The 72,089-nt window shown below is 32.8% G+C and overlaps 6 protein-coding genes and 1 pseudogene across 6 annotated transcripts in view; 4 read left to right on the top strand and 3 right to left on the bottom strand.

The window, feature by feature from the left end:
* Nucleotides 1-200, bottom strand: part of LOC120125579 (merozoite surface antigen 2-like) — a 668-nt gene extending 468 nt beyond the window's left edge. Inside the window, exon 1 of the mRNA XM_039143980.1 lies at nucleotides 7-200. The gene's annotated coding sequence lies outside the window, so the exon portion shown is untranslated. The remainder of the gene's footprint in view (nucleotides 1-6) is intronic.
* A 2,191-nt stretch (nucleotides 201-2,391) lies between these two features.
* Nucleotides 2,392-3,606, bottom strand: LOC120125576 (E3 ubiquitin-protein ligase ATL31-like). The gene has a single exon (XM_039143979.1). It carries the CDS (start codon nucleotides 3,539-3,541, stop codon nucleotides 2,468-2,470), a length of 1,074 nt encoding a protein of 357 aa, XP_038999910.1. The 5' UTR covers nucleotides 3,542-3,606; the 3' UTR covers nucleotides 2,392-2,467.
* A 3,722-nt stretch (nucleotides 3,607-7,328) lies between these two features.
* LOC120125531 (E3 ubiquitin-protein ligase RING1-like) lies at nucleotides 7,329-8,437 on the bottom strand. The gene is made up of 2 exons (XM_039143939.1): nucleotides 8,344-8,437; nucleotides 7,329-8,089 (listed from the first exon to the last, which is right to left on the bottom strand). The coding sequence occupies exons 1-2, from the start codon at nucleotides 8,435-8,437 to the stop codon at nucleotides 7,329-7,331; spliced, it is 855 nt and encodes a 284-aa protein (XP_038999870.1).
* Nucleotides 8,438-30,795: 22,358 nt separating this feature from the next.
* On the top strand, nucleotides 30,796-32,729 carry LOC120125517 (homeobox-leucine zipper protein ATHB-16-like). The gene is made up of 3 exons (XM_039143932.1): nucleotides 30,796-31,346; nucleotides 31,443-31,819; nucleotides 31,910-32,729. The coding sequence occupies exons 1-3, from the start codon at nucleotides 31,283-31,285 to the stop codon at nucleotides 32,420-32,422; spliced, it is 954 nt and encodes a 317-aa protein (XP_038999863.1). The 5' UTR covers nucleotides 30,796-31,282; the 3' UTR covers nucleotides 32,423-32,729.
* A 12,628-nt stretch (nucleotides 32,730-45,357) lies between these two features.
* On the top strand, nucleotides 45,358-45,858 carry LOC120125530. Its single transcript, XM_039143938.1, has 2 exons — nucleotides 45,358-45,763; nucleotides 45,848-45,858. Exons 1-2 carry the CDS (start codon nucleotides 45,358-45,360, stop codon nucleotides 45,856-45,858), a joined length of 417 nt encoding a protein of 138 aa, XP_038999869.1.
* An 11,377-nt stretch (nucleotides 45,859-57,235) lies between these two features.
* Nucleotides 57,236-63,533, top strand: LOC120125529 (protein SCAI homolog). The gene is given in 13 exon segments (XM_039143937.1): nucleotides 57,236-57,668; nucleotides 57,670-57,770; nucleotides 57,772-57,913; nucleotides 59,481-59,605; nucleotides 59,607-59,655; nucleotides 59,764-60,006; nucleotides 60,559-60,625; nucleotides 60,726-60,917; nucleotides 61,053-61,086; nucleotides 61,621-61,687; nucleotides 62,228-62,410; nucleotides 62,503-62,639; nucleotides 62,985-63,533. Coding segments are annotated over 13 exon segments (1,869 nt in total). The 5' UTR covers nucleotides 57,236-57,338; the 3' UTR covers nucleotides 63,184-63,533.
* Nucleotides 63,534-64,476: 943 nt separating this feature from the next.
* LOC120125548 lies at nucleotides 64,477-66,469 on the top strand (annotated as a pseudogene).
* Nucleotides 66,470-72,089: the final 5,620 nt, after the last annotated feature.

Below are 72,089 nucleotides of genomic sequence, written 5' to 3'. Positions count from 1 at the left end.
TCATGCTTCTCGAGGATCTTGTTTTCTTGCCCTCTTTGTTCATTTGATTTTTTTTTTGGTTTTAATTTATTTGCTATGTATTGTTGTTTTTTAGTTATGATTCTATTATTTTGGGGCTTGATGGTTGGTTTTTCGATGGGTTGACATGTGGAATCATTTTGAGATCGGACGGTTGTAAAGATTGTGCTGCTGTATATCTTTATCACTGGGTTAATTCAGTTTATTTTTCTTATCTACATTTAGAAGTTGCAATTTCTCATTGTTATATCCTATAATTACTTTTAATTTTATTTTTTAAAAGTTTACTTTATATTAATATTCATTTGTGCTTTAGTCTACTACAATACAATATAAATTCTAGAAAAGTGGGCAATTTTCAAGAATTTAATCTAAATCCGACAATGATTTGTGAAGAAGAAAAAACGAGTTCCCCACTTGTTTGATAGCCATTGAAGGTATCCTTAAAGGCTAAGGCATAAAGTTCTTTAAACTCTGAATTAAAAAAGAAAGTATTTTTAGAGGTAACAAATTCAAGAATTAATAATTGTAAGGGTGATAACGTTTATTGTCAAATAAATAAAATTATTTATAATATATATTATTTTCTAATTATCTTAACTTAATGAAAAATAGAAAAAAAAATAAGTTTGACATTTTAACATGAACTCTAGTGACATCTGTAGTAAAAGAATTGTTATTATTTTTTGAGATACCGAGTTCGAGTACCAAGAATGCCAGAAGTACGAACGTTTAATATCAAAAAGTTAAATAATTATCTTTGCATAGATACTACTTTGTATTTACTATAGATAAATAAAAAAATAAGTTTTACATTTTAGTAAAATTATAAATAAATTATTATTATAAAAATTTATGTAAATACAAAAAAATGTTTTTTAATAGCATAAATATAAAATATTTTAAATATATTTATTGTCATTTTCGGAAATTATAGTATTAAACAGGTTTTTCTTTATTTTTGGTCTTTTTACTGGAAATTAATCTATTAAGAAATAGACTTTCTTTTTTGTGAATAACAGAACATTAAATATCAGCATATCACAATTATTAAAACAAATATTTTTTTATCACGCATTATAATATAATAAATAAAGAAACTAAGACAAATGAGCTGTAAGGTTGGCTTATAATAAAAAGAATATGAAACAGCTATATTGGGATCTTTTAATATATATTTTCAAGATTATAAATCAGCTTCCTTCAGTCGTTAAAAGAATTGTTATTGTTTCTATAAGTTATAAGTTTGAGCACTAGCGATTGTAAGGATGATTGGACATTCATTGTCAAATAGTTGAGAGTATTTTTATATTGTGGATTATATAAAAATATTTTTAATCGTTGAATAATATCATTTTATAGCTTATAGTATATATCTACTTTTATTTTAAATAGTGTTTTTAATATATATTTAATTTTTTTAGTATTTTTATATTTTAAATTTAAAATAATTTTTTATATAGAATTAAATAAGCTATTTATCTTTAAAAAATTAATTTAGTCATCGAAGGCCAAAAAATAAAGTTAGTCCATTTATCATTTCTTTTGTTATTGTGGATCGTAATGTCAGATCAAATCATATGTGTCAAAGATGTAAAATTTTGATCAAATCGTGAACTACATTAATTTTTTAAAAGTAAATTGTATTTTTACATAAATATTAAAACTTAAAAAATTTAAAAATAGTCGAAAGGAAACCCTATCTTTTGTTGCAGCTTTACTGCTTTACAAGGGGAGGGAAAGGGGTTATAACATATCTAAATCCTAGTCATTGAGGTGTCAACAAAGAGCTTAACAAATGATCCCTTATAATGTAGGCAAAAAACCCTGTCTTTTAGTTCCAATTTCAGCCTTTCTTTTTTACTTTTGAGACATTCACACTACTCCAAGTTGTTCCTTTCTTTTGGGGGTCTCAATCAACAATAGTTGAACTTTTTTACTTCTCAGTCACAAATTAATTGACAAGTATTCTTCCTTGTATTTTTATCTGTAAATCTTCTAAAGTTGGAAATCTTCTCTCTTTTAGGAGTTTGTAGTAGATTTTTTAATAATATTTCATTTTTTACCCGTAAATCTTCTACACTCGTATTTTTGTCAAGTTTTAGTTTCAAATTTGTATTTATGTTTGGAGATATATTTTTATATTTATGTATGACATTATTTCCTAAGTGTGATTACCTGAATGAGCCTTTGCATTACGTGAAAATAAAATTGTGTTCTTTTGAAAGTTAATTAAAAAATAGTTATAAATTACAAAATATTTATTCGAAGTTCATCTTTTAGGTAAAAAGTCTAGGAATCGAGGACCGGTAAAGGCAATCATCTCCCACTGAATTTAATTTTCAGATTGCTTGTAATTGGACTTCCTTATCCACAACCACAATTAAGTAAACCCAAGTTCTACTCTAATTACAAATTTAATATACCGTAACCGAATTCTTAAAGACAACTAAACCGGAGAGTGCGACGAGGAATCTTCTTTGTCAACTTGCTCCACTTTCAAGTTGAGACAATTTAGTTTCTCTTTAACGGCCGTTAACCCTCGCCATGAATTAGACCCATCTCCTCCGTCGCCGCCACCTTTTGGAGACTTAATCGGACGCATCTTCGAAACAAACGGCGGAGTTACTGAAAACACCCAGCGGTCTGTGATACTTTTCACCCTACTACTTCCTTCCCCATTCTTCGAACTACATTCCATTCCCAATACGACGTCGTAACTCCTCGTACGCTTCAACCTTCCGCTTTTCGCAATTTGCTTCCTGATTTCCTCTGGCAACCTTAACGTGAACCTTTCCGTGTTCTCACCAGCTTGAATCAGTGAGTGACCCGTCGAGTTAGAACGTGGAAACTTACCCGTTATTTTAGGCCTGATTTCATTGATTTGAATGACCAACTCATTTTCTTCTTCAGCTCGTGGTGTTGTCGGAGGACTCGAGTTGCTGTTGCTGTTATTGTTCGAGTTCAACTCAGTGATATTGGAGCATGACTCGACTGGTTCGGCGTTGGTATCGGAATCGGGAGTGAGTTTAGCTCTACAAACCGGACAGGTCACGTGATAAGCCAACCAAGCATCGATACAATCAGGATGAAACACGTGACAACATTTCGGAATTAAACGCAGAATTTCCTCGTCTTGGAACTCACTCAAACAAACCGCGCATTCCAGCGCCGCTTTCCCAAGTTGAAGGTCTTTCACATAAGAATATACAAAAATGGGGAAACTCTCGATCACCTCCGGATCCAGACCTTTCGGCCGGAACATTTGAGAAGAGGAAGCTGCAGCGGCGGCGGACGCGATGGCCATAGCCTGAGCTTCGTTACAATGACGGATGTAAACGGAGAGGAAGCCGAGCAAGAAGAAAACGCCGACGAGGACCATAACAACTATGACCATGGAGGGATCGAAATGATTGTAAAGACCGTAGGGGTCAGCCCTTGGTGGAGCTGTAGGCGTAGGCTGCCCCGTCACAACGACGACGGTCAGTATGTAGAAAAAAACCCAACGGCAGAGATTGAACATGAGGAGCAGAAGAATCGAGATTTTGGAAATAGAAACGGCGAGTGAGTTGAAGTTGAAACACTTTAGAACTGAAATATCGGGGGTGGGGGCGAAAGTTAATAAAGGAAGCATAAAAATATAAAGCGGGGAAAAGATACTTATCCAGATATTGCCGTGGGCGAGAAGTAAAAATACTGCCGAATGCTTTAATATCAATCCCTAAACTTAAACGTGCTTTTCTTATTTAAAAAATATATATTGCTTCTAAATTAATATCTAAATTCATTTTTAATTTTTAATATTTTATTAACTATATTAAATTAAAATTATATTATGTATATTTTTTAAAAAAATCTTTAAATATTATAAATATAATTTAAAAATTTTAAAAATAAAAAATAAATAAAATTTAAGAAATTCTCATATAACTAATCAATATTGTTTGTTTTAAGCAAAAATAACGGTTTAGAAAAGATTAAAAAAATGAAGGATGAAAAGGACCATACAATTTATTCCATTGTTCTCTTTTGTTTTGTGGGTTGTAAAAGGAAAGAACACGCAAGACATTGGTCTGATCCATTGTTTCTAAGAAGCAAATTGCACTTGTCTTTTTTGGCTTCTCTTCAAATAAATTGACAATAGAATTTGTTCCAAATCGTGATGATTATAATCGAATGTCGTTCTCTAAAAATAAAATAAAGAGTCATATTGGGGTTTTATGAGGTCTATAAAAACCTTAATACACTCCTACTTTGCACCAGTATGTCGCCGCCGCTGTTTCTCATTCCTAAAAAATCATTAATTTATGGATCATGTAAACTTTAGTTTTTCTTTTCTTTAAATAAATAATTAAAGTAGTTAAAGATTCTTTGATTCTTTTCATTTAAGGGTAAACTTTATTAATAGTCACTAATATTTGGATAAATTACTTTCTCATCACTAAATTTTATAAAAAAAATATGTTATAATCATAAATATCATCGATTTATAAATGAATCCTCATTAAGAAACTCACCCTAACACTCAATAAAGCTTATAATATGCACCCAATGAGACTGTTGCAACAACCTTATAACAAAATCAGTTGCAATAAGGCATGAAACTATAAAAGTTTTAGCACTAAAATGCGTTCTAAAGCTTCCTTACCACCAAAACTTCATACTTTAACCAAAGTTTTACTTACAATCTAATTGAACTCGACATCTTATAAATACCTCAATCAAGGCCAATTGTTGCTGCCAATAACAAATATTTGCTTCACTTTCCTTGCTATTTGTTTCAACTGCAATAAAATAATGAAACAATAGTTTTTTTATTGCTAAAAATCTCACAACAAACTTTCATTGAGGTCTCAGGTTCGAACACTACGTAGGTAAGAGTATGAATGTTCATAGTCAAAAGGTTGAAAGTCTTTGAACATATATTATCTTGTATTCACCTCATATTTATATATATAATTTCTCACAACAAGCTTATCCTATTTAGGTACACTGTTAAGTTTTTAATGATGAGGTACAAAAATGAAACATAAACTAAACATTAGATATGATTTAAAAAAAATAAAGTTTGAATACCAAAACATAGCAAAAGTAATAATTTAGGTACTAAATGTGTAGTTTATCCTATTTATTAACACATATTTCAAACAATAACCATATTGTCATACCAAAAACATCATTAAAATTAAAGTTTGCAACTCCTAATACCTCTTTTGCTACTTGACAAGCAACATCTTACAACCAAGTCAAATGATATACTTTAGGAGATATGGACCTTGTAATGATATATGAACAAATTTATTTATAATCTATAAAAGGTGCATGCACTCAACAATCTTGATTTCAGATTAAGAGTTTTTTAGTATTTTATCGATAGAGAATGGAAGTCTCAATTTACGAAGGCTTTTCATCACCCCAGGAAAGAAATCATGAAAAAGTAGACTTTTATAATAATAAATGAAAATTGAACTGTATTCGATTTCTTTAGCAAATGGCCATTTTTTTCAACATTTTAAAAAAGTTTGATTTAATAAAATATTAATAAATTTGAGCAATTGAAATTATTTTATATTTTTAATATTTAATATATTAATCTTTTATAAATTTATGATGTGAAAAAATGATAAAATTGTAAAATATTTAATTATTAAAATAATATAAAATATTAAAAAAATAATATATTCATCCACTCGATATAATAATATTATTATTTTTCATATTATATTATATATTTTATATAAATAAATATAATACTTATGAAAATGATTTAAAACTATAAATTTAATATACTAATTATATTAATTATATGCTAAATCTTTTATAAGGATATAATTTTTAGGTCCAATTCAAAAGAATCAAAACCCCGACCATACTTGATTCATGACCATCACTACCAACAACTACGAAACTCAACTTCTAAAAACATATTGAAAATATTTTTGATTTGGATTAATATAAAAAATAGTAATCAAACTTTTGCCACAGTCGAAACCCCAATGTTGTGGACTAGCCAAAATCCCATTGCCGCCGACGTGGTTTATGAATCCCAGCTTTTGCCACTACTTTTGCCACAGTCGAAACCCATCACAGCAAGCATGGACGGGGGATTTAAATCTCATCTTTTGGAATTACTTGGACGGGATTCCACCAACGCATGACCAAACCCCAAAACTGAAGAAAACTTTTAATTTCAAACCCCCTCCCATCTCCAACAGCCGCCGCTGCACTTATCCTCTTCACCATTCCCGGTCTTGGCAGGTGGTGCTATATTGAAAATTCAAAAATAGAGCGACTGAATCGAAACCGTAGAAGGTGAAATCCGAGATGGTTGAAGCTGTTAGTGCTAGCTTCCTTGGAAAGTTCTTTAAATCCCTTCTAAATATGTTGTAAGCGTAAAGTTACTTAGTACTAGCTTCCTAACGATAAAATTTTTAAAATTACCGTAATATAACACGTGTAAATTAACGGATTTTTTTAACAATCGTTATACTTAAAATAGTAATATTTATAACGTTAGATACTTAAAATTAGGTGTCCAAATGAGGAATATGATATAGTTTGAACATCTTTTCTAATAAGCCTTTTAATTTTAATGTTTTCAAATTTATTTTTGTCTAAAAATTATTTATTTAGTAATATAATTTTTTATCATTTGTGTAAATAGATCAAATTGAACTACATTAAATTTTATCTTCTATGTGTATTTCATTTCTTATTAATTTTGCTTTGATTAGTTTTTTATTATAAATTCATAACAAAATTATATATGAAATTTTATTGAATAAATAATTTACATTGAAATTTATTGAATAAAAAACTTTAGTTGGAATGAAAAATGATTCGTATTTTTTTTTATTTTATAGTTAATTTTGAAGTAATAACATTAAATTTTGTTTTATACAATATTATATTGAAACGAAGAAGAAAAACCCATTAAAATGAGTGTATTATACCTAAATCAATCATAGTTACAGATAGATAGCATAGCGATCCGGATACACGTGAAACTATCCAATATGATTTTAGCCAATTACTATCTATAACTCTGATTTAACAAGGGAAGGATCGAACCTTGGGTTCTATTTCGTTTGGATAACAAGAATATTCCTCCTGATTAGAAACATCTTTTCATTGAAACAACCCCCCTTCGATAAACATCGCCCGCTCCATCACTTTGCATCTGCTTCAACGTTGCACACCAATCTTTCCCTTCCAATACTTTTAACTGCTCCAATTCAGTGTCTAAACTACTACTATGTTTATGCCCTGCACTTGCTTCACCAATTATTTCCATTGGAACAAGTTAAATCCTACGAAACTAACCTCCTCGTGGCTTCAATTCCATCTAAATCGCTCAACACATTTCCATCAGAATGGCCCAGATTTTTTCTAGAATTTTCCGACGTGTTTCCATCTTCAATCCGACAAGTTCTCAGTTCTTCACCGGCTCCACCTTCTCCGTCATCGTTTTCGACCATTCTGTCGTTGCTTGAACCTGAACTGATGGAATTCGGTTCCGATGCACTGGTTTGAGCTACCATGGCATGGGAAACAACGGGTGCACGATACAATGGGCAGTTTTGGTGTGACCTTAACCGAGTATCAATACAAGGAAGGTGAAAACCATGGGTACAATTTGGCAAAAGCCTAAGGCTTTCATCTTCTTGGAAGTCATTCAAGCAAATGGAACATTCGGTTCCTTCAATCAGTCGTTCATCTTTTTTATACTTGAAAACCATGATGGAATCGATGACCGATTGTTGGAGACCGATGGTGTTGATGTACCATATGGGAAAACTTCTCCTCGAATGATTAATCCTCTTGTTAAAATAGAATCTAACAAGTGCAAAGAAAATACATAGAATAAGAGCATAACATAGCATGCTTCCCTTGATTGTCATGCCAGTAACCAACAAGCTGTGATCATCATGGTTCTGTCTAGGAGGTAGTGCCTGCAATGGCGGTGGTGGCGGCCGAAGCCATGGCGACGGTATATAGTTACCTCTACAGTTTCTTATACAGCGATCACGGTTTGGACACTTACACGGTCTTGATTTAGGTCGGCCCTCATCTAACAATGTGAAAAACAAAGAAGGAAACAGAGGGAAAACAAAAGATTAAAATGGAATTGATGGGATGGGACAAGTGTTATCCTTGAATGATTATCTATCCCTTCTACATGAATGGTGTAAGCATGAAGTTTGGGTTATGTATTTATCACAAATTTCATGTGAAGTCGAGAGATTGGAGACATTTCGTTTTCCATTAACTAATTTTGGGTGTATGCATTTACTGGGTAGTTTCGTTTTGTCCATGTTCGTAGACTCTTCGTAGTCAAGCACGCGTAAATGTTAGTAGTGAAGGGTTCAACATGCCCCATCCCATCAAATTTCAGTGCGTTGATTGCTACCTTTGCCATTTATTCAAACCCTACTTTGAAGATTTTAGTGAAACTTTTACTTTTTATTTTTTAACAATCATACCTTAATTTTATTAATAAAAATAATAAAAGGAATTAAAATTACAACACATCCAATTAGGACAATAATAAAAGAACTCATACATAAAATAAAAATGTTAAATCCCATGATACGAAGAAAAAACGAAACGTTCTATTGAGAATGACGTCCAACATCAAAATAACTCAGTAACCTTTATAAAACTCATTGTCTTTGTTGAACGATAAGTTTTACGAAGTGATAAAAGAGTGATGATTAAACCAAACAATTTGGCAACCTGTTTCGCTACACAATTCTAATTATATCAACAAACAACATTTTATCAAAGAGGGGTTCTGACAATACATGACCATCGATAAATCAATCAGAAAACAAATATTGTGAGGATTTTTGCACAAACACCAACACGACTACAGAGGTATACGAAAAACGTATAAAACCCATAAAGAACATGTCACGAAAGCATAGAAAAAACGTATCATAAGAACAGAGGAAAATGTGTCACGAGAACATAAATTTTCAGTTTAAATTGAAAAAATTCAAGAAAAATAAAGGACATAAAATGAAAAAGAACAAAAAATAATAATCATCAACGATTGACAACCAATATTAAAATTGATATCACCATTAATTAAATAAAAAGAAATATCAGGAGAAGACTTAACTTAAAGAAAAAGAAAGAAATCCTAGTAAACACTTTTACCATCTTAAAATTGAGCGAATTGGAAAGGAGATAAATACAATCAACATGATTACGACATAAAAAAATACAAATATAACACAATAATTACAGAAATTGGCCGGGGGGGGGGGGGGAAGACCAAAATATAATTGATCGTTTATTATTTATTGTCCGTGTTGTTTAGTACTTGGGCCTAGGCTTTAGTTTATGTTTACTGCCAACTGATTTTGTCTTATGGGTTGTGGACTTAGGTTGGGTATTAATATATAATTTTATTACAATATAAATATATGGTTATTTAATATATTATATTAGTTAACATGAATCAAACAATCTTGATGGTTAAATAGATAATCGTTATCTTTAGAGGTTTTTGGTTTAAGTACATTGTTTGCAGAAGTGTTTAAACATTCATTATCAAATATATTGAGAATCTTTCGAACATATAGTAACGTATAATCACCCCAAACTAGTTATATATTCCCTACATTTAGGCTGACATGAGTTTTCTTGATTGCTACCCTTCATATTATAGTTGTGCATGGGTTGGTTGGGTAACCTACTTGGGACTAGTCTTAGATAATTATATTTTAAACTAAAATCTATTTGATCAAGATTTAAATTAAATACTCAGATGTATATATATTTAGATTTTGAATATTAAAATGAATATTTTAACTCTTAAAACAACATTTCAATCAGGTAATTAGATAAATCAATATAATTTGAACTTGGATGATATATATTCGCTTTTAAAGAAACTTGAGTACTAAACTATCCGCATGCGCTGTGCTTGAATGATGATACTTGTGTGTCTTTGTTGATAGGAAAAATCATAGGGACCTTTCTCATAACCCCCAACAGCACATCATGACAGCAAGTCTTGATTGATGAACGATTCTTGTTTCGTTTCGTGATGAATTTATATGATAATTTGAAGAAAAAAATGGTAGGAAATAATATGTCACATCAATATATATTACTTTGATATAATAATTTTAGCCTGTTAATGAAAAAAGTTAATAGTCCAAAACTCCAAACATAGGCAGATGCCTAGACATTTGAAACGTGTTTAAAAGAAAAAGAGTTAGCTGTTCATGACTGCTATTTTTCTGCTTTATTTCCTAACATTTTTCATTTAGGAGACGAAAGGAAAAGAGAAACAAAGACTTTAACAATGATTCTGCTTCCGCCTGCCTTTTCAACAATCCATAAACTAGTCTATAAAATAAAGAAAAGCTGCCCAGGAGTCTATTCTCTTAAAGCACCAAATTTTACTAACACCAACAAATTATATAAATTTTAAATTATTAACATATTAAAATTAATGTAAAATATTTTAATTTAATTGGAACACAATAAAATATATAAATGCAACAATTCTGCAAGTCCCCTTTCTTCATGTTAGATTTCTTACATACAGTTGTTCAATGTTTTTAAAACAAGAGTTTGATTCATGTTATTTAAGTTTATAAGGTATAATCTTGATTATAATGTAAGACTATAATATTTGATTTATAAATATTACGAGCATATACTAATCTAAGACTATGAGTTATAATTTCATAACACAATGTTTCATTTGTAATTTAATTTGTAATTTAAGATTATAGGTTTAATCTTATATTTATGTCCAATTTACATTTTATTTTTTTAAAAAATAAATAAAATCTAATTAAAAAAAATAAGAATCTCCCTAATTATTTTTACTCAAACAATTTATTTATTTATTACGATTATAAATTTTTATTTATATTTTATATAAAAATATAATAAAATATTCTATTACTTAGCGTAAAATTTAATAAAAGAAATATCTTGATAGATATAATCAAACCAAAGAGTATTTATGTTATTTGAATTAAATTTGATATTGTATAAAAATATTATGAATATTTATATATATATATATAGATTTAAATAATTTTATGTTTGGGTCTAAAATAATAAAGAGTGAAATTATGAATTTTAAAATTTTCCGTCACTTTTCAAACGTCATTGGAATGGGAATGGGAATGGGAATGGGAATGGGAATGGGAATGGGAATGGGAATGTTTTTAAGATGGCAGGGATTATTAGTATTAATATTTTACAATGATTTTTAAAATTTTAAGATAAGATAATTTATAAAATTCGATGAAAGTAAATTATCAATAAAAAATATAAATAAATTAAGATATATGATAATTAAAAAGAATTTATAGAAGATAATTGTTCATGACCGCCTCTAGATCTATCCTTGTGTTGTCATTATTGAATGTCTCGGGAAAATTGTCATACTTTTAGAAGACATTTGATTAACAGAAAAGATGATTATTTTTGGAATGAAATTATTTGAATATAACATTATTTTGAGAATGTTATATTACCTTGTTTAATTTGTTTAACATTAATGTAAGATTAGTATTTAGTTGGAGGAATATAATATTACTTAAAGACATATTTTAACAAATTATCCTTGTGATATATGTTCTTTTTAAAAAGTTAAACTTTAATATTAAACTATAAATAATTGAATGAAAATTCATAGAAATATTTTAATTATTTTATAAACAAAAATATTTTAATTGTTATACTATATAACTTTTGAGGAAAAATATAATTAACATATAATTAATAAAAGAGAAAATAACTTCAGTGACCAAAAATCTCATATAATATACGATTTTAACCAACTTTTTCCGGATTTGCCAAAATGACCAACAAAATCGCAATGCGATCGCTAATTTGCAACGCGATCTCCATTATCGCAAATCAGTTTCCAGATTCGCAACGCGATTATAACTATCGCAATGCGATTTTCCAATTTCGCGTTGCGATTTTCCCAAATCGCAATGCGAATAAGTAAATCGCAATGCGAATTTGGAAAATCGCAACGTGATACTGACTATCGCAACGCGATACTGACTTTCGCAACGCGATACTTAATTTCGCAACGCAATACTGACTTTCGCAACAAGATAATACATAATCGCAATGCGATTTTCAAAGCGCCATTAGTATCGCAAAGCGTATTTTATTTTCAAATTCCAAACACGAATATTAATATATTGGAACACTGAACCGTCCACAGTATATCCCGTAATCGCAACTCATAACATAAAACCTAAAATCACAACTCAGTCCCATCTCCATCTCTCACTCTCTCACCCATCTCCGACGAAATCCGTCCCCATCTCCGGCGAAATCCGTCTATCTCCATCTCTCAGAGCCACCCTCACAATCAGAAATGGAAAATCAACCAAATCAACCACCGAGGGTTAGTTTTTTTAATTATTTTCTTTTTGAAATTTTTGCATTATTATTAGGTTTTTTATATTGAAATTGATGATAAGTTTACTGGTAATTTCAATAATAGATTAACCATTTCACTTAGATTGCTTATTAAATCAACCGAGAATCGCAACGACAAAATCGCAACGCGATTTTATTCTCTCGTTGCGATAATCAAATTCGCGTTGCGATTGTCATTTTCGTGTTGCGATTTTCATTTTCAGAAACTATTCTTCTTATGCAAATTGAAACTTGAATGAATTGCATTACTTCAACCAAAAAACAAAGACAAATAAGAAATTCACATTGTTGCAAATTTAAGTTTGAAGAATAAACTACTACTCTTTATGTTTATTATTGTTTTTTGTATATCTTCACAGTGTAGTTTTTGGTATATCTAACTTAGTATGTTTATTGTTTTTGTAGAACTTTTATTCGGCTCAATTGACCTTAAGAAATAAAGTCAGCCTGGCCAAAACAATTGCGTCGAAGCTTTCACCTGCACAAAGAAAAATGTTTGAGGATACTTGTTTCGGGCCATGGCTGAAAGTACAACATCCCGGTGGAGATGCGATGTTGACACACCTGTTTCTTCAAACCATGACTAGCGATCTACCAGATACTATACAACGTCGTGATGAAGAGATATGGTTTGATTTTCCACCGACGTATACGTGTTTTGGGCGGGAGAAGTTTTGCTTAATCACCGGTCTACGCTTCGGACACGATGATGTAGGTCGGTACACTAGACACATTACCCGCCCATCATGGTTATTCCGGGTTTTTTCTGAGCTGGAGAGGTCGAATCTACACGTGGAAGACCTGACGAGATTATTGAATAAGAAAGATGGTTTTACTCGGATGGATGACGTCGATGTTGTCCGAGTATGCCTTCTAATACTTTTGCATGCCGACTTTTTAGGCAGAGAGGCCAGACAACCTATTCCGAATGATCTAATCAAATTGGTAGAAGACCTAAATGCGTGGAACCTGTTTCCGTGGGGCTCGTATTTATGGAAAGCTACATGGAATAAGTTATCGTATGCCTTGGATGATCGAAAAAGTTTGCATGGCGATGGTTCTAAATACACTTTGACAGGCTTTATTTGAGCCTTTAAGGTAAGAATTTTTATATAATGTTTCCAAAATTATAAGTAATTATTTAACAATTACTAATGTTTGTTATTATATTGTTTGTAGATTTGGATATTTGAGGCCTTTCCCGCCATGAAGCCATATGCAATAAAAACTTCAAATGATATTCCCAGGGCTATTTCCTGGAAGAGGAAACGAACTTTGTAATGGGAAGATTTACTACGGCATATGACAATAAATAATGTAAGTTAACATAAATACTACCATATGTTTATAAACAAGTTATTACTAGTACACGTTTAACTTTGTTTGAGCTTTTATATTGTTAGGAGGCCAACACTCCATTACAGAGGCTGACACCCACGGAAGCTGAGCTTGCCACTGATTGGTGGCAAGCTAGTAAGCGTTTTTTTGATGGCACGGATGATGAGCAGCCTCCACTTCGGGAGCCATCACCTCACCCAGAGCCATCACCTGATCGACCCGACTATACATTTCCACAACGACAGCCATCACCTATTCTGTCACATCATCGAGCCTCTTCTCCATCATCACCGCAAGATAGGCGACGGACAAAGATGCCACGACGTTTATCTCCCTGTTCTCCACCTCCACGTGATGAGTTAGGGGAGTTACGTGATGAGGTCAATGCCTTGCGTGAGGAGGACGGTACTTTACGCAAAGACGATGGTGCATGGCGTGTTGAGGTGTCTACTTTACGCGGTGAGGTAGCCGCTTTACGTGAGATGATAGCATCGTTGCAGAATGAGGTTCATACTCTACGCAACGAGGTAAGTTTAAGATTTTTTATATTTAACTTGATGATAAATTTACTCGTAATTTCACTTAGATTAACCATTTCACTTAGATTGTTTAATAATTTCATTCAGTTGCTGCCAATACTGCTAAACTGTTTTTGTTAGTATTTGTTTTTGGTTTTGTCTTTTGGTTGAAGTAATGCAATCCATTCAAGTTTCAATTTGCAGAAGAAGAATAGTTTACTTTCGCAACACGAAAATGACTATCGCAATGCGAAATGAAAAGCGCAACGACAAAATCGCAATGCGAAATGAAAATCGCAACGACAAAATCGCAACGCGAAATGAAAATCGTAATGCGATTTGTGTTTCGCGTTGCGATTTTGTCGTTGCGATTTTCATTTCGCATTGCGATAGCCATTTCCGCATTGCGATAGCCATTTCCGCGTTGCAATAGTCATTTTCGCGTTGCGAAAGTAAACTATTCTTCTTCTAGAATGTTTATATATGTTGTCCTTTTAAATGTTTATATAAGTGCTTACTTCTGGAATGTTATCTGATGCATTTTGTGAACTATGATAGAATAATGACTTTGGTGAATACAATGCAAGTTTGAAACATATTTGTCTTTGTTTAATATCATGTCTGTTTATTTATTGATTTATGTATTAATTTTTTTAGCGGCCCGATAAGGTGGATGCTTTACGTCGGGTTTTCCTTGCACGACGGAGTTCACGCATCAGACGGCGTGCACGTGCTATTACGTCTCTGTTCACCCCAAAGGTGCGAAGACTCCGCAAGAAGAAGCCCGACTCACCTGTCATCCCTCAAGAGTCCCCTCCAATCGTTCAAGAGGCCCCTATCATCCCTCAAGAGTCCCCCTCCCCACCGTTCAAGAGACCACTGTCATCGTTGAAGAGGTCCCTCCCATCATTCCAGAGCCCGATTCACATGGGGTAATATATCGAATTATTGAGAAACCCCCACCGTTGCCGGACGTGATGGATGAAAGTTGGCTCTCGTATGAGTTACCGGCTAGTACCCTTCCGGTATCTGAAGTGGGGAGGAGACAACTACCGGAAACAATTCTGGATAATACCCTTTGGGCTAAGACCGCAGTTGATTTTTATCTACATGAGCGGAGCCAAGGGTGTTACACTGACATAAGCAAACTCAACGATGAGATGTATTTGTTGCTTAATCGGTCTTGGTGGGGTGTGTTATTAGGGGTTGAAGACAGTGGCTATTTCGATGGGGAGGTAAGTCTTATATTTGTCTTATATATAATTTTGATTAATTTTTTTAAAAATTAATGTAATTCACTAATATATGTCTTTTTTTGTAAAACAGCATATCGATGCGTGGGTGTCACGTCTTCTAATAATAAGGTAGCTTAGGAAAAATAAAAAAAATCGCGATATACAATAATGCCGGCGGCTTTTCACGCAGTTCACTTGAAGAATCAACGAGATGAATCATTTTCGTTGGGCAATGGACAAGCTAAACTTTATCCTGCATGGTGGGAGGTCGATAAGGTTAGTGTTTATTTTTTAAATTTTTTAAAGGTGTTCATAAATAAGTGCGCAAATAAATGAATTATTACTTATGATTGCAGGTGTTTATCCTTATTTTGGAACGTCGTCATTGGCTTCTCGTCCAACTTTAGCTCTCATCCCTGAAGATAATAGTATATGACAGCATGATAAATTACATATCACTGTCTGATTTGAGAGATATTATCAAGGGATGTAGCTCTCATTTGGCTAAATTCTTGGATGAGATTAATTATTGGACTCATTCTGGACACAAGAAGCCAAAGAAGTTCAATGTCACAGTTGTTAGAGACGAGACCGCGCCACAACAATCACCGGGAGCCAGAGGGGATTGTGGTCCTCTCGTATGCATGTGCTTGGCGCGTTTGACGACGGGAAGCACAGAGTTTCTACCTCCCACCGATAGAGATAGAGCTGCAATAGGCTTGTAGTTTCGGTATTATATGGCTAGAGTGATATATTCGAGACGCTGCCTACCTGCATCCGCGTTATGAAAGCATCCATTGTTAATTGGTAAGTCAAATGCAAGTTTTGTTAATATATATACTCCTTTTGGTTTGAAAATGTTTGGTTAAGTACCTAGAATTCAATAATTTGTTGTTTGTAGGTTTTAGTTGTGTAAAAAGTCTTGTTTGAGCAAATGTTTGGTTTCTGCAGGTTAATCCTTAAGTGAGCTGCGTGAAATGGATGTACGGGTGCAAAAGTTGATTCATTGATTCAATAATTGATGAGAAAATAAGAATTATTATTATTTTTTGATTGTTTAATTGATTTGTAAAAAATGATTTGTAAATGTTGATTTGTTTAATTGATGTGTACATAATTCTTATTTGTGCTTGTTTAATTGATTGAAATGTAATAGTTGATTTGTTGATTTTCAATCTGCATTATGTTGAAGGCAAAACAGACTATCGCAACACGAAACTGACTATCGCAACGAGAGAATCGCAATGCAAAATGGCTATCGCAACGATAAAATCGCAATGCGATTTTCATTTTGCATTGCGATTTTCTCGTTGCGATAGCCATTTTCGCGTTGCGATTTCCCCGTTGCGATAGTCAAATAAATGTCTAATGAGTGATAACAACTGAACAGATCATAACAATGTTCAAACTCAAGTTACTAATACATGCCAAACTGAAAATGTTAAAAGTGCACACATAAAATACACATAATACAACGTTTGTATTTAAAAATCACCTAAGTTAACAGTCCCAAAAGGTGAAGCCGGTTGTGATTGGGATTTTGAAGATGATTGCGATTTTCAGAATCTCGTTGCGAAAGTCAGAATCGCGTTGCGAAAGTCAGAATCGCATTGCGAAAGTCAGTATCGCGTTGCGATTTTGTATTATCGCGTTGCGATAGTCAGTATCGCATTGCGATTTTCCAAATTCGCATTGCGATTTACTTATTCGCATTGTGAATTGGGAAAATCGCAACGCGATACTTATTTTCGCAACGCGATACTGACTTTCGCAACGCGATTCTGACTATCGCAACGAGATTCTGACTATCGCAACCAGATAATACAGAATCGCAATGCGATTTTCAAAGTTCGCAACACAAATTTTTTGTGTATATATCTACGCAGCAGCAACAACTCATAACCTAAATCCCTAAATCGCAACTCATTCCATCTCCATCTATCACTCTCTCCGGCGACATCCGTTCCTATATCCGTTCCTACATCCTTCCCCATCCGGCAACAGGTCTTAGTTTCGCAGCTCGTTTGTTTAGTAAATTAATTTACAACCATGAAATCATCTAATGTTGATCATGTTTGGATAGATTTGTGTTTTGGAGGGTCATGGGAGAATGTTCATGGTGTTTTACAATATATGCCTTTACCCATGAATCTTCAACTAAAACTGTCATTAAAAAAGTTAACTTATGAAACTCTAATGTTACGTGTTTCAAAGAAATTGAATTTAGAGTTCCTAAGTGGATTTAGGTTATCTTATCAGAGAAATGATAAAGTTTATTTGTTAACCGACAATGAAGATGTTGAACGATTCATTGCTTACATTAGTGTTTCAAGTGATGATGTTACATTGTATGTTATTGAACCTAGAAGTAGTATTATTGGGTCAATAGCGGGTAGTAATCAACTAAGTTTTTCTCAAAACCCACAACCTTTCTTTAATCCAAATCCCAATCAACTTTCAGCACCAAATTCCGGTTTTTGTATTGACCAATTAGACGATGATGAGCCAATAGAAAAAATTGTGAGTACTAGTCAATATTCGAAATTTGATCTTGGTCAATACCCGGACTTTGATATTGGTCAATACTCGGATTTTGATGATGTTTCAGAAGAAGAAACAGACCCTGCGTGTAATGATTTTGATATTGGTCAATACCCGAATTTTGATGATGAAACAACCGTTGCCGAGGAAGATGTTGTTGATGATAATGAGGAGGAAGTTATGACTGTGAATGAACATGTTGAACATCCATTTTGTAATTCATATAATCTTGAAGAAGAAAAAGAAGAAGAAAAAGTCTCCGAAGAAAAGAAAATGCCACGGGAGTATAACTGGAATATGCCAGAATTACTTCAGATACCGGAAGAAGAGTTGGTAAAGAAAGCAGTTGATTGTTACACAAAAGTTATTCGTATCAAGAAAGATGATTGTTTGAATACAAAGGAAGACTTGAAGATAGCTTTGTATACGAAATGTGTGGAAGATGGCTATCAACTAAAAGTTAACAAATCAAGCAAAGATCGTTTCGAAACAAGGTGTATGATTGACAAAAACTGTACGTGGCGTATGATTGCAAAGAGGATAAAAGATTGCGAAATGTTTCAAGTTAGGACTTTTATTGATAAACATACATGTTCAAGAACCCAAGTTTTTCCTCACCATAGACAGGCAAACAAAAAGGTGTTGGGTGGTTTTCTGGCTGAGTTAATGTTTTTGAATGGCAGGGTATATCGGGGACATGAAATTATGACTGACATGAATGCTCGTTTCAAGATTAGTATATCATATTCTCAAGCTTGGAGAGCCAAATGTTATGCCTTGGAATTGTTGAGAGGGTCGTCAGAAGCATCGTTTGCCCAACTGCCGGCTTATTGTCACAATTTAAAGCTGAAAAATCCTGGGTCGGTAACTCATATCAAAACAGATAGAGATGGACGCTTTGAGTTGCTGTTTATCGCCATTGGTGCTGCGGTTAGTAAATCAATATAATTATGTTGACTCATTTTTGTTAGTTACATGCATTTCACATTTAAATGATTATATTTCTTGTGTATATTATTTTGTAGATTCGTTCGTTTATTACTTGCATGCGCCCAGTTATTATAGTTGACGGAGCACATTTGAAAGGTCGATACCTTGGAGTAAACTTATTAGCAGTAGCCATGGATGCTAACAATGGGATATTGCCAATAGCTTACGGGGTTGGCAAATCTGAAACCTCTAATTCATGGACATGGTTTATGGGGCATCTTAGGGATTGCATAGGTCCTATTAGCAATCTGACAATCATATTCGATAGGGCAAACTCAATTGACAACGTTGTTAGAAGGTGTTTCCCAGATGCTTTTCATGGACTTTGTGGTGTTCATTTGTATAGAAATCTAAAATCAAGGTCTGCTGGTATAAAAAAGCACAAATGGACATACTGGAAGGCTGTAAAAGCTTATCGGGAAGTGGATTTCAATAAGCATATAAACTGTTTAAGACGTGTTTTGCCTCAGTGTGCTCAAACACTAGAAGATGTCGGGTTTGAAAGATGGTCAAGAGTACATCAACTTGGAGCAAGATATGGTTTCATGACATCTAATAGTGCAGAATCAATCAACGCTCTAAGTCGTCATTCCCGGAAATTACCCATTACTATGTTAATGGAGGTTTTTCGAGCCTCTATTCAACAGTGGTACTACAAGAAAAGAAACCATGCAGGTATTATTTCTTTGAATTCGTAACTTATCATATATTTTACTAAGTATTATTTATTTAAATTTACAGGAACATTGGAACACGTGTTACACCATGGACTGAAAAAAAGATAACGAAACGTGTTGTGAAGTCAACGTCATGGAGAGTTTAACCATGTTCAAACACTTTGTTTGAAGTACTGGATAATAACTTAAATGGGCTTGTCGATCTAAATGCAAGGACGTGTAGTTGTTTGAAATGGCAAACATCTTGTTATCCGTGTGGCCATGTTATAAAAGTTGCTCTTCATCTAAACCAAGATGATTCAAGCACATACGCTATGGATTGCTACACTACAGAAGTATATCGACAGACTTATGCCGAGATTGTCTACCCTATTTCACATCCTTCTGAGTGGGACATACCAGATGACTTACAAACAGTTTTGCCACCAGCCATGGACAGAAGGCTACCTGGCCGACCAAAAAGTCACGATCGTATACCGTCTAAGGGTGAAGAGAAGAAGAGATCGACATGTAGTCGGTGCAAGGAAAGTGGTCATACAAAGTTGACATGTGGATCACCAGTGCCATCACAATCATCTTTTACTCTACCAAAATATGGATCCTCATCAAAATCCAAAGATCATATGGTGTCAAGAAAAAGGCAATCAAAATCGCAATCATCTTTAAAATCTCAATCACAACTGGCTTCACCTTTTGGGACTGTTAACTTAGGTGATTTTTAAATGCAAACGTTGTATTATGTAGATTTTATGTGTGAACTTTTAACATTTTCAGTTAGGCATGTATTAGTAACTTGAGTTTGAAAATTGCTATGATATGTTCAGTTGTTATCACTTATTAGGCAATCATTTGACTATCGCAACACGGAAATGACGTTCGCAATCATCTTAATGTCTATCGCAACGCGGAAATTACTATCGCAATACGAAATGAAAATCGCAACGATAGAATCGCAATGCGAAATGAAAATCGCAACGAAAGAATCGCAATGCGAAATGAAAATCGCAACGAGGGAATCGCAAAGCGAAATGAAAATCGCAACGCGAATTTAGTTTCGCGTTGCGATTTTGTCGTTGCGATTTTCATTTCGCGTTGCGATTTTCATTTCGCATTGCGATAGTCATTTTTGCCTTCAACATAGTGCAGATTGAAATCAACAAAATCAACCATTACATTTCAATCAATTAAACAAGCAAAAATAAGAATTATGTTAACATCAATTAAATAAATCAACTTTTACAAATCACCTTTTACAAATCAATTAAACAATCAAAAAATAAGCAATAATTCTTATTTCCTCATCTACTATTGAATCAACTTTTGCAGCCATACATCATTTTCACGCAGCTCACTTCTGAGATTAACCTGCATAAACCAAACATTTGCTCAAACAACACTTTCTACACATCTAAAACCTACAAACAGCAAATTATTAAATTCTAAGTACTTAACCAAACATTTTCAAACCACAAGCCTATAAACATACCAATTGTTTATGGACATTTTTATAACGCGGATGCAGGTAGGCAGCATCTCGTATATATCGATCTAGCCATATAATGCCGAAACCACAAGCCTACTGCAGCTCTATCTCTATCGGTGGGAGGTAGATACTTTATACTTCCTGTGATCAAACGCTCCAACGCCAAGTATACGAGAGGACCACAATCCCCTCTGGGTCCTTTCGTTTGTTGTGGTGCGGTCTCGTCTCTGCTAACTCTAATTCTTTGGCTTCTTGTTTCCAGAACGAGTCCAATAATTTATCGCATCCAAGAATTTAGCAAAATGAGAGCTACATCCCTTAATAATATCTCTTAAATCAGCCAATGATATGTAATTTATCTTGCTGTCATATACTATTGCCTTAAGGGATGGGATCTGAAGCTTGACGAGAAGCCAATGTTTACGTTCCAAAACAGGGATAAACACCTATAATCATAAGTAATAATTCATTCATTTGCGCACTTATTTATGAATACCTTTAAACTCAATCTAAACTAAATACTAACCTTATCGACCTCCCACCATGCAGGATAAAGTTTAGCTTGTCCATTGCCCAACGCAAATGATTCATCTCGTTGATTCTTCAAGTGAACGGCGTTAAAAGACGTCGGCATAATTGTATATCGTGTATTTCTTTTATTTTCCTTAAGTTTCCTAATTATTAGAAGACGTGACACCCACGCATCGATATGCTGTTTTACAAAAAAAGACATATATTAGTAACTTACATAAATTTTAAAAAAGAAATCAAATTAAAATATAAGAAAAATATAAGACTTACCCCTCCATCGAAATAGCCATTGTCTTCGACCCCTAATAATACGCCCCACCAAGACCGATCAAGCAACAAATAGATATCATCGTTGAGCTTGCATATGTCAGTGAAACACCCCTGGCTCCGCTCATGTAGATAAAAATAAACTGCGGTCTTAGCCCAAAGGGTGTTATCCAGAATTGTGTCCGATAGTTGTTTCCTCTCCACTTCAGATACCGGTATGGTACTGGCCGGTAACTCTTACAAGAGCCAACTTGAATCCATTATGTCCGGCACGTCAGAGGGTTTCTCAAGAATCCTACATATGACGCCATGTAAATCGGGCTCTTGAATGGTGGGAAAGACCTCTTCAACGATGACAGTGGCCTCTTGAACGGTGGGATGGGACTCTCGAGGAATGATAGGGGCCTCTTCAACGATAGGAGTGGACTCTTGAGGGATGACAGGCGAGTCGGGCTTCTTCTTGCGGTGTCTTCGCACTATTGGGGTGTACGGAGACTTAATAGCACGTGCACGCCGCCTGATGCATGAACTCTGTCGAGCAAGAAAAACCCGACGTAAAGCATCCACCTTATCGGTCCTCTAAATAATTAAATACAAATATCAATAAATAAACAGACATGATATTTAAATAGTGAAAACAAAGACAAATATATTTCAAATTTTCAACCAAAAGACAAAACAAAGACAAATACTAACTTCACAGTGTTAAAGAATACACAGTTTAGCAGAATTGGCAGCAACCGGATAAATTGACTTCAACCAAAAGACAAAACAAAAAGACAAATACTAACTTCACAGTGTTAATAAATAGTTTAGCAGTATTGGCGGCAACCGAATAAATTTACTAAGAAATCTAAGTGAAATGGTTAATTTAAGTGAAATTACGAGTAAATTATCATCAAGTTAAATATGGAAAATCTTAAACTTACCTCGTTGCGTAGAGTATGAACCTCATTCTGCAACGATACTACCATCTCACGTAGAGCGACAACCTCACCACGTAAAGTAGACACCTCCACACGCCATGCACCATCGTTATCGCGTAGAGTACCGATCTCCTCACGCAAGGCATTGACCTCATCACGTAACTCCCTTGACTCATCCCGTGGAGGTGGAGAACAGGGAGATAGAAGTCGTGGCATCTTTGCCGGTCGCCTATCATGAGGTGATGGTGGAGAAGAGGCTCGATGATGTGACGGGATAGGTGATGGCTCTCGTTGTAGAGGTGTATAGTCGGGTCGATCAGGTGATGGCTCTGGGTGAGGTGATGGCTCTCGAAGTGGAGGCTGCTCATCATTCGTACCATCAAGAAAACGTTGACTAGCTTGCAACCAATCAGTGGCAAGCTCAGCCTCCGTGAGTGTCAGTCTCATTAATGGAATGTTGGCCTCCTAAAAATATAAAAACTCAAACAAAGTTAAACGTCTACTATTAATAACTTGTTTATATATGATAGTATTTATGTTAACTTACATTATTTATTGTCGCATATGGTATTAAGTCTTCTCAATCCAACAGACGTTTCCTCTTCTAGGAAATAGCCCTAGGAATATCATTTGAGGTTTTTAATGCATATGTCCGCATGCTGGGGAAAGCCTCGAATATCCAAATCTACAAACAATATAATAACAAACATTAGTAATATTTAAATAATTAATTATAATTTTGAAAACATAATATAGAAATTCTTACCTTAAAGGCCCAAACAAAGACTGACAAAGTGTATTTCGACCCATCGCCCTGCAAACTTTTGCGGTCATCAAAGGCAGACGACAACTTAGTCCAGGTAGCTTTCCATATATACGAACCCCACGAAAATAGATTCCATGCATTTAGGTCCTCTACCAATAATATTAGCTACTGAGGAATAGGTTGTCTGACCTCTCTGCCTAAAAATCCTGCATACAGAAGTAGTAGAAGGCATACTCGGACAACATCGACGTCATTCATCCGAGTAAAACCATCTTTCTTATTAAACAATTTCTTCAGGTCGTCGACGTGTAAGTTCGGCTTCTCTATTGACTCATCAGGAAAAACTCTGGATAACCATGATGGGCGGGTGATATGCTGAGTGTACCGGCCTACATCATCGTGTCCGAATCGTAGACCAGTGATTAAGTAGAACTCATTCCACCCAAAACAAGTATACACCGGTGGAAAATAAAACCATATCTCTTTCTCACCACGTTGTATACTGTCGGGTAGATCGCTAATCATGGTCTGAAGCCACAAATGGGTCAAATTAGCATCTCCACCCGGATGATGTACTCTCAGCCATGGCCCGAAGCAGGTTTCTTCAAACAATTTTCTTTGCGCAGGTGAAAGCTTCGAAGCAATTGTAGTGGCTAGGCTAACTTTATTCCTTAATGTCAATGAAGCCGAAAAAAATTTCTACAAAAACAATAAACATACCAAGTTAGATATACCAAAAACTACACTGTGAAGATATACCAAAAACAATAAACATAAATAGTAGTTTATTCTTGAAACTAAAATTTGCAACACTGTTTTGTCTTTTGGTTGAAATGAAAATCGCAACGAGATAATGAAAATCGCAACGCGGAAACGACTATCGCAACGAGAGAATCGCAATGCGATTTTGGTTTCGCGTTGCGATTATCTCGTTGCGATTTTCATTTCGCGTTGCGATTCTCTCGTTGCGATAGTTATTTCCGCGTTGCGATTTTCATTCTCGAAACTATTCTTCTTCTGCATTACTTCAACCAAAAGACAAAACAAAGACAAATACTAACTTCACAGGGTTAAATACTAAACAGTTTAGCAGTATTGGCAGCAATCGAATGAATTTAATAAGAAATCTAAGTGAAATGGTTAATCTATTATTGAAATTATCAGTAAACTTATCATCAATTTCAATATGAAAAACCTAAAATAATGCAAAAATTTCAAAATAAAAATAATTAAAAAAACTAACCCTCGGAGGTTGATTTTCTATTTCTGAATGATTGTGAGGGATTTCTGATCGTGAATGGTTGTGAGGGATTTCGCCGGCGATGGGGACGGAAATCTTCGGAGATGGGGACGGATTTCGTCGTAGAGAGTGAGAGATGGAGATAGGGATGAGTATTGTGATTCTAGGTTTGAGGTTATGAGTTGTGATTACTGTGGACGGTTCAGTTTTCGATATATTAAGAAAAAATTCGTGTTTGGAATTTGAAAAAAAATACGCGTTAATACGAATGGCGCTATATAAATCGCATTGCGATAGTAAGATTCGCATTGCGATTTATGTATTCGCATTGCGATTTTCCTAATTCGCATTGCGATTTACTTAATCGCGTTGCTATTTACGTATTCGCATTGCGAATTATGAAAATCGCAACACGAATACGTAAATCGCAATGCGAATTAGGAAAATTGCATTGCGATAGTCAGTATCGCATTGCGATTTTCCAAATTCGCATTGCGATAGTCAGTATCGCATTGCGATTTTCCAAATTCGCATTGCGATTTACTTATTCGCATTGCGAATTGGGAAAATCGCAACGCGAAATTGGAAAATCGCATTGGGATAGTCATAATCGCGTTGCGAATCTGGAAACTGATTTGCGATAATGGAGATCGCGTTGCGAATTAGCGATCGCATTGCGATTTAACGATCGCATTGCGATTTTGTTAGTCATTTTGGCAAATCCGGAAAAAGTTGGTTAAAATCGTATATTATATGGGATTTTTGGTTACTGAGGTTATTTTCTCTTAATAAAATTAGTATGTCAAATTTATATTTTCAAATAATTTTTATAAATATCTTATTTATTTTTATATAATAAAATATTAAAAAAATAATTTTGTGATCTTGAGTGGAAAAATATATTATTTTTCACTATATCATATCATTTTTAATAACTCAAAATTATATATTATTTTTATAATAATATCTTTGTTCATCTCATAAAATTATAAGTTTTTAATATATTAAATATAAAATAATTTTAATTATTCAAATTTATAAATATTTTACTAAATCAAACTCTTTGTTTATTATGTTTATTTTTTTGGTACACTTGTTTATTATGTTTATAATTTTAAGTAAAACATGAAATATAAGATTTCAGAATGATCCATATAAAAAATATTATTTCATGTATATTTATGTCTAAAGTGGTGAAAATTATACAATATTATCTAGTAATAATGATTTTTTTGTAAATCAAATATGAAAATACAATTCTTTAAAAAAATTATTCTCCCTAATAATATTTTCTACGTCCCAACTCCACTTAAAATTATATAGGTTAATTTTAAAGTATGCCATCTTTGAAGCAAAATGTGGTTTGAACGTATACAGTAGGGTATATGCCATTGTTCCTGTTTGTGATAGGTGCTTATGACTCATGACAAAGACTGCAAGTTATGGTCACTTTACGAGCACCATAATCTTGGGGGAATGGGGGGCAAAAGAATTAATGATTATATTCACCCAGTTTTCCTTTTATAACATTCTTCAAACCAATGATCGTTGCCCAGATCAAGAATCTATTCGAACCTCTGTCCAAACATGAATGATGAGTAGGATGAAAAAAATCCAACATATTATTGCGTTGGAATTTGTCAGCAACACCCATCAATACTCATGCCTTGTGTTTTCACCCAAACAACCGGAACTTAGACCCATTTATTGGTTTCAAGAGCCCATCTGCTTCACTTTAAAAACGGTGTACTTTGTGCATACACTTGCATTAGATCCTTGTATCTAACTAAGACTCCATAGATCGTCATGGGACCATCATGGCAACATACCAGACAGCTTTTCTCCTAAATTCCCTTTTTTCCCCCTGGATACAGTGCATTTTCTTTTTTAAAAAGAAAGGAAAAAAAAACCAGTTTGAATGTGAGAAATTGGCAGTTCTCACATGTTCACAACTCATCATTAACTCTTTTTGTGTGGGGCTGTTTTGAAACTTGGAAACCAACTTACTCATGTCGTTGTTGTCATCCAATAAATAATTCGTGTGCCCCATTTTTTTTAAATTTTCCATGGCAGTGGGCTCTCCCCATACTTGATGACGATACTACAGCTAAATTTCCCACTTGTGTGCTTTTGGTTATCACAGCTTTTTTTCCAGGGGGGAATTTGCCTTTCACTGCGACTGGGAAATGTTTCAAGGAAAACACAAAGAAAGTAGGCTAAAAGGAGTTAAGTCATCAATTCAACTTCAGGGTAATTTTGAATATAAAACATATTTGCTGGGTTTCAAGCATTGTCATTGTTAGCAGAGGCTGTGTTTAGGGCTTCGTCATTTTGATGGGCCAATGGCAGGGTAAAGGAAATGAATTTTGTCATTCGCTGGAATGAAAGAATCTCAGTGAAAAAAAAGGCATAGATTGTGCTATTATGTCATCCACTGGATCTTCCTTTTTCTTCCAACTAACATTACTTGAAACAATGGATCAGCCTAAGTGTTTTTCTTTCCTTTTTATGTTCATAATCTCTCTCTCCCTTACAGGTTTAATGGTTAATTTGATTCTTAAAAGTATGTTACTTTTCTCACTTTGGTCCTTAAAGATTTTTTGGGTCCAAATCAAGACTAAAAATATCATCCATTAAACGGTTTAGTCCTTTTCTGCTTAAAAAAACCCGACAGAATCCTCCCACCAATTAAAACATACCACTTGACTTCTTTTATATTCTTATTTTTATGCTTAATTTGGTCCTTAAGGTATACCATTTATCTCACTTTAATCCCTAAATTAAAATTTGATAGTTAAATTTTAAAATGCTTGTGTTTTTATATCTACTGTACGGTAAAGTGTTTTTTAGTATTAATTTGTGTTATTTATTAGAAGGAGTTAAATTGAGTTTGTTATTTAAATGTTTGGTAAATGACAAATAGTAACTCGGGTTTGAGTATGTTTTTTTGTCATTAATATTTAAAAAGTTACGTCGTAATCAATGCTATCGATTTAGTGCATTATGACCCCTCAACCATTAAGTATATATATATTATCTAATTCGATTAATTCGATATATTGACATAATTTGTCTACTTTATGATCTCTATTCCAAATTTATGATTCCCTCTTTCAATAATGTTATCTCTAGTATTCAAACTTAAATTCTCTCTTTGCAATAATAATAGTATACCTTATTGAATCACCCAACACTTGTTGACATATATATATGTATCAAATAAGGGTTTATATTTTATGAATTATTAGTGTATAATACATGTGTACACCATCAATAAAACTATGAGTAAAAAATGTTTAATGTACTTCATCCCAAGTATGTATATTTAAATTTTAGATTAGTGGCTTGAGTTCCATCTAAAATATTTTTGATCGTGACATTTCAACGAAACCTATTAAATCAATATTAACTTTGGATACTCGATTTTCACCCAGAAAATCAGTTTCTTGCTCAAAAAAGGTACGATTTTGGACGTGCGGTTCCGCCTTTGAAAAGCAACTGTAATTATTATTTGTAGGCAAATGATACTGTTTAGGGTTTACTTTAACCTTTATTTACTTTTTTTCGTCTCGGTTTCTGGCTTTACGAAACTTTGTGCAATGCTTTTTTACTTGCTATGGCAACTTTTAAGATATCTCAATAATTACATGCAGGTGCAAGAGTTGAATAGCTCAAGTAACTTTGCTTCAGATCATCAATTACAATATTGCCTTTCGCTATAAAGTTGGATTTAAATTACTATTGTTGATGCATTTTATGTTATGATCGGAGATATAATAAATTTTATTATCATTAATTACAGTAAATAATGATCGTAATTATCAAACACTTAAATAATAAAATAGCAACCATAACATTATATAGCAATCGCTGTCTAAATCCTTGAATAGAGAGTAAATGAAAACTCTGCAGAAGCAAATGAAACATTGGATTTTTTAAATTTATTTGAAATTATGTTCAAATAATTGATTAGGTTACCAGCACACAAAGTTTGACAGTTTCATCGTTGAAGCTGTGAATATATTCATATCTTAACGTGGAATGTTGTGTTTTTCATTGTTCTTGTAAGTGAAAATGTATTATATAAAGGTTTTAATTAAGTATGTTAATTAGGGGTAGAGGCACGTTGTAGGTGACCTCAACTTTGATGATTTAAAAATATTTTAATCTAGGATAAACTATAAATTTCGTCATTCAATTGTTTTACTCTTATTTTAATTATTAAAGTTTTAACTATTCAAAAAAAATTAAAAATCAATTTATTCTTTGAATTTCTTATTTTATTATATTACAAACATATGTGTGTCCATTTGAGACAAAACAAAGGAAGTTGTATTCAAATAAAAATATACAAATCAGCCGATCAGTCAAAAAATAAAATATTCTGTAATGTTAAAATTAAGAAAAATAACTATATTAAATATCAATGTTGAAAAGGCTTTAAAATCCATTTTTATGTTTTTTTTCTAAAAATGAGATTTTTTTTTTACAAAATAAATTTCCTTCTCTGGAAGATTTTTGAAATGAAGGGCGATTAATCGCACCGACCACGAGTAGTGAAGAGCGTGATACGCTGACGCTAACCAAAACTCTTGAGCTTAAAAAAATAAGAGGAAAAAACCAGCTCAAATTCTTTAGAGAAAATAACCTCAGTGACCAAAAATCTAATATAATATACGATTTTAACCAATTTTTTCCGGATTTGCCAAAATGACCAACAAAATCGCAATGCGATCGCTAATTCGCAACGCGATCTCCATTATCGCAAATCAGTTTCCAGATTCGCAACGCGATTATGAATAGTTACATTACTTATAAAATCCTTTTATGACGTGCTGATGCTATTATAAAATCCTTACTAAGAAATTTTAATAATTACATTATTTATTAGTTTTATATGATTTTTCATCATTTGACAATTTTAACTATTTACTCTAGAGATTATTGACAATTTTAATAGGAGACAGAAGGAAAAAAGAACCCGAGCGATAAGCTTAACTTTGGAATTAAGATTGTTTTTCATAAGCTTACATTTACATTTTCATAGATGAAAAGTTGTAGAAAAAAAATATATAGAATCATAAATTCGTCAACTTACAATATGTTGTCGTACAGTGATCAATAGAATGAGTTAGGAATGAAGCTATATATGTCTGATATTTTGAATGGTATGGTGACTTAACACGATTATATTAACAGGTTATAAGATTGATTTGGGAAAGAAACTATTGAGATGTTGAAAATATATAAAAATAATTTTTTTTACGATAGATAATAAGTTTTTTATGAAGACAAGTAATGTTAACATATGTTAGAGATGTTTAGGATTCATCTATGACCTCCTCGACACTGATTTTTGTTTTTGCTCTCGTTTAAAGGTTGGATCATCAATTTGGTAATTTATTATAAACGTCGTTAAAGGTTAAAATAAATTTTCTGGTGACGATGATTAAATTGAAATGATTATTTTCAAGCGACTAATACAAAATCATCATGAACGATGGAAGATCATATTCATAGTTTACTCATAAACATATTACGTATTATTTATTGTAAACTATTATAAATTGATGTTTCATATAAATAACGTTAGCCTTTTGCTTTTGGTTTTACCACCAAAAAGGAAAGAAAAAAGAATTAACGGTCGAAAACCGGCAATAACCGGTACAGACTCTACAATTTGCATTTGGACTGAATTTTGGTTGCATTTGCATTTGCCGACCTTGCAATGCTTACTCGGTGTACCTAACCCCAGTCAGATTCTAACCCTAGTCTGACCCATCTTAGTTTTTATTTATTTATTTAAGTTAGAAAAGCTGATTATGGCCAGCTCCCAGTTTGGTTCTCACTTCTGAAAACTCCCCCACTTCTTCTCTCTCCATAACGCCATTGCAATTTGATTTTGATTGAATAATGATGTAAAGCAAAAGAAAGAAAAAAAGGAGGATAAATTTCTAAGTTATTTTCTTCTAGGTCTGGGTTTTTTGTGGGAAGGGAGTGCTGTTCTTACCTATACGTGTATGTATACTGGTTTTCTTGGAAGCTTGTCTTGTTGGGTATTTTGGGTGTAGTTTTGTTTTTTTTTGCTTTGGTTTTGCTTGTTTTTTAATGGGAATTGAGAGGATGACGGGAAGTTAAGAAAGTTCAGTGGTTTTTAGACAGTTCTAAGCAACTACATACTTGTACAAGTTGGCCTTGTTTCAGACCTACTTGAAGCAAAGATTTTCACCCAAGATCCAAACTAAAAGAGTTTTAAGACATCAAGAAAAAGAGATCTGTAGTTTTTTCAAAAGAGTGTTTTGAGTTCATCATCAACCATGAAGAGATCACTTGGCAGCTCAGATTCCTTGGGTGCTTTGATGTCCATCTGCCCAGCCACAGGTCTAGTAAAACAAACCCAAATTTCAATTCACTTCACTTATAATTCAATGCCCTGCTTTAGTATCATATTTGGCAGTTTGTTTTCTTTTGTTACAGATGAAGTAAGTCCAAGAAACCACCAGATTTACAGTAAAGAGTTTCATTCGATGTTGGATGGCTTAGACGAAGAAGGGTGCTTGGAAGAATCAGGACAACATGGTGCCGAGAAAAAGAGGAGATTAAGGGTCGATCAAGTCAAGGCCTTGGAGAAGAATTTCGAGGTCGAAAACAAGCTCGAACCCGAGAGGAAAGTGAAACTAGCTCAAGAGCTTGGCTTGCAACCGAGACAAGTCGCTGTCTGGTTCCAAAACCGCCGTGCCAGGTGGAAGACCAAGCAATTGGAACGGGATTATGGCTTTCTCAAAACCAACTACGAAACTCTTAAGCTCAATTTCGATACCCTCCAACACGACAATGAAGCACTTCGCAAAGAGGTAATGAGTAACAAAGAAGCTTGGTTAATGTGCCGATATATTGTATCAGATTCTTTTAACTGTAATTTAAACTCAGCAAAATGATTGCAGATACGAGAGCTAAAAGCAAAACTGAATGGAGAAAGCATAGGGAGCAATCTTTCAGTGAAAGAGGTGATTGTGACCGAAACTGATGAAAGAACAATGGATCAAAGTGAGCGGCCTCCGGTTGAACTGATCCATGAGAGCTTCAACAACAACAATGGAGGAGTTGACGCCATCCTTTTGCCAGAACTGAAAGATGGGTCGTCGGATAGTGACTCGAGCGCTATCTTGAACGAAGACGACACCACCACGAACAACAACAACGGTGCTATTTCTTCGTCCGGGGTCCTACAAAGCCAACATCCTTTGATGTCGCCGACGAAAACATCACCATTCAACTTCAACTCATCGTCCGCTTCTTCACCATCCTCGATGAACTGTTTCCAGTTCTCCAAAACGAGTACTTATCTTGTGAAGATGGAAGAGCACAATTTCTTTAGTACAGATGAAGCTTGCAATTTCTTCTCCGATGAGCAAGCTCCGAGTCTGCAATGGTGTTACCCAGAACAATGGAACTAAAATGAGAAGCCACAAATGGACATGTATGTAAAAAAGTGCAATGAAATAAGGCAAAAGACAAAGTTGGGTATCTTAAATGAAGCTCCAAGAGATTTGTAAAATGAAAAACAAAAGGTGGTAATTTGGAGCTGAAGAAGAGACGCGAAGAAGTTAAGGCTTAACGCAAATGGTGACACCATAACCTGGGGGCGAGCGGGAATGATTAGGTCGTAATTGGAAGTTGGTTTTATTATTCTCTTTTGGCTGTAAACCGGAAACTTAATTCCGCAGTCCATTGGGGGAAAATAAACAAAATCATCAATCATCATTTGCCTTGCCTTTTCTTTATGCATAATACTATTAATAAATAACATATGATTTACGTTTCTTTAAATTGAAATTGGCTGAGTTTTTCAGTGAAAGTTGAAAAAGTTCAGGCAGACTCAAGTGTTTTCCATTAGCTGCTACTATGGTCTTTGAATTGTGTCTTGTCACATGCATATGGAACAAATATATTCATATCTATCATAAGTAAAATATAACGGTGATTGATTAGTGACAATCTAGTGAGTAATAGCGTAAACAATTGATTTAACGACAGATAAAGATGTATCACTCTGACGTCCCAAAGCATTAGACATTGAAGAGAAAAATCGAAGTGAACAAGTGAAAAAAAAATCGTCCTTTAATTGTAGTCTCTTCTGGCACATATATCCGAGAAGCAACTAAATGTCATATGTAAATAACCAAAAAAAACCAAGCACAGGAAAAATAAATAACCATGAAATCTCAAATAATCACAAACAAATAAAAACCCTAACAGAAGAAAAATGTATCAAAAGTCCAAAAGCATCTATAAACATGATACTATTTATTAGAAAAAGAGAATAAATCTTTTAAATATATTAAAATATAACTGAAAATTAATAAAATTAAACAACAATCAATTAAAAAATAACAAGGAAGTGACCGGAGGAAATTACTGCTGCTGTCTGCAATAAAAAGCTTGTGATAACCGCAAACAAGTTTTATATAAAGTATTGTTTAAATATAACAGTAGAAGCAATCCCGAAATCTTTTTACTTTTTTTTTTAAATATACACGCTGGATTCGGAATTTCAAACCAAGCAACACCTATGCCTAAGGCTAAAGGCTAAAGGCTAGAGGCTAGAGGCTAGAGGCTAGAGGCTAAGGCTGTATATAATTGAAAAATGGGAAGGGAACATTAAAACAAGGAAAAGGGTGAAAAGGTGTTAAATACAAAAGAAGAGTTAAAGGGAAAGCTGAAAAGCAGAGCCACATGATTGGATCCCCATAATCACACGCATCTCCTCTTAACCGCAGCTTTTTCTAAACATCCCCCTTCACTCTTTTCTGCTAACCTCGTGCGCCGCTGTCACTCACCCGCCCACTTTCATAATTCCATTTTCTAAATTTAATTATTTATATTTTTATGTCAGATAAATATATTTTACCCTTCTTTTTAGATGATATTTTCCTCACTTAACATGGAGATGTTTGTTAATCATATTTGTTAAAATAATTAGTGTAAAATTTTATGTCTACAAGTTATTCTATTATTATTTGTTGAGGCTGTCGTCTTCTTTTTAAAAATAAAATGTAATTTAAATTAGTGTTTTTAGTCCAATTTAATACAAACGTTCAATGAATTTTAAATTCTTAACATTTTATGTTTGAGTTTTATTGTATATAAATTGTGAATTTAATTTAAATCTTATTACTACATATATAATTTATAATATATAATACGAACCAAATGATATCGGTGGTAAAAAAATTGTTACAATTTCTTGAGGTATCTGATTCGAACATCATAAAAGACAAGGGTGTTAACTACCTTGTAATTATCTTAGATTAATAAAAAAAAATATAACACTAGTCATAATCATATATTTTTTTCATATGACTATAATCAAAATTGTATTTATCTTTTTGTTTTAACGTTGGAGATGATCTTCGTGAAATTTTCAAGACTTTTTTAGACATGGTCATAAAGTATTAAATTTCCATCAATCAAGGTATTCAAACGGACCTCTTTGTTTATCAGAGTCTCCTTTATCATTCGGACACAGTCCTTTAAATCAATACTTCTAACAAGTCCACATAATCTACTAAAATGATATCCAAGATCTAACGATTAGATTTATTTAGTATGTTCACCTACAAATAGTTATAATTAGTCTATGTCTAATACCAATATAATAAAGTCATTATAAATACCCCTCAATACTACTGAAAAACCCTTATAACCAACTCTCTTCCTGTAAAAACACCGACTAACAATTGTCCTTTTACCAATTACAATTATCCACTTGAATTAGAAGGGATGAACCATAAATAACAAACAATACCAATTTATTCCCATTAAAACTTTTAATTTTTTTATATCTAACTAAATATATTATTAAATAAAAAAAATCAAATCAATTAAGTCATTAAATTGAAAATCTAACTTAATTAGGTTATTGGATCAATTTTAACTATTATTTTTTAATAATTATATGAGATATTATTGTCACATGATAAATTGTGATTAAGTCGCATGGAATTTTTTAAAGAATTAAAATTATAATTTTTTAAAAAATAAAATTTCATTTAAAATATTAACGAATTTATAAAAGTATCAATTTAAAATATTATGACGTGGATATGTGATATCAATTTATCAATAAAATTATTAAATTTAAGGTTAATATTAATTAAAACAATGAATTGATAACATTTTAGAATATATAAATTTAATTAAATTTAACAAGTCTTCTTTTCTCACTTTTTTTTACAGCTTTTGAGACCTTAAGCTAACAAGTAAATAAATAAATAAATAAATAAATAAATAAGCATACGTTATAAAATGTTCATTTGATGTTAAAATGTTTTCTCAAAAGTCAAAAAGAGGAAACAACCCCATTCCTAACTTATCCCACAAGTTAAATAATGAGAGAAGCTTACGATAAAAAATAATTTATTTTTTTACACATGCTTTTCGTGATTCAAAATAGAATTAATTACACTACATGTCCTTAAATTATAATTTAAATCATAAATTAATATTTAAATATTCATGATTCTCATTTTAAATTGATTCAAAAATTCCTACAATATGTTAATTTCATCTTCAAACTATTATTATATACTAATCATGTCATCTGTTAATAAAATTGTTATAAATATTATTAATTGCCTTGTTAATGTTGAAGTCTATAATAATATGATATAAATGATAATTAATATTATCTTTTAATCACTCTTTTTCTTCCACTTAGGCTTCGATAAGTTTTTTAATGAAGTGTTTATCGATTGTCTTGTTTTGTATGTATCTAATCAATGAAATCATACAAAACGCTCCTTTAAAAAATATATTTCAATAAAATAATAATTTAACTTTAAAATGTAGATAGATTTATAAACAAATGAATAAATCAAATAATCTTTCAATTTTATTTTAAATAATGATTTTGAGGGAAGTGATGCAGCATTAATTGTCACTTGCATCATATCATGTTATTGCATAATACACATCATTGTTCACAAATTAATTAAAAATATTATAATAATTTTATTAATAAGATACATGATTAGCATTAATCAATAATTTAGGGATGAATTTATAATTTTAAGAACCATTCATTTTAGAATGGCAGTTCTAATTTAAAAAATCGATAATCAATCACAAATTAAATTCATAATTTAAAGGATGCGATACAATTAACTTTTAAAAGTACAATAAAATTTCAACTGTGAAGGTTGCCGGTTGCCACTATCAACCACAAACTTCACATTCGAATAACTTTAACACAGGAAATGATATCAAACGTCATCGTTTGCAATGTTACTTTCCATTAGAAACAAGTCATGTGCTTGCATAATTAATATTTTTTAAACTTTGACATGATTTCTTTCATAATTTTATAAAGTACGGTTTTTTATTTTATCTTTATTATTATTATTATTATTATTGCAGCCGCTTAATATATAAATTTATATATAGATACAAAAACAGGTTTGGGGTGTAGTTCATGCTTGTTCAATTTAACAAACATTAATTCTCTTTGCTGTCAGAGACGCTCGACTTGTATATAAGATAACAATGAATTCATAATTCAAATTTTAATGTCACATAATATTACATAATGGACCTTGGTACTGTTACGTTAAAAATAAAGTGTTTCTTTTATATTATTAAAGTTTGGTCACTTATTTAAAAATTTAGATACATTACTAAAATATTACATAATTATTATTGGAAATGGAGCATTTTTTATACGATTTATATAATATTTATTATTTTACCTTTAAATTTTAAAAATAAACACTTAAGTATAATCAATTTTACTATAATTAGAATTGAGTTTATATGTTTTTTTAATAGTATGGGTTGATTACTAGATAGTATCAGTTTAATTTTTTTAACTAATTGAAAACGTACACCCTTGCTTACGCAACGATTCGAACCTAAAGTTTCTAAGAAGAACAATATTACTTTTTACCATTAATATCATCTATGAATTTGAGATTGTAAATATTTTTAAATAGTCATCTCTATTTGTTACTTTCGTCATCCATCAAATTTATTAATATATAAATTCCATTAAATAACAGATTTAACCGGTGCCCAGTGCATGAACTCCTTTATAAAGAGTCGATTGCACTATTAATTAAAAATGATTAATATAAATAAATAAAGTCTGAGCATATTGTTTGTTATCAGAACGACCTTCCCCAGAAGATCCCAAATATGTTATTCTTTTGGTCAGTAATATATGATCATGAATCAATAAATAAATTCAACTTTATAATGTTTGTATTATTTTTGTTGCCGCCACTATGGCTACAAGGGAAGAACCCTTCACATAAAATTGAAACCATAAAAGAATTAAGTCTCCAATAGGTAACCTATGCCTATCTTTAGTTATGCCCAAATGTTTTATCTTAGATGGCCTATATAATAAATATTAAAATAAAATAACTTTTTTGGGCCGATAAATATATATTATTATTATTTCAAATATAATTAAAAGGAGTCAAATGTCAAAAAAATGTCATCCAAATTATGTATACTTAAAATTTTCAATTTTTAGATCATATATCTGAAGATGTTACAGAATTGAAAAAGAGTAGGGGAAGAGATTTGTTTAGTATCAGTAAGGTTATTTAAATTCTAAATAAAAGAAATGGAGGCTATCTTAATCAAAGTTTTTATTAAAGTTTTTGAGGTTGGTGGGGACATTACTTTGAAAAGTTATACACAAAAAATAATGTATTTATTAGTAAAGAAATATTTAATTTGATTTTAATAAAGATTAGGTTAGATAAAGAAACACTAATGTCTCCATCCACGATGTCATAGTTATACCATCTTAACAAATTCTATTTTAATAACTCTCTAAACTCAGACTCGGCTTAAGCCGCTATCAAATTAATTATGAGCGTGTAAGCTCACACTCGTTTGAGATCTTACCGTCTTATCTCCAACTCCAACAGCTCCTTTGATTTTATTGGGAGTGTAAACGGTGTCGTTAATCCATTCTTTTTGCTTATTTTTGAGTTCTTAAAAACAACTATTCATGATGTTGGCCAAATGCATCCGACTGTTTATCCTATGCTTTAACATTAAAACCAGACACTAAACTATATTAATTAATGAATTTATCAAATGAATTAAGAAGTATTACACCAGCAATATATATGCATTATTAATTGATTGGAAATTTTAAAACGTAATTACATTTTAATCCTTTCATATATTAAAAAACGTATTAAATAATTAAATGATTGGAGTTTAGAAAATTTTAAGATCCTATACGAATAGGGAGGGATAATCATGTTAATCTTCCTAGGTATAAGAGACCATTATAAAATAGCTACATGTTACTCATGTCATGTCTTGAGCCTTGTGCCCGTTTTATCTAACATCTATCAAACTGTTAATTAAATAATAAAAATATTTCAAACAATTAGTAAATTATTTAAGTTTAATATAAAATGAATTTCTATTATTTTTGTAATGAAACAAATTTAAAACTAAATTAAGCTTAAACAAGTAATTGTTGTTTTTATTTGTTTGTGTTGGGTTATCTACAATACACTAAGCCTTGTATAAGATGTACTTTCACTCCGGTGAGACTGAAAATTGCTAATCGTGCCGGCTGTTCCATTTACCATTTCCAATCAAATAACAATAATCCATTGATTCATCAAATTTTTTTTTATTGAAAAGGTAAATGACAACTTGATGATGCCCGTACACCAAACCAAACACGTGAACCACTTCTACCATGTCGGTTGATAACCCATCTTCACATTGGTCAGTCCCTAATTTATTATTAGATATTACAAAAAATAGAAATATACTATTATATGTGGAGGGATAGAATTCATAATTAGAGAAAAAAAAAGTGAAGTTTCTTCCTGACATATATGAAAAAAAATTCGCATTTACTCTAAATTCAATATAAATAATAAATATAATATTTGAATCCAGAATTTGTTGATTTCTTTATTCAACTTTATTCAGAAAAGGTTGCATTCAGGTGGAGCCTATGAAAGAAGGGAGAGTCGATTGTGGGCCCTACGGACCCAAAGATTTCGGATAAATGGGCCCACCGATTGCTACAGCTGACCATGCTCTATTGGCCTCGAGTATTGCAACTCTACCGCATTGAGGCAGCACGTGAACTCCAATCCATATCGTAAAACATGTATATTCCTCATTTTTTTATTTTCCCTATACACTTTTCATTTAGTCCAAACTTACGAAAATTATGTATAGTTATGTATTATAAGCTTGTGATGTAATGATACAAATATTGCTTTAATTTTCAGTGATATTAAAATTTGAATTTAATTTGAAATAATTTCTCTGTTCTCTAATAAAAATATAAAATATTATATATTTACATTGATTTTGACATTTATATATTGAACAAATATATAAAACATAATTCTAGAATTACATAAGGTAACGTTCGTATCAGCCAAAGGTTTGATAAGTAAATGAAGAGGTTACAGGAGGGGCGCGTGAGAGAGACGGGCAATAAGCTCTCACATGGTCGGCCCCCTCCACCACCACAACAAACAATACGATTATAAATACAAAATATAATAAATTAATAAAGTTTACTTTGGATTATTTTGAATTTTGAAGGACGAGCTTGTTAGAATATGATAAGATATACTCGCATTCAATGTATATACATGTATATATAAAATGGTCGGTGATAAAGAAATTTTTGTTATTTCTTGAAGTGTTGGATTCAAACCCCATGAGTATCTGGAATGCGAACGTCAAATGTCAAATTATTGAGAGTTATTTTTGAACAAATAATATCTTATACTTACTTCAAATTTAAAAAATCTTTATTTATTGTTCCGTATTCGAAATTAAGATATCTTGTAGTTTTATCAGTGTTGCGTTATCAAAATTAGTATCAATTTAATACCAACATTTTATATTTGTACAAAAAATTGTAAATTAATATTCAATTATCATATAATACTTTCCAAGAAAATATCAACATCACATATTTATGAATAATTACTAATATAACTTTTAAGAAAATAAAATCGTCTCTTAGAAAAAAAATAACTAAAACATTTTATAAAAAATTCAACAATAACAGAATATCTTACGAAAAACTTGTCAATAAATCCAAAAATCAATTATAAAAAATAGAAATCCACTTTTATTTTTCTTACCAACTAGCTTTTTATATTGAGACGTTTTTACCATACGTGAAAGATTCAATCAACTTTTTCTATAAAGAAGAACCGGTAGGTACATGTAGACACTAATTTTCGTCGACATATTTTTTTTCCTTTATATGTACCTACATATTTATATATATACCTATTTTGAAACTACGTATATAATATATAGTTTTTAATAGTTTTTAAAACTATATATAATATATAGTTTAAAAAAACATTTTAGAAAATATATATAATATATAATTTTTAAAATCATTTTAAAAACTTATATATATATAGTTTTTGAAAACATTTTTGAAAACATATATATTATAGTTTTTGAAAACATTTTTGAAAACATATATATTATAGTTTTGAAAACATTTTTTTGAAAACATATATTATATAGTTTTTGAAGATATTTTTGAAACCATATATATTATATAGTTTTTAAAACCATTTTGAAAACTTATATAATAAATAGTTTTAAAATCATTTTGAAATTTATATAATATATAGTTGAAAATTTTTTGAAACATATAATATAGTTTTAAAACGTTTTTGAAAACTGTAACATATAGTTTTAAAACATTTTTAAAATTATATAGTATATGGTTTTGAAAATATTTTTGAAATATATATAGTTTTAAAACATTTTTTTTTAAATATATAGTATTTTATTTTTTATTTATTTCTTGTTTATTATTATTTACTCGTTTATTTATTTTTTTATTTATTTTTTTAGGTCTATCATTAAGGTCCAATCAGTCCAGGATTAGGGCTTGAACCAACCCAGTAAAGGTTTAGGGTTATATCATTAAGTCCAGCGCCGCATGAATCATAACCATCAGATCGAGATGGGATCAATGGTCAGGATTGCAAAATAACAAGGGTTTGTCTAACCCTTAAATGCGCAGCCAGATCCAGACCGTTGGATCTGACCCAATCCAACGGTCGAGATCAAATCCGGGAAGGTACCAGAAGCCTCAACGCCACCACACACCGGTCACCGAGATTTTCGGCCGAGGATATCGGGACTGACCCATCCCGAAATCCCCGGCCAACCAACCACGATGAGCACCGTGACAATCGGAACCAACATGCCACCGGTGGGGTATAAAGACCCCCACCAAGCCACTGCCAAGGGGACGATGATCAGAGAACCCAGAACCGAGGGAGAACCCACGAGGCATCACAACCAAAAACTGAGAACACAGTGAAATAGACCACCACGGTCGAACAAACCGAGCCATCGCAAAGCCGTCAACAGAGAAAACAAATAGTAAGCCAAACACCACAAACAAGATAGCCAAACACACCAACAACCGAACAGAGAACCTAAAGAAAATCAATAAACAATAAATCATTGAACAACACAACAAGCCAAAACCAAAAGCAGAGCAAAAGAAAAAACATCGGAGCACGTATCAAAGAGGCCATCGGAAAAGCGAGACGTCGCCGGAAAGGTAAAACCCGAAAGGGTTTTCGTTAGATATACTCCAACAGGGGTTGCTTTTGGTGTTTTGGGACTTGGATTTTGGTGTACCGGGTTGATGGGAGTATTTTGCTAAGGGCTAGGTTTTATCGGCCGCCGCGAGCGGCGGCCGAGGCTGTGACTGACGAGGGATCTCCATCAGAGAGGATGGCCGGAGGGAGGAGCTTTGAGAGAGTTACCAGTTTTGAGAAATGGTGAGAATGAGGGAGGAAGAAAGGTTTTTGGGTATTTATATACCGAGGACCATAGTGAAATTACAGGATTTTTAAATCTTCTCCGCCATCCCTCGAACTTTGAATCGTTTTACAATCTGGTCACTGTATGCAATTTGGCCTCTGAATTTTCGATTTATTCAATTCAGTCCCTACTTTTAATTTACATTTTTTTTCATAATTTGGCCCCTAATTTTTTTTAATTTTGCAGTTCAATTTTAGTACCTGATTAATCCATCCATTTTAATTTGTTTTAATTCAGTCCTTTAATTTTTTTTTCTTTTTTTTCCTTTTAGCATTTTTTTAGTTATTCATTTTTACTTTAATTTTAATGTGTTGTAAATAATTTATTACTTTTAAAATCTAGCATTTGTATTATTATTATTTTTTCCTTCCTTTTATTTATTCAATATTTACTTTTTTTTTTATTTCCCCTAACAATTTTGACTTTGTAGAGAAATTCCAATTGATCAAAGGTGAGTAATTCGAATCGAGTAATTTAAATTTTAATTTAAATTTTAATTTTCTCAAATAAAGACAACCGATAAATTAATTGGTACCGAAAGGGCGGTTCAAGGGTGCTAATCCTTCATTGACCGTAACTGACTCCCGAACTCGATATATTTCTGGTACAACGCAGATCGGGTAAGATGGTGTCCGACCCACCTAAATGTTTTTTTTAATGGTCGGTGGCGACTCCAATCCATATTTTTTCAAGTCGAAGCCCAATTCCGGGGCCCACCGAAAGACGGTTCCGACAGTACCAATTCAATAACTAAACTTTTACAGGGTGTAATTTTAATGAAAAACAAGAGGCAATGGTAAGCAAATAATCTTTTACATGGCGAGGACGAAGAGAATCGGAACTGTATAGGGTGGTGGGGGGGGGGCAATGGTGGCAGAGACCCATACCTACTAATTTTTTTCCTTTGTCAGAAATTTGAAGATGGGATCTACGACTTTGTCGTCTCTTTCTCTGTCTCTGGTTCAACTGTACAAGTTTTTACAGATAAAAACACTAAATCACACGCAAACTGTTTATCTTTCAATCCCTTAAAAACACAGATCCCCAGAAGCATCTAAGCTTTTCTTTTTCTGCCCTAGATTTCCGTGCCCCCTTGTTGGGATCATGGGTTTCAAATCATTTAATCAACTTTGTCTGTTTCAGATACCCTCTTCTCCGGCTCCACCATTTGCTAAGCCCACCCCACTTCATGAACTGTTAAAATAAACTAGTAGAATATTTTGTTTTGAACCAATTTCTGGATATATCTTTTTGAGATATCGTGTTGTTTGTTCTTAGACAATTTATATAAATGATCTAATCTCTTAAACATGATCGGCAGAATATATGGCTAATCGACAACGTGTTGGTTCTTCAGCATGTCGATGCTGTAAGAAAAAGTGTAAACATGATTTATAATATCAGGATTCGAACTTCTAATTTTATTCGAAAGATTTAATATCCTGTTGATGTATCATAATGGTGAAAGCTCCCACACAAGATATAAGGAAAGAATGAGCTTGTGCGTATTTGGATTGCGTAGCTGATAGGACAAAGGAGCTACCGTATTTATGAGAATAGCTGAGGCAATACATATATACATATAGATAGGCAGGCTGAACCCTGATTGAAGGGACTTTGAATTTTTATTTTGGCCAGAAAAGGGTTTTACTTGACATGGCTTTTGGTAGTAGCAAAGTGTGTTGTCAAGATGGGCCATTGGGGAAGAATCTCGAGGGTAGCTATCGTTTTCGAGTGTATTAACTGTTGAAAGGGACGATTGGGTTGAACCTCTGTCTGCGCAATTGGATTTGCTAATGTCAAATACTTGAATGTTAAGTCAATTTTTGGTTACTCTTATCTGGACAAGAAATTTAGCGTGTGGTGTTGGAAAGCTTTCATGAAATCACCTCTAATTTCCACAACTACTTTACTGCTATTCATTTATAATCAATGATGCTGAAGTTGAGTCGTCCTGCCCTGGATACCAATAAAAAATTGGTCTAATCAGGCAAGCCTAAAACCCAGCCCAAGTTTAAAAGTAAGCCCAACCATATACTTTCAGCACATCAGATTACAAGTGTGTTATGCACAGGTTGCCAGTTTCAGGAAGAGTATTCAATAGTGTTAAGTAAAAAAGTTTTAAGTTACCGACGACCATTGGAATAGTGAGATATGATACTAGATTCTTTAAGAAATGTCATAAGTTCAAACTCTGACGTTTGTAAATGGGGTAAATTAGGTTGGGTGGGTCGTCCTTGCCTCTGCAGCACCCGATTTGGATTAGTCGGTCAATAAATCGGATATCAGTGATTAATTCAAAAAAATTAAGTTAATCAAGTTGATAAGTCTTATTTTATTAATTAAATTTTATTTAAAAGAATTTGAGTCGAGTTTATGAATTTCAAGTAGATTTGAGATGTTTAAGTTTTGTTTAAATTTAATCATAAATATTTACAATAATATTTGATTTAATTTATAGAGCTTTCTATAACCGCATATATATATATATATAGGGGTGTAACTAGAAATTTATTAACGCAGTGTTAAAATATTTTTTTTTGTAAATGAGAGAAATAATTACTGTACTATCCTAATATGCGTTTGTCGTATGAAGAAGATCCAAAACTTCAGCTGGGGGACTTTGCAGGCGGTGTATTTCCAGATTTGACGAAGTTGCAAGCTTTGCAAGACGGTCAGCTACACAGGTTCCCCATATTGTTTTTTCAATTGAGGGCCTGATAAATTATTCTTTATTTATTTTTAAAGATATATATTTTTTAATATTAATTAATACTTAAAAAATAATTAACGGGACCAAGACTTCCCTTGTTCCCATGATGTTCCGCCCATGTATGTATATATATATATATATATATATATATATATATATATATATATATATATGATATACATATATATAAAGTAGATAGATTCGACTTAAATTTAAAAATTAATATATTATTGATTAAAAATTTAAATTATTTGATTTATATTTTATAATTTAAATTTTACTTAATTTATATTGAGTTGAACTTGAATTTATAAAATTAAGATAAATCAAAATTTTAACATTAAATGTAATGGAAAATTTCATTTTTTTTTAAATCGAGTTTAATTTTATTCACTCATAATTAACTTTACACGTGTTGATATGGCATGTTATGACAGCTCTTTAGAAAATTCTCGATCTGAAATAAGTGTTTCCCAGTCTCACGTAATCAGCCGAGATAGATGGGTCCCCATTTTCAAACTTCAAAGTTTCAAAGCATTTTGGTCAGCATTACACGTGGGGAAAAAAAAACAAAGCTAAACTAACCGACTGTTCTCGACATTTTCTTCAGCCTCTACTATGATCCAACGGCGATGAGCTCGACATTGATACACGCTATCGCACTCACCAGTAACGTGGAAGTTGTTTGATGCGTACGAGGAACCTTCATTTAGAGTTTTGTTTTCTCCCAAGTTGTCTGGCTTATATATTATTACATAACAGAAATGAAGGCAAAAGCATGAAAGAAAAAGAACAATTGTGAGAATGGGGCTCTCAAAATCAGAATGCAAGATCCACCCATCTCAGCACCAAAATCAAGGGGTTTGCCCATCATGTCTAAGAGAAAGGTTATCTAGTCTTTGTTCCACTTCGCTCAACGAAGCTTCAAGACTCGCTCCTTATTATGCTTCCAACTCTGTATCACCAGCCCGACTTCGTATTTCGCATCGGAGGAACGGTTCTGAAGTGATGGGAGTCGCCAGATCGTCGTCTTTCATGGGGAAGGTTGGTGATAATTATGGCTTGAAGAAGAGTAGATCGACTGCTTTTGTTGCTAGAAAGGTCGATGATGAGGATGTTCAGAATTGGAAGAACAAGGAAAGGAAAGGGTTTTGGTCCAAGTTGCTTCGTTTGAAAGGGAAGAAGATGGATGTTGTGATGCAGTCGACCAGTATGAGAATATGATTGAAACAATATTAGTAAATTGTTCATGAGTTCGGTTTTTTTTCTTTGTTGATTATGTTGTAATGAACAGGGTTTGAATAATTTGTTTAATCAACAAAAATATGGGTTTGGATTCTTCACGACACACGATTAGTTTATAGTCGTTAAAATATTTTCCAGTAATTAAGAGCAAAGAAAAGAAGGCAATTAAAACTAATTTCTATTTTATTTATAATTGTGCACGCATGATGAAGACCGCCGTTTGTTCAATCGCCGACTACCTCGTCTTTGTATTTGTTTGAAATTTTCAACTGTTGAGTGTGCCGAGTCCAAAAATACAGCATAATCATCCTCCAAAAAGGAACGAAACAATTCAATGAGCTAATATAAATTTACTTGGTCTAACATATTATCAATAACATCCATCTATGTTTTCAAAGGATCACGCTTGGACATCTGATTGGGTGTTTCTTGGGCAACCTGATGAAGCAAATATCCAGTCAGACATCACGATTAACATAGGATAATCAAATAACATATAGCCTCTGAGAAAAAATCAGAGAAATTTGACCCAATAATAAGCGGATTGCTAACAGCATGGGTGTCGTAAGTGATTTTCGGTGAGAAGATCGATTTGACGTTTTTAGAAAATAAAAAGGATTTAATGAAAAGATGAAAGTCGCCAACAATAATTTTTAAAGTAAGATTGAAACGCTTAAAATTAGATAAATTTAATAAAACAATTTTGCTTTATAAAAAAAATACCATGTTTTGGCCTGTGAAATCAAAAACCCGGTTCGAGAGCCAATTACGCGTGGGTAAGAATTAGCACCCCACAACATCCAAAATTAATACTTGATCGATTACCCTATATTTTAAAGTTGGAAATTTTAAGTTATAATTTTTATTTAATTTAAAATCCACTATGTATGCATATTATAAGAAAAAGATGTCGATTTACCAAAACTAATAAATACCACCCCCAAGAAAAAGCGGAAGATTCGTTATCAATCATAATAAATGGACATTGACTTAATAATTTAGAAATCATGATGTGGAGTTATGAAAAGGATGTCAATTTATTTCAAGAATCAATAGCAATTATCCCGGGTAAAAGTGGGAGATACAATACTAATCCATAATAAATAAACATTGTCTTATTTAAAAATATATATATAATCAAACAATCGATTATGGAACCTAACTATATACTAAATGAATTAAGGCTTCCCTCTTAAGCAAATTATTTCTATACTCGACTTAAAACCGTTTAAAAATAAAGTTATCGTTATCATTGCTTCGATAGTTGACACCTAATTTTACCAGCGAGTAAAATATATTCTTCCTAAGCTTCCATAAGTAAAATAATTTAGTTAAAATAAAACATTTGAAGGTAATTTTGTGTATGTTAACTCGCCTAAATCTAATAATTAATATGAATGAATCATTGAATTATAAATTTCTTGATAATTTTATTATATAAATAAAAATTTAAAATTTGATTCACTTTAATAATCAATATGATCTTTGAGATTCGATCATAATGTTTGGATTGTGTCTAAAATGTTATACTATACGCACAGACCTAAATCCTTGCGAAGAATCAATATTGACAATCAACTATCATTAATAATAACAAACAAAATATTATGATGAATAATTTTTCAATTAAAGTAGCCTGCTTGAGATAAAATTAATTATCCTAACAAAATAACGAGTCATGTTATTAACATTTCACTAAAACCATAAAAAATACATGTGTTGGAAAAGAACTAAACATACATCTACCGTAAAATCAACGTTAGAAGAAAATAAACAAAAAATTTATAACGACAAGATCAAATTTATATGAGATAAAGATAAAAATATTTATAATTTTTATAAGAAAAAATAAAATATTTATTAAACAAAATAAGAGTAAATCATAGATCTATAAAATAAATATCTAAAATAGAGATTACTAAAAATCAAATTAGTGTAGATTAAATCAGCATGAATAATTGGTGAATTTATGTAAGGAAAGAAATGAACTAATGAATCGTCAAAAGAAAAATCATCGGTGACAATTTATTTAGAACTGTTGGATGAATGAAAATAGATTAATGAAATTAACTTGTTATTCTTTTTCATTCAATATCTTCTCATTTCATATTGTTAATTTCATTAATCTATTTTCACTCATCAAACGATCCTAAATTTATGTAAAACTTAAAAAGTTAACATAACATAATATGATCTTATCCCTAAACAATCACATGGATGATTATATTTAATATAAAGACACTTATCCTATACACGTATGTGGAATGAAAAACTATACCAACGGATTTAAAATGCATTCACGAGTCTTAAAAGCAATATATAATAATTATTATTTGATACATTGACAATATAATTTTTAGTAAGTACATAAATGATCATTAAATTATATTAAAATAATTGCTTTCGTTATTAAAATTTCAAAACTTATAATTTTATCATTACACGTTATAAAATAGTGATAAATTTTAATAAATTTATAGATCATTTTATCTTAGAATAATAAGTTTAATGTTCATTTTATAATAGTTTGATAAATTTTAGATCTTATTTTTTAGTTTTTAAATACTTTAATGATTATTTTGTAACTTTTAAGATTTAAGTGATAAAAATATTTTATTATAATTTAATGATTATTTATATATTTTACACTATTTTTTTCTCCACAAACTATCTTAATCATCTGTCAAATGTCCTAGATGCATTCGAAATTTATTTGTGAAAATTTGTCATTCTCTGTAATGCAAGGAATAAGTGTCTTTAATATAATAGTATATTAATTAATTTTAATAATATTCTGGAAAAATATATAAATATTATTGGTCTTCCAACATAAAGAAATCAACCAGATGTAGTTTTTGGCCAGAATCATACTCCTGCCTTTGCCCTCCACAATTTAAAATAATAAATAATAAACACTAGGGGAAAATGGACAAATTTATTACAACCCAGAAAGAAAAAAACTTCATAGTCAACAAGGAACCGCTTAGCTGTAGACTGGTATTATATATAAATACGAGAAATGGTTAAGGTTGTTCGAGATCAGTATTAAATTTTAATATTAATTAGATATTGTTAATATATTATAAAGTTAATTGATTGTGGTACTTAAGACAGTAATTTAAATGAAATTTGCAAAATAGAATATGGAACTTGTAGACACCCGTTTTTGTCTGGGTCTTTTATTTTATTTTATTTTGTTTTGTTTATTTTATATTTTATCCATTATATTTTATTTATTATTTTGTTACATATTTGTAGGCCTGCTGGAACCCTAAATTACAAACAATCAGGCCAATCCTCAAGCCCAACTACAACATTTTGCAGGCCAAGTGACAAGCCAACCCAACACAGATGCAAGACCCAACTGCTGACCCAAGAACCGACCCGACTGCATCAAGACCCGACCCGGTTCAAATTAGGGTTTCAAACCCTAATGTAATCGAGCTGCCACCGCCGCTGCTAGCACAAGCCGACGCTCGAGCCAGACTTCAACTCCTCAGCTTCCCAGCCGTGAGCCAATCACCGAGCCACCAAGCTGAGATATCCCGTCGCCGCCGACTGTTCTCCTGCATGAATAGTGACCGAACATCCATCTACAGTGACCGGTTTCCTATCACAAATCATTACATCAGTTGAGAAAATCAAAGAAACCCCATAAAAAAATCTTGCAAAATCAAACACTATCCCGAGGCAAGTGAAATATCATCAAAAGCTATCATCAACAGTCATCAATCATGCATCAAAATAAAAACAGAAGATAGAGGGAACAAGGAGGCCATTCGGAGATTTCCAGAAAAAGGGGGACATTCGGAGCTGGAAAAGAAAAAAGAAATAGAAAAGAGGGAGAGCCAAAACTTACCAAGAACGGGTCACTGTTGCTTCATCGGAGGAACTTGGCTCCGTCTTCGAAGGTAAATTCCCACCTTTGGGGGATTCGGGTTCAAGTTGGTTGTGGAAAGGGGAAGAGCTTTAGGTTTTCAAAAGAGAAAGAAGGAAGAGAGAAAATTGGGGTTTGTGGGTGTTTGTTTTAAGAGCCGACTGCCGCTGGAAACGCCGTGGAGCGGCGGCTGTTTGGTGGGTTCGGGGAGAGAGTTCAGAACTCTCTCCTTTCTTTTTTTTGGGGGCTCAGGAAACAAATGAGGGAATAGGGTTTCTCAACCCTTAAATGGGTATATAACCCACACGCCGAACGACGCCGTTTAGAGGGGTCAGGGCTTCCGTGTTTTCAGGTGTAAAGGGTAAATAGCACCTTAGGTCCCTCGCAGTTGTAATTTATTTATTTCAATCATATACTGAAAGTTTGCTTTGTTATATTTTGAGCACTTATGTTTCTGTATTTCTATTTTAGTCCTGTTACTATGTGTTATATTATAATTTGTTAATGTTTAACTCTGGCCACAATGTTTGTAATAGTTTCATTTTAGTCCTAATTTCTTGTGTTATGATATTTTGTGGGTGTTTGAATTTAGCCATCGTATTTGCAAATGTTCTATTTTGGTCACTGTCCGACATTTTGTTTAATTACTTTTTGATCCTCCGTATTTCTGTGAAATTGTTTTAGTCCTCATTTGCATGGTTTGTGTAATTATTTGATTTTACGCCTTAGAGTTTAGATTTGTTTCATTTCAGTCCATATTTGGTTATTTATTTCAATTTCATTAGTTTTAATTTAGGCTATGATATTTATAATAATTTTATTTTAGTCACTTATTACATGTGTTGTGTGATTTTGGCTGATGTTCGAATTTGGCCTTCAGATTGGTGCATCTTTTGTTTTAGTCACTGTTTTGGCATTTGGTTTAAATATTTTTGATCCTTCATGTTTCTGTGTAATTTCAGTTTGGTCCTTAACTTGTGTTTCTTCGACTTTAGCCCTTTAAAATTCATGTTTGTACTATTTTGGTTCTTTGAGTTTATGTGTTTGCTATTTTGGTCTTTGAAATTTCAAGTACTTTATTTTTGGTCATTATAGTTTGGTTTGTAATATTAATTTTCTTTTATTTTAATTCTTTATGTATGTACATGTTTTTATGTTATGTATTTGTATCATATATAAAAAATATATTTGACTATATTTGTTGTAAATATTGTATTTTGCATATTTCTATTTATAGTTATTTATATTGCATTTCTTTATTGAAATATTGTTCGAATGTTTTCAAGAACACAAATTTGTAGAACGTGCATGGAAAGTATCACTTGATCGAAGTGGTACAATCCGATACGACGTTCGAACGAGATGAGATTTGAAATAAATCTAGTTTATTTTAATAAATAAATCTTTTATGATTCAATGTGTTTTTATGTATCATTTTTACTTGGTTGTTTGCAAATTATCGACATTCGATTTATATTCGATTTTTTATCGAAGTGGGAATATTCTTTACGGATAAGAAATAGTCGAAATAGCTTTCCCGACGGAGGATTGCTAATTTCGAGATTTCTTTTCAAGTTAAAGAATTTTCTCTAAATTAATTAACTCGAAGTAAATTAAGTACATTTTAATAAACGGATCATATTTTAAACTTTATATTCGATTTGTAATTTCCACCATCTATGACAAAGTGTAAGCGATACAGTACCAATTTTGGACGTTGTGGGGGTGCTAAACCTTCCCCACATGTAACCGACTCCCGAACCCGTTTTAATCAAATCTTTGGTAAACGCAGATCATTTTTGTCTTAAAAAATGATTTTTCTTAAAATTGTTTTTAAAAGAAGTTTTTAGGTATTCGACCTACCTAACCTAAAGGTCGATAGCGACTCATTTTCAATTTAATTTTAATTAATCCATAATCACCAATTTTTTTCAAATTAAAGTCATAATCGTTTTTAAAATAATATTTAATTGTTTTACAAAAAAATGGTTATGACAGAACTATTATAAGGTCAATAAAAGTGCTATTAACTCCCATGATTAAACAAATAATGCGAATAACTATCTTAAATATTTTAAAAAATTGAAAATATATTTGATTTGGGAAGTGGAAGAGAAGTGGGGGACTTCTCCACTAAAATGGATGATTGAATCCATGATTATGCTCAATTTTCAAATTATAATATAAACACCATCTTAAATATTGTTTTTTTTAAACATTGAAAATAAAAACTTTTATTTTCTCATTTAAAAGCTGATTTTGATGTTTACGATGTGGATGAATTGAGTTTTAACGAATAAAATTGTGTTCGTGTTCATTGGTTTATTTTTGAAGGTGTTCATATCCATGTTTGGTTCATGTTCGTTTAAATTGTTAATATCATGTTTGGGTTCGTTTGTTTGTAATTAAAGGTGTTTGTGTTTGGTTCATTTAACGTCATGAATATATTCGTTAATATTCTTGATCATGTTCGTTTATATGTTTATCAACATGTTTGTTTAGAGTTTACGAACCTGTTCATTTATATTTTAAGAAAAATGATGAAATTACACCTCTAATTCTTAAGCTCATTAGGCTTCAAGTTCACCATGTATTAAATTTAGTCTATATTTTCACTAATATCAAACGAATTAATAGATGAACTTGTTTCTAAACATAAACGAAACAAAATGAACATGCATATGTTCGTATTCATTTATTTATTAAATAAACATAAAAAATTTATTCATATTAATTTATTTAACTTAATAAACAAACGTTAAACGAAAGGTTCACAAATAATTTTGTTCATTTACATCCTTAATCTTACCCTCTTTCTTCATTTATTTATTTTTTAATATATATATATATATATTGTAGACACCCGTTTTTTACCGAGTTTAAAAAAATATTATAAATATTAATTATATTATTATTATTATTTATTAATTTACATTTGCAGGCCCAATTTACAACCTCAGATTGCAACAAATCCCGGAGCCCAGAAAATCAACCCGAAGACCAGAATCAGCTTCCCAGCCCCTCCGCACGTGTAAGTCGTTGACAAGCCATCCTGAGCCTCTACCATCGAAGTCAATTCTGCACAAATCATCTACAGTCAACCAAAATCACAACCAAAGTCGAAAAGGAAGCAACTTAATCCCTTAAAATCCGGGATTTCCACCATCTTATATACCTAATCCAACCATAAGTCAAGGGATTTGGTGAAGAAAATGGAGAGAACAATTGGGGGCAGATTCGAATAAGAGGGGGCTCTCGATTTTTGAAAAAGAAAGGAAAGAGGGGGTTCGGTTTTTTAACAAGAAAAAAAAGAAGAGACCAGCAATGCAATTCAAGAGATTGAAAACGATATCCCATCACTAAAGGAAAAAATTAAAGAATCGAGAGGGACAGGGGCCTCGAGGAAACCATACATCGTGAAGAGCAGCTCGTGGTTTTCTTCTCCAGAATCGAGTGAACCTTAGGCCTTCGAAGGGTATTCTGAAACTCAGAAAAACAGTTTGTAACGAGGGATCATTCTCTCTTTTCTTTGAAAGCAATAGCAATTTAAAGTATTTTTCATGCATTTTCTTATTTTTTTAGTGTGGTGTGTGTGCGTTTTTGTTTGGAAACAAAGTTTAGAGAATAGAAGAGACTGAAGCGTTTACCTTGTCGGTTCGAGTCCTTCGTCGCCGGTACCCACCGCGGCGGTGGTCAGAGAAGTAAATGGAACCCATGTAAGACATTTAGGAGTTTTTAGCAATTGAAACCATGTCCATAGGAAGGAAAAAATCATATAAGAAATTTACCTTTTCTTCTTCGTTGGTAGAGTTCTTTCCATCGTCAGGGCCTCAGGGGGGCTTGAGCAGTAGAGGGCCACGGTGGCCGTTTTATTTCGTTTGGGGTGAAACGAAGAAGAGTAGAGAGGAGGAAGGTTGAGAGAGGCGGCGTGTTCATGGAATTTTTAGGTTCTGTGGTTCTCGACCATGGGTTTCGTCGAACGAGAAAGGGAGACGAGAGGGCGAGATTAGAAAGCTTCAAAGCTCTCGAATGGAGAAGATGAGTGGAGAGAAAAGGGAGGTGCGGCTGAAAGCTAGTTTAAAATTAGATTAGGATTAGTCTAAAATAGGGTTTTATATTAGGTTATTAGGATTACTTGCTTTAAGGTTACTATACATTTGCCTCTTATTTACACATTAGTCACTGATTTTTTACCTTTTATGTTATTTATGTTTTGTTTTGTCCTAATTGTATATATTTTCCATTTTTTTATTTGTTCTTAGAACATTAGGTGAAAATGCGTTTTAGTCCTTTCAATTTAGGTGTTTTTCACGTTCTGGTCCCTTCCATATTTTTAATTTATTTATACTTAATTTTGATTTATGTCAATTTGGTCACCATGCTGAGTTGTTTCATTTTATTAAAATTAAGTCCTTGAATTATTCTGTTGATTTCAATTTAGTTCCTCGTTAATTAATTGCTCTCTTTAATTAGTTATATATTTGTTTAATTATAATATGCATAATATTAAATGTGTTCATATATGACTTCGTGTACTTTACGTGGTATATATATATGTTAAGTATATCCCATAATTGGATCTTGTATTATGATAGGCTGTGACATGTACATAGATGCATTATTCTAATTATGGTAATATATAAATATATATACCAAACACGTAAACATGTTTTTTTTGTAGGTTTACATTAAATATGTAATTAAAAAATCGGCTCAATTTCCATCCATTTTAGAATACTGTTAACATTTACACTCATTTCCTTTAATATATGTCCATTAAAAAATTGTTCTCTATATTTACGTGAATATTTACTTCATTATGATATATATCATTAATTGCATAGTGTGTGTATATATATATATGTTTATACCGTATATATATTTGTATTAATTGCATAGAATTAAAATTGTTTTATATGTAAGTTATTTGTTCCTTCATGTATATATTATTTCAAGCATGTTATTCATACGCATAGATTTAGGTGTAATTTTTTTTATACGCATGTTAGCCTCACGTGAAGAACTCGGCTTATTATTACATAATTGGATTAAGGGTAATACTATTTTAATTTAAAATTGTTTTAGGTGGGTTGTCTTAACTGATTAGATATCCGCTTTTGACGATTTTAAATTAAAAGTGTATCTCATTAGTGACACCAAAAAATTGATTAATCACTTTAAAATTTGAAAACGAAAGAAAAAGAAATATTTTGTTATTTAAATTTTTCGAGAAAAGGTAGTTAGAACTTATCTAATATCTTGTCTCGATATTTTTAAATAATTGAATATTCTTTATCTTTTTTAAAGGTTTGATAATTTCGGTTAAATCTATTTCGATGCTTTTGAATATTATAAATTCACATGTTTGTTGTTTTGGGATCATAAATCAAATTAAAGACGAGTTCATAAATTTTATTGCAAAGACTTTACTTAATCAACTAAGTACCGATTTAGGACGTTGTGGGGGTGCTAATCCATCTCCACACGTAATCGACTCCTGAACTAAAATTTTGATAACGCATACCCCAAGTTTGTCTTTTTAATTAAAATTAATATTTTATTAAAATGACAAATATATTTTTTGGGTGTCCAATCACACCCTAATTAAGGATTGGTGGCGACTTCTCGAACTGTACGTTTTATTATAAAAAGGAATCACAAATTTTTCGAAACGAAAGAGGTTTTCTAAAATCACATCATTTTTTAATTAAAAATCAATCTAGAGAGAGATAATTAAAAATAATGTAGTTTTCAAAATCTCACTCTCTTAAGAGAAATACCGTTTTGACATATATATATATATATATATATATTACTTTTCCATTATTTGACTCGTTGGTTTTTTTATTATTAATTTTTCAAATTAACCCGCTGTTCATATCAATCTTGTTGGCGCTGATAGATGATTCCGATTTCTATTTTATATATCTATTTTGTATACTTATGATTTAAAAAATTTTGTTTTTCCTTATTTAATAAATAATCTAATTTTTAAACAGTGATTTTTTTTTTATGTTATCCCACACATGTTTTGCTATTGATTTTATAACCTTTTTTTTTCTTTCAATGATGATTTTGTTGTCACTTTGCAATTGAAAGCTGCTTATTTTATTTGAACATATCTATTTTTTTTCCTGATTCAGTGAGTTAATACAGTGACTCATTGTCTTGCTAATATAACCTTATTTTGAACATATTGTTTTGATTGAAAAATTATTCTCATAGTATTTTAGTAGTTTTTACTTTTTAATAATGAGAATCACTAGAATAGTGTTGATTCTTCTAAATGATTTATATTTGTACTTATTCCATAAACCTACTATCTTGGGAGTAATAATCCTTTGAAATGTTTTTACTTTCATATATAACCAACAAATCTCTCCTCTAAATATTTTCAATCAAATACCTAATTACAACATTAATAGAACAAAAGTCATATTCTTCTCTAATGTTCTTGGTTTGATCTTTGTCAAAGTCAAATATTTTTTTTAATAATATGATGATTTGTATTATAATTATTTTTCAAGGAAAATGACATATATGATAATAGTTTTAAAAATTTAAGTCTTGATAATGATAATATAAAATTCAAATTATACCCTCTTTTTTTTTTTTTTTGAAGTGGTGTCTACTTTTTTTGTCAATCAAGATGCCTAACGTTACAAACATTACCACTTTAGGTGTCTCGACCGTGACATTTGTTAAAATATTTTGTTAAGTGACATATGTCTCATTTATATAATTTTAAAAATATATTTAAAATAAAAAACAAAATTATATTTTAAAAATCCAAAATTTTCAAAAATCTTTTAAAAAATCCTGAAAACTTTGAAAACTCTCATTCCAATCCTTATATTCATGCCCACCGTCGTTGTGTGCTGTCGTTGCCATCGACTGGACCTCCACTAAAACCTCCACCAATGAGCAACCAATCACAAATACCTAGAACCCATAAATTCGACAAACAACCGACGAATAAAATGGTGACCTGACCAACCAAACTTTCAAAATTTGCGACTCCTAAGCAACCCGATGACACTCGCGATGACAAAGGAGACGAAGATTGACAAGGGAAATGCCAAGGGTGGTGGGGGCAATGGCGACCGTGGCTGGCAATGGAGTGTGTAAGGTTAGTGTTGGTTTTAAGGATATTTAGGGATTTAGTTTTTTTTTTTGTAATTTTAGAGAAATTAGGAATTTTTAATTGTATGTATAATAATTTTTTTATGTTTTTTTTAATAAATTTTATAAATTACTTTAGCGTGACACATGTCATTTAACGAAAAAATTAACCTCCATTACAGTCGATACACCTAAAGTGATAACGTTTGTAACGTTAGACATATGGATCGACCGAAAAATAGTTTGGGTACCACTTTAAGAAAAATGGTATAGTTTGCATATTTTTTTTATATGAACCCAAAATTGAATGACTAAAATCTGAATTCCTTAGAAGTTGAGAGACCAAAATAGTAGTTTACCCTAGAAAAAATCAAAAGCACATAATACACTGAATTTGTGAAACCTCAAAAAGACAAAAACCACCCTGAAAAAAGGAAGAAAAAGAGAATGTTACGCTGACACCATAAAACCACAGCTCACCTCAGAAAAGTCTTCTCACTCTCGTTTTCTGTCTCTTTAAACCTCGCCGGAACATTTATTGATGTCCATCGTAAAATACCGCCAAGTCATCCACCTCCATTTTTTAATTGAAATTTCTAGTTTTTTCCCCACTGTTCTTTTCATGGTGGAAGAGGACGACGTCGTTCCCAAGACCTTCCGAGCTCTTGTGGAGAGCGCGGACCGTAAATTCGCGCGAGTCCGTGACTTCCCGTCATACGGACGGGCACAAGGACAACATTATTTGCAGAAAGTATTCAAAGCTTACATGACATTATGGAAGTACCAGCAAGACAACCGAACGGAGCTTGTCAAAGCCGGTCTGAACAGGTGGGAGATTGGCGAGATTGCCGGTCGGATTGGCCAGCTGCAAGCATTTCGGACAGTACACGAGGACGAGCGAGGCTAGGTTTCTGGTCGAAGCTTACATTTTCTATGAAGCGATTCTGAAGAGGAGGTATTTTGAAGGGTGTGAATGATATCGGAGTCCGGTTTAAGGAGTTGAGATTTTACGCCCGGTTTTTGCTCGTTTTGCTGATTTTGAACCGGACCGAGATGGTGAAGGTTGTTGTTGAAAAGCTCAGAGCTCTTGTGGACGACTGCAACGCTAATTTCCGGGTAAATATATATACACTTTTTTATTAATTATGGAATTTTGAGCTTAATTTTTTCTTCATTTATTTTGTATTGATTACCATTATGATTGTCATACTTCAAAATGAATCCTTTCTTTAAATAAAAATGAAAATAACATTTACGTGATTTAACTGAAGACCACAACTGGAATTTCCATTAAGAAATCTTAATTTTAATCAAGTTAATGGATCTGCAATTTTTATTTGGTTTAATTATCAATTTTCTCTTCTTTTTTACCTCATTTTTCCTAGTATATAGTTTAGTATCTTTTGCGGTTTCATCATTTGAAGAAAAATAAGTAATTCGTTCTTATAGATTAGGTAATCGAAGTATTTGAAGTGAAGAATTATCAGAGTATAATTGTTTGAATTGATGAATTTGATTACATTATTTCCTGCCTTTATACAAAGTAATCATATGTTGAAAATTTTTTATGGATATTCTTTTGTTATGGTGTTGCCATCTATTGTAAATTATACTTAATATTGAAACCTTAGGATTCGTATTCCGTTCTTTTTAGGAATTTTTATAGAAATTACGCTTAGAGTTTATTATTCCATACTTCCCCTCATTTTACTTCATTTTAAGGAAATAAATTGAGTGAAATAAATCAACAACTACCTCAGTTACTCCTTTCTATTATTAACAGTTGAATGGATACGGTTCATGGACTTCTAAAACTTTATTACCATTTATCAACGCCATTGAGTAAGCCTCTTCAAGCTTCTAACCAACATTAATAGTTTTCAAAAATAACAAACAAATGCTTTCTCTGTTAGCAAATCTATGTCTTTAGTTAAAAAAAATGCACTTTCTTTAATAAAAGAACTAACAATTGAGTCTCCATCATTTCCAAATCTCTTTCCTATGTGATCATCAAGATTAGACTCGTTAAACTTCTTAGATTTGAAGGTTTTCGGATCAGGTTTAAAGAAAATGATAGATTGTAGGATACAAGTTTTGAAGGGGTCAAACAAGGAAGTGAAGTTCGTTGTGACTACCATAGTTTCTGTCGAAATGATTTTTTGGATTTTTTGATGCAAATGATAATGTAGAGAGATCGGTAGAGGTTTCAATGGTTTGGTTTTCTTCAGTTATGGGGTCTACCTTTGTATCTAACATAGATTTAGTAACCTTTTTACCATCAATCATTTTATCCGTTCTTTAACGCATTCGTTTGAACACTTAGGTTTTGGTTTCAACTATAATTTCATTAACATGCTGCAATGTACGATCAATTAATTTTTATATTTTTGTTTGCATATGCTTGAGCTCCTTGCATATTTCTGCTGCCCGCTCTGCTGACTATTGTTCTGTCGTTGATGAGGGTCGTTGGTGCTGATGCCAATTTATTACGACCTATTGTTATGGATAGTTTAGCTTATCAAAAGAAGACTGAAACCTTAGGATTTGTTGGAGACTCAGATCTCTTCAGTTTTCATTTTTCATAGAAATTCTACTGAAAATTTATTTCATATGTTCCATTGGATTGTTATTGTGTGGGAAATGTTAGAAGCAACTGATAGAAGGCATATGATTTTTTCCCCAGGAAACAAACTTTAAAGAGTGGAAACTAGTAGTGCAAGAAATTGTTCTCTTTATGAATGCGGATACAAATTTCACAATTCCAACTGTTAGGCCATTTAGGTACCGTGCCATGTTTGACTGTCATCCAAATTCTAAAGTTTCGAGATGCAATCCTGATGAGTTATCACTGGAATGAGGTGAAATCTATTTTTGTTGGTTTGATCATTGGTTTCAAGATTGTTCAAAGTCAGATGTAACTTACAAATTGTGATTGTCATAATCCCTTATCTTATTGTCATGTTTAGGTCAAATTTGCTGAACTTACTCTGGATGCATATAGAATGATGCAATGTTTAGAGTGGGAGCCCAGCGGATCAAGTTACCAAAAGCATCTGGCTGAACCAAAGGAGAATGCTGTTGCAATTGATTATTCTGGAACTTCTGGACTGATAGATATGAACTTGGCTGCGGAAATGACTGATCAAACCTTACCTCCAAATCCTAGGAAGGCTATTTTGTATCGACCCTCTGTAACACATTTTGTAGCAGTGAGTTCCATAAAGCCTGTTAATTGAACTTGCTTCTGTTAAAATTTTCCATTGCTAGGAGACAACTAGACCTCTGTTTTTCCTTTGTTTTAGATTGCTTAATTTGGTTTATCTGATTGAGTTTTTAGGCTATTATTGAAAAATCGTTTAATGAATATCGTATTTCCTTTTCTTTGAAAGGACGGGACCAAAAGAGAATATTAATGTATTCACGTTCCTTAGGAACTTGATACGTAATGTTGATTTACTCTTAGGAGCTTCGGTTGTCATGGTATACGAAAATTGTTGTCTGTGTGAAAGCTTTATTTTAATCATATCATTCTGTTGGATAATGGATATAGATAACGTTAGATTGTACGGTAGTGGCATAATATCTACATAAACCAATAACTAACTATTTGTATTTCAGTGAAAACTTTACTCAAATTAGATGGATCTGTTATTTAATCATTGCTACTAGCCTGCTAAAATAGTGTATCTGTTCTTTTTTCCTTTTATGTATTTTGCATAGGCTTATATGTGGATATAATCATCACGGATGAGTTTGGGCAGGTTATGGCTACAATTTGTGAGGAGCTCCCTCCAGAGAGCATTATACTAGTTTATCTATCAGCCTCAGGTACTTTTGCTTTTGCTTCCTCATCGTTGCCATCTGAGAAAAAGATCGAAATAATTTGAATGTGTTTTTCTAAGCTGTTGACACTGTGATGAATATGCAGGGAAGCCTAGTCATATCAATTCTTCTCCGGTAGAAACTTCAGGAGGATCTAAGCGAACAACCCAAAACAAACTTGTTTCTCACAATTCCCTAGAACATAATTTTTCTGCACCTGAACCCCACACTAATGGCAAGGAAGAGTCTAGTGACCATTACGATGATCATCTGTGCTTAGGTCCTAAAGGAAATGGTGGTAGGTGCCTATAGTCATATTTAATACAAAATGTTTTCTTTAGCTTTTACTCTTGAGGGTTTTGTGGATTGAAGCTACTATATATTATTTAGCATGTTCTGATTAATGCTCAGTATGGTTTTCTGGAATTTTCAGGTTCAAGTAACCTCTATTTTTTTTTGAAATTTTGGCTTTTTTGTTTTGTTTTTGTTTTTTTGTTTTTGTTTTTTTGTTTTTTTTTTAAAAAATAGCAAACTAACAAGAAGAATTTGAATCTAAATTAAAATTAAATAAAAAGAACCTGAAACGATGAATCTTTTCTGGACTAGCTCCGTTGAGATACCTTGACGGTTTTGTGTGCAAGAACAAGCAAGATTGCTTGCTTCTTTCCAAGAATCGGCCCAAATCTGATACCAATTGATAGGGAAGCGGTGGCAGGTTGATGAACGTTGCTCTTGTTGAAGAATCAAATCTAGAAAGCTCTAGACTCGATGAAGAACAAAGGGGTTTGTGCCAGTTTTGTTTTGCCTCATGCAAAAAGGTGACATGGTATCATTTGGTAGCCTTTTTGGATTAATAAGTTTCAAAAAGCAATGTGACATTCAAGAGGACATATAATAACTCTAGGCTGCTATGATAAATGGGACATTGATTGCTCTTACTGTAACTTGCAAATTAAGTTAATTTCATTCCAATGCATTTTGCATATCAAAATGATGGGTAGTCAACTTAAAAATGGAATTAGTTTTAATTATAATAAAAAAAGAAGGCAGTTAAAACACAATTTGAAGGTTTGAGAAGATATTAAACCCCTAGGTTAATGTTTGATTATGTGTTAGATTGTTGTGGCTGCAATGTGCAAATAAAGTCCTTTTTTATTGCAATGCCTTCTGAAGATAAAAATAATAGATTGAAATTAATCAGAAGAGATGAATTTTACCATTTGTTTGTAATGTCAATGGGTAGGCTTCATTCTGTTCTGCTGTTGATTCCAAGATTTCATGAATCTTTACCAAGAAATTAACCTATATCTAAAATGTTCCTTCAATATCAAGCTGAGATGAAAAATAAAAAGTAAGTAATCAATCAATTAAAATTTATGACACCCTCCTCTGAGATTTGAACTGCTTGTAACATGTTTGTTTAAAATTGGGTATCAGCTGTTAGGTTCTTTTATTTTTGGAAGAGAATGTGGGGTCCGTTAACTTGTAGTTAACTGCTTGCTTGCAGTATTTGTGATGGTTGACTTTACAGCATCTCGTCTAGTGCTTTCATCTGAATTCTTATTCATCTATGGGGTTGCTTATAGGATAAATTAATACGAATTTCAGGTCTTACATGGTGCAGAAAGAGGAGAGAAAGCTGCCCTACTGCTTTCGCCGTTGAGAGCAATGTTTAAGGACCCATCTCATGCCGATATTACTCAGAATGGAAGACAGTTTACCTTTTTCTTGACTGCCCCTCTACAAGCATTCTGCCAAATGGTTGGCTTCACCTTGTCCTATAGTACTATAGTGAGTTACTTTCAATATATATTTGACCTTTTTAATGGTGCATCTATGCCAGTTGGTCTTACTTTCACCTGCTTTGGTTTTTCTACTATTAGGAAGTTTTAAATACTGCTGAAAACATATTATTTACTGCTTTTTCCAAGTGGGAAATGATTCTCTGCAAATCTCCTAGCCTGGATCTAGTTTGGGCGCAAGTTTTATCCGATCCTTTCTTAAGGCGGTTTATTGTTAGGTATTTAATCTTTCATCTTTATCTTGGTAGCTTTTGTCTTTGTATACAGCTAAGATAAATTTTGCTTGGTTGACTGGAAGTATACCTGGATAAAAATTTACTTCATGATATATGGAGAATAATGAAAGCCATTTCGCATGTTCTTTTATTTGACCCCATTGCACTTGTCGGCTCTGGTTTGGGCTGCTGTTACACGTTATTCATTATAATCAAGTGGAGGAGGTGGGGAAATGCAGCTAAGCATTAATAGAATGTATTGCGTGTTCATCATGTTTGCATCTGTTTTACAATTATGGATGCTTCGATGAACTAGTGAAATGATTGTATGTTGCAAAATTTCTTCAGATTCATATTCTGTCGAGCCGTTCTCTATGCCTTCTGCCCTCCGGAAGAGAGTGATCAATATCTTCCTGTTTGCCTACCACAACTTCTGACATCTTTGTCACCAAAGGCTGATGCTGTGCAGTCGTCTGTCAGGCAGCTTGCAACTCACCTGAAAGTTGCCGACTGCTTTCACTTCGAAGACACGAAAATAGGACCATAAGTTGGTTAGGACTGTAATATAAATTGTGCCTTTCTGATAGGAAGCTTCATTGAATATATATATATATATATATATATATTATGGTACAGTAGATCCTGTAGTTTCATCATCAGTTGGCCATTATAGGTACTCAAAAGGTACACGATTGCTAAGTGAGGCTTAAACAGCGCATTATGGAGGAATTTGATGGAGCATGGTTGCTTCGGCTTCTTTAATTGCCTACACACCTTGCAGGTATGCATGAACATACATAGCTGGCTTAAGTCTTCAGGAATGCATTGATGTATATGATATTTGCTGTGGTGCATGTTAGATAGAGCCTTTTCTGATTTGTGTTATATTCGTTTTTCCTTTTGCTGCTTTATAAAGATAAATCGGGTAGGCTGGTCGGATTTTTTTTATTACATTTCCTTTGATTACATGTTTTCTTTAAAGTAGGAGTTTATGAAGAACTAGAATGTAATAAACTGAATATTGGTAATAATAGGCGGCGTTTCAATACGTGTAATGGCACTCTTTTTTCCCCTTTATCATATAAACTACATCCAATGTTAATAACGAGTTCGAAAATAAATAGATTATTTTCTTAAAAAATTATAAATATATCAATTAAATTATTATTATAAATATATTATTTTATCTTTAAATATTAGATAAAATAATGATATGATATAGTATAATATAATTATAGTTTAAACATCAGCATTATTAATTCTTAAATATCATCATTTCATTTAAAGAGAGAAATTAAAAAAATCATTTTAGTTTCTATACTTTTATTTTTATATTTTAATCTCAAAAATTAATATATTTATTAATAATGATATAATATTTTACTAAAATTTTCCTCACTCAGAATATTTATTTTCCTTATTTTTTCAAGAGTATTATTTCTCTAATTTATCAAATTTAAATTAATCATCAGATTTTCGTATCTATCAGACTCGAATCTGAACAACTTTTTATTTTTATTTTTTGACAAAAAATCTGAACAATTATAGAAATGCAGTGGCCCCACTTATCCCAACCATCCGATGCAGACTTAATCTTTAAGTTTTTTCATTAAAACGTGAGCCACTTGGTAATCAACGAATGAGTGTCTGGATCTTAATACTTGAATGGATGCCACGTGTAGCAACCTCCATCTGCGTGTGCTGCACTGCCATTCCATAGAACCACAGCCCAGCACAATACCACCATCGACATTGGCCATTCGAATTGGCATCTTATTCCTTGTTTTCCTTTATCTCTCCATAGTTACCTCTTTAGCGTTGATAGAAAAAGTTTCAAACTTCACACCAAAGTTTCAAAAACCAAACATCAATGTCTTCTGTAATGGAGTTTGCCGCATCTAAGGAAAGCAATGAAGAGGGTAGAAATGAACGGTTAGATCATTTGCTTAACATGGACCCGACGCTTTCTAACAGCTTCTCACTCTCTGCTGATACTTTCCTCAAAGCTGCCATCTCTCTCAAGAACCAGGTACGCTTGACTGTGGGATTTTATTTTTCTTACGACAGAAACTTGTTCTTACATTTCAACCTCGAACTATCTATGATGTTAATTAAGACATGGCATCAGCTTTTATATGCTGTTTTGAAGTTTAAGTTAAGGGTTTTGTTTTTCTGCTGTTATTTTCTGGAGGTAACGTGGGAAGGAGGAGGTGGAAGCGGAGGCGGGTCGTGTTCGGGAATAGACCCGACTGTGTACACGGGGATACTGGGGACAGCTTTTACTTGCTTGAGATCTTAAGAGGTGACTGGTAATCGGCAGGACCTGTCATTGGCCGCTGAGATCGTTGACGCGTGCGTCCCTGTTGACGTGCCTCTATCAGGTAACTTTTTTGCACATATCTATGCTAAATTTAATCCTTGAACAATTGTGTTGGAATATTGTGATTCATGGTAGTGATACGGATTCCAATGGTGGAAGCACAGAATTCTAGTAATGAATCGATCTTAAGGATGTGTAAATTATCTTAAAGAAATTTCCTTTTTTAGATGAAACAAATATTTAGTTATTAATAAGTTGATATTTTTAATTTATTTAATTGATGGTATTATTTGGTTTCAGACATGTGACATTTTTATGTGGTAGAGGAGGGGTATTTTCACTTGGAGCAGTGGTAGCCAATTATTTGGGGGACCATCAAAGGCTTGGACTCTTCTTAAATCTGTTCCGCGAGGTCTCTTTATTTATGCCCACTATATGTCCTATCTATACAGTTCAAAACGTGATGATATTTTTCCATCAATTGCATTCCTATTATGTCATCGTGAAAAATCCTTTGTACCGCAGCCTTGATCACTTTGTGTGGTTCATGGAGACCATCATAATATACCTAACTTTACTATTCTAATTAACAAAGTATAGGTAGCACAAGAAAAGGCTCTTCCGGTTGGACCTGAAGAAGGTGGTTTTGGAATGTCGTATGATCTTCTTCACGGTCGAGCCGGATTCTTATGGGCTGCTTTGTTCCTAAACAAGCATCTCAGGGATGAAACGGTACCAAATGATGTTCTAATGCCGATCGTTGATGCTATATTAGCTGCGGGTAGGACTGGGGCTTCCGATCTCCCGGCCTGCCGCTGATGTATCGATGGCATGGTACAAGGTACTGGGGTGCAGCCAACGGTCTTGCTGGAATCTGCACGTGCTCCTTCATTTCCCTCCCTCGGAAGATGATGAGAACGTTAAGGTACATGATGAGTAACAGATTCCTCCACAGTGGAAATTACCCTTCAAGTGAAGGGAACTCGAGGGACAAGTTGGTGCAGTGGTCTCATGGTGCAACCAGTATGGCAATCACTCTAGCCAAGGCATCACAGGTTAGCAACTCTGTCACTCTTAAATCTTAATGCAAACAATGATTGTCATTTCTAATACATTTTGATCCATAATTCTTGCTCCAGTCGTGAAGGTCTATCCGAATGATAGAGAATTTCGTGACCCCACCATAGAAGCAGGGGAGGTCGTGTGGAAAAATGGGTTAGTGAAGAAGGTGGGACTAGCTGATGGTATATCGACTTACTGGAGAGAGCATTTAAGAAGAAAGGGCAAAGGCGTTTGCAAGTTACTTGCACCACATTGAAAGGAAGCTTGTAAATGTTGGACATGGAGGCGATCATGGCTACTCCCTTTTCCAAGGACTTGGTGGGATAGCTTGCCTCTGGTTTGATCTGCTTGCACCCCACAGCTCTAAGTTCCCTGGATATTAGCTCTAAGCTAAATATGATATCTTAATCGACCAACTGCTGTAAGCCATTAATGTGAAGATAACGATTAGTATCTTAAATGATATGATTAGTATCTTTAATTACCTAAGCTTATGTGAGTTTGAGTTGAGTGAATAGGAACCTGCACGGTATATATTCTGAAGTGAAATATGCAGTCCAGCATCTAAAGCGAGATGCGTTGGTACATATTATCGAGTAAAGTTGATAAATGTAGTATTAAATTATGTTGAACAACTTGTTATTATAATTTTAAAATATTATAAAATGAATATTACGTTGTTAGTTAATATTAGTGTTCATTTTATTTTAACTCTATGTACTCAAATCTATGTCTGCATAATTGTTATCTGACTTATCTTTTAAAATGAAAAAATATTTGTGTTCATTGCATTAATATTAATATGAAGTGACGATTAACAATGATTTATACAATAAGAATGGAGATAGATAAATTGGTGATTTATAATTTCTTTATTTGATTTGAGTAAGAATTATTGATTGGTTAAAAGGTTTAAATGAATTGTCCCTTTTATAGGAAGAATAAGAGACTCTTTAGTATATTAACAAGTGTAAATTATCAACAAGTGCACGGTAGTTTCAAGTGGTTCTAAAATAATAATAAAAATATGGTAAATTACGTGTTTAGTACTTAAACGATCAATTTTGGTCTATTTTAGTACATAAACTTTCATTTTTTTCTTCAAAAGCATACCTAACGTTTAGTTTTTGTTTTATTTTAGTACCCTATCGTTAAAAAATTAACGGACAAGTTGATGTGGTATTAACTCTAGTGGACAAACAATCAATATGAACGGAATACCACGAGAGAATGACAAGTCGACCAACATAATTCAATTTCAGACCTATCGAACTGTGGACCATGAGGATCAGAGGATGAAGAAATCAAAGAGTACATCGTTGATTTGGGGGAGATTAAGACATTTTACGGTGAAAGAAAGCTGGAATAGTTTTTAGGGGTAAAAAAAGTAAGAACTTGAAAATTTGGGTTTCATCAACTGGCGGATACAATGGTCGACGACTATAGACACAACGACCGGCGAACTCGTCCGTTAAATTTTTAACGGCCGAGTATTAAAATAAATAAAACTAAAAGTTGGGTATGTTTAAAAAAATTAAAGTTTAGATATTATAACAAATCAAAACTGATAGTTTAGACAATAACGCGTAATTTACCCTAAAAATAATTCATGATTTTAACTATAGTAAAAGTTTACTAGTAAAGCAGAAAAATATCTATAAAAACATAAGTAACAGTGGATTTTCAGATAAGAGAACCTCAGTGACCGAAAATCCCTATAATATACAATTTTAACCAATTTTTTTTGGATTTGCGAAAATGACCAACAAAATCGCAATGCGAAATAAAAATCGCAACGCGATCTCCAGAATCGCAAATCAGTTCCCAGAATCGCAACGCGATTATGAAGAATCGCAATGCGATAGTACAAATTCGCATTGCGATTTTCCAGAATCGCAACGCGAACATATAAATCGCAACGCGATTCTGACTATCGCAACGAGTATCCGTAAAATCACAACGTGTATCCGAATCGTAACGACAATACGTAAAATCGCAACGCGTATCCGTAAATCGCAATGAGAATACGTAAATTGCAACGCGTATCGGTAAATCGCAACGAGAATACGTAAATCGCAATGCGTATCCGTAAATCGCAACGACAATACGTAAATCGCAACGCGTATCCGTAAATCGCAACGCGATCGATAATTCGCAACGCGATCTCCGGCATCGCAAATCAGTTTCCAGATTCGCAACGCGATTCTTACTATCGCATTGCGATTTCCCAAATTCGCGTTGCGATTTTCCTAATTCGTAACGCGATTACATAAATCGCAACGCGAATACGTAAATCGTAATGCGATTACGTAAATCGCAATGCGATTACGTAAATCGCAATACGAATACGTAAATCACAATGCGAATACGTAAATCGCAATGCGAATCTGTAAATCGCACGAAATTCTGACTATCGCAATACTGAATTTCAAATTCGCAACTCGATTTCTGAATTCGCAACGGGTTTTAATTTCGCAACACAAATATTTTTGGTATATAACTACGCAGCAGCAGCAACTCATAACCTAAATCCCTAAATCGCAACTCATTCTATCTCCATCTATCACTCTTTCCGACGACATCCGTTCCTATATCCAACGACATCCTTCTCCATCTGGCAACATGTTTTAGTTTCGCAGCTCGTTTGTTTAGTAAATTAATTTACAATAATGAAATCATCTAATGTTGATCATGTTTGGATAGATTTGCATTCAACATAATGCAGATTGAAATCAACAATCAAATCTTTTACAAATCAATTAAACAATCAAAAAATAATATGAATCAATTTTGCACCCATACATCCATTTCACGCAGCTCACTTCAGGATTAACCTGCAAAACCAAACATTGAATCAACAACACTTTCTACACATCTAAAACCTACAAACATCAAATTATTGAATTCTAGCTACTTAACCAAACATTTTCAAACCAAAAGAGTAAATATGTTTAACACACTTGCATTTGACTTACAAATTATTTATGGACACTTTCATAACGCGGATGCATGTAGCAGCGTCTCGCATATATCGTTCTAGCCAAAATGCCGAAACTACAAGCCTACTGCACCTCTATCTCTATCGGGGAGGTAGAAAATATGTACTTCCTGTCGTCAAACGCTCCAAGCACATGCATACGAGAGGACCACAATCCCCTCTGGCTTCCTTCATTTGTTGTGCGCAGTCTCGTCTATGATAACTGTAACATTGAACTTCTTTGGCTTCTTGTTTCCAGACTTAGTCCAATAATCAATTGCATCCAAGAATTTAGCCAAATGAGAGCTCAATCCCTTAATCATATCTCTCAAATCAGACAATGCTATGTAATTTATCATGCTGTCATATACTATTGTCTTTAGGGATGGGAGCTGAAGCTCGACGAGAAGCCAATGAGTACGGTCCAAAACAGGATAAACACCTGCATCGAAATGTAATAATTCAAATTGCGCACTCATTTATGACACCTTTATATTTAAACAAATATACTAACCTTATCGACCTCCCACTATGCAGATAAAGTTTAGCTTGTCCATTAGCCCAACACATATGATTCCTGTCGTTGATTCTTCAGTGAACTACGTGAAAAGACGTCGGCATAATTGTATATCGCGTTTTTTTAATATTTTTTCTTCAATTTCCTTACAATTAGAAGACGTGTCACCCATGCATCATATGCTGTTTTACAAAAAAAGACATATATTAGTGAATTATATAAATTTTAAAAAAAATTAATCAAACTGAAATATAAGAAATATAAGACTTACCCCCCATCGAAATAGCCGTTGTCTTCAACCCCTATAATACACCCCACCAAGACCGTTCAATCAACAAATGCATATCATCGTTGGTAACTTATACGAAAGCCAACAGTCATCCATCATGTCCGCACGTGAGGGGCTTCTCAATAATTTGATATTACGCCGTGTGAATCGGGCTCTAGAATGTGGGAGGGACCTCTTCAATGATGACAATGGCCTCTTGAACGGTGGGAGGGGACTCTTGAGGGATGATAGGGGCCTCTTGAACGATAGGGGAGGCCTCTTGAACGATGACAGGTCGGGGTTTTTCTTACGGATTCTTCGCACTATTAGGGTGAACGGAGACGTAATGGCACGTGCACGCCGTCTGATGCGTGAACTCCATTGCAAGAAAACCCGACGTAGAGCATCCACCTTAGCGGGCCGCTAAAAATAAATTAATACATAAATCAGTAAATAAACAGACATGATATAAACAGTGAGAACAAAGACAAATATTTCAAACTTGCACGGTATTCACCCAAGTCATTATTATATCATTGTTCACAAAATGCATCAGATAACATTCCAGAAGTAAGCACTTATATAACATTTAAAAGGACAATATATAGTTTAGTGCAGGTTCAATGACAACTAAAGAGTAGTAGTTTATTCTTGAAACTTAAATTTTCAACACTGTGAAGTTGTATTTGTCTTTTGGTTGAAGTAATGCAATTCATTCAAGTTCAATTTGCAGAAAAATAGAATCTGAAACTTAAAATCGCAACGCGAAAATGACTATCGCAATGCGAAAACTACGCATGCGAAAATGACTATCGCATGTGAAAATGACTATCGCAATGCGAATTTGACTATCGCAACGAGAGAATCGCATACGAAATGAAAATCGCATGCGATTATAGTTTCGCGTTGCGATTTTGGTTTCGCATTGCGATTTTGTCGTTGCGATTTTGGTTTCGCGTTGCGATTCTCTCGTTGTGATTTTCATTTCTCGTTGCGATTCTCTCGTTGCGATTCATTTCGCGTTGCGATAGTCATTTTTCACGTTGCGATTTTAAGTTTCGTGTTGCGAAAGTAAACTATTTTTTTCTTCTGCAAATTAAACTTGAATGGATTGCATTACTTCAACCAAAAGAAAAACAAAGACAAATACTAACTTCAGAGTATTAAAATACACAATTTAGCAGAATTGGCAGCAACCGAACAATTTATTTTCAACCAAAAGACAAAACAAAGACAAATATTAACTTCACATTGTTAAAGAATATACAGTTTAGCAGAATTTGCAGCAACCGAACAAATTTACTTTCAACCAAAGACAAACAAAGAAATACTAACTTCACAGTGTTAAAGAATACACAGTTTAGCATAATTGGCAGCAACCGAATAAATTTACTTCAACCCAAAAGACAAAACAAAAGACAAATACTAACTTCACAGTGTTAAGAATAAATAGTTTAGCAGTATTGGTAGCAACCGAATAAATTTACTAAGCAATCTAAGTGAAATAGTTAATCTAAGTAAAATTACGAGTAAATTTATCATCAAGTTAAATATGGAAAATCTTAAACTTACCTTGTTGCGTAGAGTATGAACCTCATTCTGTAACGATACTACCATCTCACGTAGAGCGGCAACCTCACCATGTAAAGTAGACACCTCCACACGCCATGCACCATCGTTATCGCGTAGAGTACCGATCTCCTCACGCAAGGCATTGACCTCATCACGTAACTCCTTGACTCATCCCGTGGAGGTGGAGGTGGAGAATAGGGAGATAGAAGTCGTGGCATCTTTGCCGGTCGCCTATCATGAGGTGATGGTGGAGAAGAGGCTCGATGATGTGGCGGGATAGGTGATGGCTCTTTGTAGAGGTGTATAGTCGGGTCGATCATGTGATGGCTCTGGGTGAGGTGATGGCTCTCGAAGTGGAGGAAGTGGAGGCTGTTCATCATTCGTGCCATCAAAAAAACGCTGACTAGCTTGCCACCAATCAGTGGCAAGCTCAGCCTCCGTGGGTGTCAGTCTCTGTAATGAAGTGTTGGCCTCCTAAAAATATAAAAACTCAAACAAGTTAAACGTCTACTATTAATAGCCCTAGGAAATAGCCCTAGGAATATCATTTGAAGTTTTTAATGCATATGCCCGCATGCTGGGAAAGCCTCGAATATCCAAATCTACAAACAATATAATAACAAACATTAGTAATTGTTAAATAATTAATTATAATTTTGAAAACATTATATAGAAATTCTTACCTTAAAGGCCCAAACAAAGCCTGACAAAGTGTATTTTGACCCATCGCCACGCAA

Source organism: Hibiscus syriacus, unplaced genomic scaffold, assembly GCF_006381635.1.
Source record: "Hibiscus syriacus cultivar Baekdansim isolate YM2019G1 unplaced genomic scaffold, ASM638163v2 tig00110432_pilon, whole genome shotgun sequence".
Lineage (NCBI taxonomy): Eukaryota > Viridiplantae > Streptophyta > Magnoliopsida > Malvales > Malvaceae > Hibiscus > Hibiscus syriacus.
Note: the sequence above shows the minus strand (reverse complement) of the source record. Positions and strands in the feature narration are given on the sequence as shown.

Coding starts and splice junctions, on each gene's coding strand:
- LOC120125576 (XM_039143979.1), bottom strand. CDS start 3,541: ATGTTCAATCTCTGCCGTTGGGTTTTTTTCTACATACTGACCGTCGTC.
- LOC120125531 (XM_039143939.1), bottom strand. CDS start 8,437: ATGGCAAAGGTAGCAATCAACGCACTGAAATTTGATGGGATGGGGCAT. Junction 8,090..8,343: donor CGCGTGCTTGACTACGAAGA/GTCTACGAACAT, acceptor TCACATTGTTAG/ATGAGGGCCGACCTAAATCA.
- LOC120125517 (XM_039143932.1), top strand. CDS start 31,283: ATGAAGAGATCACTTGGCAGCTCAGATTCCTTGGGTGCTTTGATGTCC. Junction 31,347..31,442: donor GTCCATCTGCCCAGCCACAG/GTCTAGTAAAAC, acceptor CTTTTGTTACAG/ATGAAGTAAGTCCAAGAAAC. Junction 31,820..31,909: donor ATGAAGCACTTCGCAAAGAG/GTAATGAGTAAC, acceptor AAATGATTGCAG/ATACGAGAGCTAAAAGCAAA.
- LOC120125530 (XM_039143938.1), top strand. CDS start 45,358: ATGGGGCTCTCAAAATCAGAATGCAAGATCCACCCATCTCAGCACCAA.